The sequence below is a fragment of the Podarcis erhardii genome (assembly GCF_964252035.2).
Source record: "Podarcis erhardii genome assembly, chromosome: 16".
NCBI lineage: Eukaryota > Metazoa > Chordata > Lepidosauria > Squamata > Lacertidae > Podarcis > Podarcis erhardii.
The window spans coordinates 5,814,998-5,887,086 of NC_138514.1; the positions used below are offsets into that span (position 1 = coordinate 5,814,998).

The 72,089-nt window shown below is 45.3% G+C and overlaps 1 long non-coding RNA gene across 1 annotated transcript; it reads left to right on the forward strand.

Annotated features, from left to right (window-relative positions):
* Positions 1-28,147: 28,147 nt before the first annotated feature.
* Positions 28,148-46,179, forward strand: LOC309331329. The gene is made up of 2 exons (XR_014151825.1): positions 28,148-28,228; positions 45,865-46,179. It is a non-coding gene; the product is annotated as an uncharacterized lncRNA (long non-coding RNA).
* The last annotated feature ends 25,910 nt before the right edge of the window (positions 46,180-72,089 follow it).

Here is a 72,089-nt window from a genome sequence, read left to right on the forward strand (position 1 = left end):
ATGGTTAATGTAGATTGACCAATGAGAAAGCTGAGAGGCGGAGCCTACCTGGTTTTGAGGCTCAGCCCAGGGGTTTTACCATTGGGAGATAGGGGAGTCAAAGTCAGACAGAGCGACTAAAAGTCGACCAGCTAGAGTGACATTTGAGAAACTGTTCTAAACTTATTTAAAACTTGTTTGTTCTTCAATAAACTTTAATCTTCGTTGTTGACTTTACAACCTGACTGAGACTCAGTATTTCACCAGAAGAAACCTGGTTGGTGGCAGCGGAAGAATAAAGCAGTGGTGTACAGGTCAATAGCCCATGAAACGACCGGGTGCTCTGTACGAACGCCACACTTATCAATAGCCTGCTATTTTATTTTTACCTTTTGCCCACATTGCTATTATCAGAAGGGTTTGCCAGGTGGCTCAGACCTACATCAAATTTCCTAAGAAATTCGATTTTCATTGAATTTTCATTGAACCTCTCAGTTGGCAGCTGACAGTGTGCCTGAGCTACTTTAGGTGTGAAGGGTCTCAGAGGGGTTGTGTAGCCTCTCTTGCAGACCTATGTATGCCAAATGTAGCTGTTTAAATTACTTTTGAGCAAGCAAACATTTTAGTGATTATTTTGTACTTGTTTATATCTTGATCACCATGTAGATATTTTAGGAGTTGGTGGTGTATCTATCTATGTCTCACCAAAAATTGCAGAGCATCATGGGAAACACTGGGACCTCTTTCTCCCCACCCAGTAAGTATGCTACACAATTGATAAAACCACCAATTTCAGGAATTAAGAAACATTTACCACTTAGAGGCAGAGAGTAGTCATTGTGGCTAGTAGCTTTTTCCAGCCTTCTCCGCCATGAATTTATCTGATCTTCTTTTAAAGCCATTGGCCTGACCCAGTAGACGCTTCTGATCTTCTTATGGTGAGTTTGCCCAGAGGAAGGGCAACGGAGGTGACCAAGGGTCACTGTGACTCAGAATATGAAAAATACCTGAAGGACGGCCTCCTTCCCTACAGACCCTCTCTGGTGCTACGATTGGCTGCTCCACCCCCCTCAGAAGCTGGGGTGGGTGTGTTGCAGCCTGGGAATGGGTCTTCTCTGGGGCAGCCCCTACCCTGTGGAAACCTCTCTTCAGAGGAGTGCCTGGCACCTTAATTACCCAGCTTCTGATGAATGCTGAAGATGCACCTCTCAGGGGTAAGGAGGTGCATTTTTTAGACCTGCATTACTGCTGCAATTTTATTTTGCACTGCCTTTGGGCTGTAATTATTGAAAGCTGCCCTGGCAAAGGATGGGTAATAAATAAATACGTGGCTGGACAATGGATGTTGCTTTGCACATCCAGCCAGGAAAAGTCTGATTCATATTTTTCCTGGGAGCAAGTGCCACTGAACACAATGAGACATTATAACAATGTGAAAGGCCATAATTCAGTGGCAGAGCACCTGCTTTGCCTGCAGAAGCTCATGGGTTCAAGAGAGAGCATCACTAGGCAGCGCTGGGCACATCCCCTGCACCTGCTGCACTTGAGTCTTCCCCGCTTATTTTCATATTGTGGGGATAAGTGACAAAGGCAAGAACCGTACGGTTTGAGTACTTCCTACAACTTCCTCTTGGCTGGCCATCTCCGGAGTACAATTCTCTTTCTCCAACATCGTCTCCGAGGAAGGGAGGAACAACTACAAAGGAAAATTCAGATGACTATGTTTAAAAATAGGTAGGGAGCATTTGTGAAGATGAATGGTCAAGCAGGAAGGGTGAACTGACCACCCTTTTCTCATGCCTGGGCTGCTCTTCCACCTTCCATGATGACATCATCTGATTCTGATTCTAATATTCTCCTAGCCCCTTCCTCACATTCCGCAGGGTTACCATAGAGACAGCAAGAAACAACTTTGCATCATCGCTATTCCGTTGCCCACTTCTTAGTGGCCATCTTTGCCAGTGCGAGACAGTGGGAGACAGATTACAACATTGTGCTTTTTGGGTCAGCATTCTTACCAACATGTCAGGTAGGAAATTGTGCCATCTAGATGTTCACCTGTTCTGCTTCATTGTCCCATGAAGCAGACAGAGAAGCCAGCTGAGAAGTTCAGGATTTATAGCTGGGGAATGGATGAAATCTTTGGACAGCTTAGAGACGGTAACATACATGCAAGTGGATGCTGTGATAGATAGCAAGAGAAAAGGGAGAAAGGCAGATTCCCTTAAAAAGCCACTCCAGTTAGTCAAGGTCCCAGTACCCGCCATGAGGCTTAGTTAAGCCATGACTAAGGCCCATTCAATGGCCTTCAGTCTTTATTTCAGACACAAACTGTTACAGTATTCCAAACGCTGTTACTCTTTACTTTCTTAGTCTTATTTTCCTCTCTCTATCTCTTCTACCTCCCCTCCCATCAAGAATCCACTGCCCTAACAGTCTCTCTCCAACTGCCTGCCAACTGCTCCTCCAACTGCCTTTCCCAACCAGCCAACCCACTAAAATCAACCAATTACCCACCAACAACTTCCAACAACAACTGACTCAAACCTTGGGCTAAGCCCTTTTATACACAGGTAGGCTCCGCCTCCAGCTTTCCTATTGGTCTATATTTTTAACCCTATCTCTCCCCCCTGTTCAAACATTTTCTAAATGAATGGGTAAACACCACATCCCTCCCTCCTTAAAGAAGTTTGATCAGGAGGGATAACTGAACAGTTATTGGCAAATATCGAATGCCTGGCAATATAGCTTGATTTGTTTCCCCATGCCTGGCCAGTAGAAGTTCTGTGCAACCCTTCATTTAGTGCGTGTTATTCCCATGTGTGCACCAAAAATGCTATTATGGGCTTGTTGCAAAATCTTTTCTCTATAGGTATGAGGGATTACCAGTTGTTTATGGATTCCTCCTCCACCCCACCCCACCCATACGGTGTGGCAAGGAGTTCCCTATACAACAGCCCGTTGTCTTCACAGAATCTCTCTGGGCGTTCAGGGGTTAAAGGAGCAGCAGACTTAGCCGCCTCAAAACAACTGCTTAACCCAACACCCCCTTTTTGCTCCTGAGCGAAATTAGCCTTATGGGTGTTTTTAAAAGGAACTATAACGGCTTCAGTTTCTGCTCTGCCCAAACCTTCCAAGAGAGGTTTTCCCAGCCGTGCCTCCACTGGCAACTGTTTCAGTTTCCTCAGTAGCGGGTGATTCATGGCTCCCCTTTGAGCGAGTAACTACAAATGCACTCTTAACATGCTCTAGGAGATCCCAGCCGATAAGAACTGCTGCTGGAACCTCCTCAGAAATGGCTGCCTGCCACTTCCCAGGCCAATCACGGAAGTTAATATCCACTTCAGCTACTGAGGCATCTAATCATAAGCCTGCATTTTTATCAAAGCTTCTATATTTTGATCAGGGCCTGAATTTTAAAATGAGCTTAAAGATTTTCAAATGTTTCATGCCAGGCAGAAGACTAAAAAACCTTGGCAATGTTTTTTCTCCTAGACAAGGGGCCCCCCTGATTTATAGCAGAAAACAATTCTCAAAGTCGTAAAAAAGGGAATTACAGGCTGAGAGCGAGGACACTGACCTTGCATGTTACAGAAGATAAAAAAAGGCTGAGAAAACATAAAATTAAGAATGGGTAAATAGTACAATAATACCATGTGCCTCCCAGTAAAATGAGCCATATCTTCTTCCTAAGGTTAAAAAGGCCAAGAGCAAATGGAAAAGAAAAGCAACTGGTCTGGCTGGAAGAAAGAGAGCATTTTTGGGAAAGTCTTTTCTAAAGCTGTTTCTTTCTTAAACTGAGATCCTTTTAAGATTTCTTTTCCTTTTAAAAGACTACCTATGATAATGTATGAAATATATTAGCTTAAACGTAATTATGCAAAGGATTTAAGAAATGCTAGATTCTTATTTCATAGAGTCATATTGCAATAGGAGACCAGAAGGGCAAATGAGCCCAGCCTCCTGCCAGACAGGAGACACCATCGGGCGCTCCTGATATATGGTTGTCAGGCCTTTTTGTTTAGAAACCTTCAAATGAAGGAGATCTTTCAATGTTGATGTGAACTCAAGATCCTTGACATCTGTTTAAGATAAAAGTTCAAGATAAAAATTTAAGATTAACCATTTGTTTTGGAAGGCAATAGGGCAAGGAGGGCAAGAGGTGAGCTGGTAATTAAGATTCCTTGTTGAGACACATGTAAGATATATTACTACTTATTTGTCATTTATAGATAGCTCTTTGTGTCCCATAAAAGGGCGAAAGGAAATGGGTGTATCTTTTGTGATTGGTTCTAGCAAACAGCCAATAGGAATTTCAACTAGGCTGATTGGACAGAGGCAGCCAAAGGAGGAGCAAGGGGGCTGGATTAAGGAAATATAAGTGCTGGCCAGAATGGCAGGAGGCCAGGCCAGAGCTTGGTAACCATGTACCACTGTGCCTCTCATTTATTTGTCTGACAAATAAATTACTATTTTAATTTCTCTATTGCTGCGTTGAATATTTCATTCCAGCTAAGCGTTAACCACAAGCAGGGTGCTACACTACTTTTAGGATCACTGGTTCTTTGGCAATTCCTTTTGATTTTATTGTTTTCTCAGGTATTAATTTAGTGGTGGAAATTATGTCCGGATGGATGATTGTAATCTGTGAGCTGGTGTCTCTTAACCCAAGATACTTTTTATCATCAACCCAGATGTTTTCCCCAGCATTTCTCAAGAGGAAACTATCCTGTTTAATCAAGTAGCATTGTACCACACGAGCTTCAAAATTTTCCTCGGGCTCAGGCCTAGCTATAACCTCGGTTTCCTTAGCAACCTGCCTAGCCTCTTCCTGCGCCACTGAGTGGATACAATAAGTCTGTTTTTGAGAACCCAAATTCACAGTTTTACCCTTTCCATCCCCACAGTCCAAACTCCTGTGGCCTAATTTACCACACATTCAGCACTTTATTTCCCTGTACCCAGTATAATTATTTTTATTTCCTTCTCCTTCAGTGGGACCAATGTTAGTCAGGGCCTTGTCAGTTGGACTTTTAGTTTGTGGCATATTTCCCTTATTTGTCACTGAGGCAGGGCTTTCCTTGGCATATTGAAATTTGTTTTTGGGGTACTCCCACACTTTCCCGCCAAATTTCGGACCATCAAATCCATGGTCTCTAATTTCATTAATTTGGTCAGCTAATGTGGCTGCCTCCTGTATAGTTTTGGGATGTCATTCTTTTACCAGATATTTCAATTTCTCATTGATGGTTGCATAAAATTGTTCGAGCGCTATAATCTCCCTGATCTTCTGAACTGAATTGGCACCCTCCTGCTCTAGCCACTTTGTGAGGTAATTTGAAATTTTGGCTCCAAGATGAGCAAACGTTTCTTCCCTCACTTTTGTCACACCCCTGAACTTTCTTAACTGTTCTGAGGTGATTCCAAATCGGGTGTAAATTAATTGTTTAAACATGTCAAAATTTCTAGACTGGTCTTCTGGCATTTGCACATATATTTTGGCTAAAGTTCCACTAATTCTAACCCTTAATACTATCATTTTTTCCTCATCTTTTACTTGGAAATCTTTGCATGCTCTTTCAAATGAGACAATAAAAGCCTCCGGATTAGCCTTCTCTTTGTTTTTTTTAAAAATAATATTTATTCAAATTTTCAAGATACAAAAACATTTTAAGCATAAACAAACAAAAACAGAAAAAAGCAAAAGAAAAAAGGAGAGAAAAGTAAACAAGATTCAAAATAACTTCATTTTATTATCTTGTGTCTTAGACTTCCTCATACCTCCCTTTTTGTATTCAATTTAATCATTGTTTCAGCAAATTCTTCCCATATTTATATAAAAAAAGAATAATTTATCTTAACAATCTATTTCAAATTTATCAATATTACCTTTAACTTTATCTTTACTTTCAAAACCATATACCTTTAAATTTAGACTTTAAATTATATTTATACTTATTATCTTCAAATCTTTCTACTAAAGCCAATTATTTCCTTTCTGCCACAGTCTATTATTTCACAAATGTTACTCAGAAATAGCCAAATATATAAAAGAAATTTCTCTTCTAGTTTTGTCCATCGTCCCTTTCTTCCTGGTTTCGGGTTGCGTCCGTCCTTTCTTCCCTTTAATCTTAATTTTCAGTCCGGTGTTCTAATGTCTGAGGCTCTCAAGTCACTTCCATGCCACCTCTGCAGATTTTCTTGCTCCTGGTTGTGATACGACACTTTCTTGTCCCTTGTTGAAGTCTTTCGTACTTTCTTCCCCTTCTCCTTGGGGAGTGGATCCCTGGGAAGTTCCATACAGTCATAGTCTCCATTTTCATTTATCAGGTTGTTCCATCCCCATTGTTAAATTTATATATATATATATATATTAAATATCCTTTGCCAACAAAGGTCCGTATAGTAAAAGCTATGGTTTTCCCAGTAGTGATGTATGGAAGTGAGAGCTGGACCATAAAGAAGGCTGATCGCCAAAGAATTGATGCTTTTGAATTATGGTGCTGGAGGAGACTCTTGAGAGTCCCATGGACTGCAAGAAGAACAAACCGATCCATTCTTAAGGAAATCAGCCCTGAGTGCTCACTGGAAGCACAGATCCTGAAGCTGAGGCTCCAATACTTTGGCCACCTCATGAGAAGAGAAGACTCCCTGGAAAAGTTCAAAGTTCAAAGTTTGATTTATTACGGCCATTGGCCCATATCGAAAACAATACATCAAAATTTATCCATAAACAATACAATTTAAACAGTATAAAATCCAAGTTAAAACACCCATATAAAACCAATTTTACTTCAATTAAGTAAACACTATACACAATAAGCTCCCTCAATGTAAACCGCAATTCAAATCCCTCAGATTTTGGGAGATATGCGTCTTAGTTCTGGCACTTATTGATGGTTCTCAAGTTTAGCTAAGCTGTCAGAGTCATACAGTGATCCATTTCTCCTCTTTTGAAATAAGACATTAATCAGGTATCTAGCGACTGCAAGGGATCTACTTGTGTCTTCGTCGTTTAATAAGTATATTATTTGGGCTTCCTGAGGTCTGTCAGCAATTTTCGATAAATATGGGGCCAGAAACTTGGACCGTGAAGCCGAATGTAATGGACAACAGAAGATTATATGATATAACGATTCTATAGATCCACTTTTACAGTCACAGAGGAGTGAGATCTGTCCGTTGGAGAGTCTGTTACCCAACACATTTGATGGGAAAACATTGAATCTAGCCTTTATAAAGGCATACCTGTGCATCACCACAGATAAGGTAGTTAGATAAGATGGAAGTTTCGTTGGAGGTGTTAAGCCAAGGTTTATCGGCGAACAGGTGCCACCACCTGTCGCAATATTAAATTGTAAATCCATCTCCTCTAATTTGTGAGTTATAATTCTCTTGGCAGAAATTAAATCCAATTTTAGTAGTTCAGATGGAGATAGTCCTAAGGACACAAGTTTCCCATGTATTATTTTTGCCCAAGGGCTAGGGAAGTCATCACTCCCTGGAAAAGACCCTGATGTTGGGAAAGATGGAGGGCACAAGGAGAAGGGGACGACAGAGGACGAGATGGTTGGATAGTGTTTTCGAGGTTACCAGCATGAGTTTGACCAAACTGCGGGAGGCAGTGGAAGACAGAAGTGCCTGGCGTGCTCTGGTCCATGGGGTCACGAAGAGTCGGACACGACTAAACGACTAAACAACAACAACAACAAAAATATCTTTATTGAGTTTTCCGAAATTAATTTATAAAATAAAAAGAAAAAAGACAAAACATCACAGAAAATGCAAAAAAACCCAAAAACACAAAATTAAAACAAATACAATTCCAAACACTTACTTCCCTTAACTTATTTCTCAGACCTCCTCTCACCTCCCCTTCTTGTATTCCAATTTAAATTATTAATTCAACAAATCCTTATCTTCAGAGTTAAACATAAAATACTTAAACAACGTTGCTCATTACACTTTTCCTAAAGTCGACCAAAATTCCCCTTCCACGGCTTTCCCCAGTTGCAAACAAATACTAGAACCTAATAAAAGTAAATCAAATAATAGTTATATACCCTTTGGATTCCCTTACCCCACCCTCCCCTTTCCCGGTTTCAGTCCCCAAAAAGTGTTCATCAGCTCAATATCTTGTCTAGCCTGGAGATCTCACGTCCGAGGCTTTTAGATCCCCCATTGTTAAATTTATAATCCAGACAGTAGTTGCTCCAAAAGTACTTGTTCTCTTGTTTCACAGTCCCACTAGAGCTAAGAGTCCCCTTAACTCCAGAAGTTTGCAGACACCCTTTGGATTCAACGACGTTAGGTCTCTCATTTTGCGACTTTTGAGGTATAATAGCAATCTCTTCCATCTCCCACTGCCCTTGGGTTTGCTTTAAGTCAGTTTCCTGGGTCAGTTGTTGTAAGGTTTCACTCTCTTCTTCTCCTGTCAATCCATACTTTCTAGCTACATACGTTCTGTTTTTGTTGATTTATGCTCTAAATGTTTTTGTATTTTGAAAATCTGAATAAATATTATTCTAAAAAAAAAACTAAAAAAAACCCAAAAGGTGGCATGAGAAAGGAGAAGGCCTGACCTCAACTCCACAGAGTCTTTACCCTCTGAGGCAAATGCCTGCAGGTCTCCAGGCACAAGTAACCTGGGTTCACGTCCCATTCTCCAGCACTGACCTTCTCTCTCCCCCCCCCAACAGCTCTCTCTCCCCTCAAACCAGCTGGGCTGCAGAATTTTCCCTTTCCTCCCCCACCCCTTAACCAGCGTGCAATCTCTCTATCCCTCCCTCCCCCCCATCAAAGGCAGCCTTGCAAGTGATGTGGACCAAAGCATCGGTCACTGTGACTAGATGAGGAATGGCCATAGCTGGAAATAGAAATTCTTTGGTACCTTGGCCACCTGGGCCATAAATGTTGGGTCCATAAATGTTGTGTCCTCAAGATAAGCTGTTCCGTCACTGAAATTCCCTCTGAAATAGGCCATCTCCACACTTCCTAGACACATCTGTCCTGTCAAGAGGCCATTTCAGTTTGTTGGTCTGGTCCTCATTTGGGCTATTATCACCTCTAGACCCTGATCCAGCCCCTGCAGAGACCCACCTGGTTCAGATGATACGGAGGGATAGAGCTGACTGTCATCTGCATATCGGGGCCACCTCACTCCAAATCTCCAGCTTGTGACCTAACACAGCATAGATGTTAAAGATCATGGGGGACAGAAAACATGGAATCTTGTGGGACCCCCACAGTGCAATTGCCACAGGGCCGGGCATAAGTTCACCAACTTCTGGTAGCAGTTCTGCAGATAGGAGTGGGATCATCATTGTGCCTCTAATATACAACTTGCAAAGTCACTCTAGGAGGATACCATCCATAGTCAATGGCATCGAAAGCTACTGAGAAGTCAAGGAGCATTAGCAGAGACACACCTTGGTTGTCTCTCTCCCAATACATGTCATCAAACAAGGCAGCACAGGTCTAAATCCAGATTGAAATGGGTTCAGCTAATCTGTTCATTCTGAAATTGTTTGGTGACCATTCTCTCAACCACTTTACCTCAAAAGCAGTTGTTTGTCATTAAGTGGTAGTTGTCATACACCTCATTCTGTATTGGAATATTTAATCAGAATATTTAACCATTTTGCAATCAGAATCAATATAATCATTATGATATAAATTTGAGCAACAATTATCATTATTTCTCTTCTGTTAAGATTATCAATTCAGAGGGAACTGTGCAGACAAATGGTGTTAATGGTTCTATAATGTAAAATTGTATTATGACACTGAATATCAGGTGTAGTAGATATAGTTGAAAAGATTGCAATTTATATACCTTTGCTTTTCATTGTTTGCCTACATAACTTATTAAATGAAATCAAATAATAAATGTTGCACTTAAAAAGAAAAGAAGAAAAGAAAAGCAACGATGGTAATCCAATTATTGCATTCTCAAGAATTAATAGAGAAGATGCAGGAAGAAAGGGGAGGAGGGAAATTCATGGGAATTTGTGGATTTCTTTCTGTTTTGGTTGTTTGACAGCTGTAATCTGAGCTCTGACTAAAGGGACAGACAGATGTGCAAGAACTACGATAGTGGGCAAGAGGGGGTTGTGCCCATGCCTGAGTCCAGGGGAGTATCTGGGGAATGAGCAGAGTCTGTTCCCGGGCTTTTCACCTACCTCAGGTGTTCACCCTTGGCTGACCTATGCTGGAGCCCTGGGTCAGTGCTCCCTTTCTGATGCCCGGTGTGCTGTTATCTGGCCTGCCAGAAATAAGTTGTGACAGGAAATGTACGGTAATTTCCCCAAGGACTACAGGCATCTAGAAGGAGTGGGGCAAGGGGGGAAAGCTAAGGATCGGGCCCTGAATGGGTCTGAAGTGATTTGGATTGGCTTACAGTTGTTGAGCTATTTATTGATTTGTAGAGGAGGTGAATTACTTGGCTTATCTGAGCCTAGGGTAGCACCCATTATTAAAGCTATGGGTCACAGAGGAGAGAGGTACGGCTGACCTGAAAGAAGGGAAAGCCTTGCTGAGCATAAAGATTTGCTTATCCATTTCTCTGGATTCAGCCAAACAGTCCTGTTAACTTGATCTTTGAGTGCTGGAGGCCAGATATACGTTGAAGGGAGTAAATGTTGGAAGGTAATCAGAAATTTGCCATAGAAATTAACGATGCACCTAATGCAGAATGTCTGAACTCATTTGTTATTTGGTGGGGAGAATTTAATGTATGCACAGTGCAGGTTGAATAAACACCAAATTAACACCCAGCCTGTCAGAGCTAAAATAATAATAAATTACTGTTTTCAGAATTCAATCTTGCCTCTGAAAGCAAACATTGTCCTTTGTTCAACTTTAATTGAAAAAATATATATTGTTTTAAACCTAATGAGACAGAACACAGACATTTATACAGTCTACATATTACCACGACAAGAAATTTAGTTCATTATAAGTTGTTTTTCAAAAGAAACAACATTTTATGACTCAGAGGTGTCTTTCCCTGGCAATTAGGCCAGGGAGCCTAATTAAATATTAAATCAGTGTTCAGGTAAGCATAATGGAATAATTCTGAAAAACCCTCTAAGCTATTAAGACACAGTAACAGCTGGAATACAGTTTTGGTTTTCTACATTTAAATGCACTGATGAATGTTCATTAAAGCATACTCTTAAGGGTGTTTTTTTAGCCAAAAAAGAAATCACCTTTGAGTAACTTTGGCCACATTCACACAATACATGTTAAAGCACTATGATGCTTATGTCTTCCCCCTCAAAGAAGTCTGGGAGCCATAATTTGTTAAGCATGCTAGGAGTTTAAGATACCCCTAACAACTTTGGCATAAGAAGTGAATTGTTACAAATGTGTCCCATACCACGTAACCCTCCCGATTTAAGTGAGACATCCCAGAATTACAGAAACCGTTCGAGCTTCTGATTGGTACCAGTTGGTATAAAAAGTACCCGTATTTTTCGCTCCATAAGACGCACCAGACCATGACGCACCTAGTTTTTGGAGGAGGAAAACAAGAAAAAAAATATTCTGAATCTCAGAAGCCAGAACAGCAAGAGGGGTCGCTGTGCAGTGAAAGCAGCAATCCCTCTTGCTGTTCTGCCTTCTGGGATAGCTGTGCAGCCTGCATTCGCTCCATAAGACGCACACACATTTCCCCTTACTTTTTAGGAGCGAAAAAGTGAGTCTTATAGAGCAAAAAATACGGTAGTTATGTAATATGATATCTAACCACATCTGAGAGGAAGAAAATAACCACTGAGCCTCTATAAAGGCTCCAATGCAGACCAACAGCCAGAGGATCTGCTTCTAGGTTCCACATTTGCATAACAAATGAATTTCTATTGACATGACAGTCAATGTATTAAAACTGTTCAAAAAGGGTTATCTTCCTGAAATTGAATTTTACTTAAATAAAACAAGACAGGTACGGCAATTAACCTACGTTCAGCTAATCGATTTCCTGTTAACCTGCCACAGGTGCCTTGGTGTTTGCTTTTAGAGCCTAAATATACATTGACGCTTTAATCAATGGTGAAGATTGTAATTACACCTTTATTGCACCTTTAATTTTGAGTTAATTATGATCCCACTTGACTAATGCCTCATAAATATGAAAACTGAAAATATGGTCTTTTAATCATGTGAACATTACGGTGTGATAACCTCAATAAACTCCAGTCTAAATGTTTATTTTAACTTGTAAAAAAAAAATCTTTAAAAGGCTACAGCAGTCAGGTAAATTGTCCTAAGGCAGAGCTTTTCAGTGATGCAGTGTAGGACCTAGTGGTTAAATTGAGGGTCGTTCAGGTTCATTAAATAGATATTAAATTGGGTCGGGGGGAGATTCATTGAAATTTGTTTTAAACTTTCCATAGAAATGTACTGGATGCTTTGGCTTGGATGTAGGCAAGCATGCTTCTCAATGAATCAGTTGCTCAGTGTGGTATTACAGGGGCATAGGAAGGGGGGGTGGGGGTGCCCCAGGTGCCATCATGGAGGGGGGTGACAAATGACCAAGGAACAATTACTGCCCTACTATTTTTTTTTTAAATGATATTTATTAAAGTTTTGAATAAACACATATAAACACAAAAAACAATAAAGACATAAACGAATAAACAAACAAATCAAAAACAAGTATAAGTTCAAACCATATTTTCTAAACCTAATTTCGCCGACCTCCTCACACCTCCCCCTTCTGTATTCTAATCTCATTTATCTTGTCAGCAAATCCATTCCCACATTTCCCATAGTTTTTATTAATTCTATTCTTTTTCCTTAATCAATGCCCCTGCAAACCACTAATTTTTAAACCCATATCTTTTTAGCCTTCATTAATTTTGTAATGTTTATTAAGATAGTCTTTAAACTTCTTCCAAACTTCTTCCACTGTCTCTTTGTCCTGATCTCGGATTCTGCCAGTCATCTCTGCCAGTCCCATGTATTCTGTCATCTTCATCTGCCATTCTTCCAGAGTGGGTAGATCTGGTGTCTTCCAATACTTTGCGATGAGAATCCTTGCTGCTGTAGTAGCATACATTAAAAAAGTTCTGTCCTTCTTTAACACCACGTGGCTTACCATACCCAGTAAAAAGGCCTCTGGTTTCTTCAGGAAGGTATATTTAAATACCTTTTTCATTTCATTATATATCATTTCCCAGAAAGCCTTAATCCTTGGGCATGTCCACCAGAGGTGAAAGAATGTACCTTCATTTTCTTTACATTTCCAACATTTGTTATCTGGTAAGTGGTAAATTTTTGCAAGCTTGACTGGGGTCATGTACCACCTATAGATCATTTTCATAATATTCTCTCTCAAGGCATTACATGCCGTAAATTTCATACCGGTGGTCCACAACCTTTCCCAGTCAGCGAACATAATGTTATGACCAATATCTTGAGCCCACTTAATCATAGCTGATTTAACCATTTCGTCCTGTGTATTCCATTTCAACAGCAAGTTATACATTTTTGACAAATTCTTAGTATTGGATTCTAGCAACTCTGTTTCCAGTTTTGATTTTTCCACCTGAAAGCCAATTTTCCTGTCCAACTTATAGACCTCCAATATTTGATAATAATGAAGCCAATCTCGCACTTTCTCTTTTAGATTCTCAAAACTCTGCAATTTCCACTTATCACCCTCCTGTTCTAAAATTTCACAATATTTTGGCCATTTAGCCTCCATATTAAGTTTTTTCAAAGCTTTTGCCTCCATTGGTGATAAGAACAGATACTACACTTGATCTTAGCCAAAAGGCCGAGAAGCGATTCCAATTACTGCCCTACTAGGGCGGTTCATAAAAAACTTTTTTTTTGAAATTGCCTGCTCCAAAGATCTTATCTTACTACACTAGGAATTATATAGCTATATATGAAATTTCATGCATATCAGTTAATATCTTGACCCTCCTCCACAAAACTAGCTGTTTACTTGGCCGTTTTCCTATGTCATGAAGGCTGAAATTTCAATTCAGTGGAGCAGGGTCAAGATATTAACTGATACTTTTTTTTGTTTTGGTAAACCACTTTGCAGGGTTTTTTAAAATAAAATTTATTAAATAAATAAGCAATAAATATAAATAAAATCACACAAGCCAAAACACAATCCATCCTGTAGATTTAAGTATCTGTCCACAGTCGCCTACTTGTTATCAGAGGCCCAGAATGTGAGAAAATATGAAGTAATATAAAACCATTTTTGCAGGCAAAATAGATAAATAAATAAATAAATGAGGGGGGGTGACAAGAAATTTTCCCCACCTGGTACCACCTGACCTTCCTATGCCTCTGGGTGGTACCACCTATTTGGAACTCTGATTAAACTAAATTCAGCACTTCCAAACCAATCCACAGGGGCAATCCGAAAGGCAAGTTCTGGTCCTGGTCCAAAGTCAGGGAGTAGAGATGCGGTACCTGTGACCCTTCAGATATTGTTGGATTCCAACTCCCAGGCAGCATGGCCAATACTTAGAGATGATGGGAGTTCTAGGCCATCAAATCAGGAGGGCCACAAGTTCCCCAAGCCAGTGCCAGGATGGTGAAATTAGAACAATCCAGCAGGGTCTGGCCAAAGACCTATCTAGTGTAGGCTTCACATTCCAACAGTAGCCAATCTGATGGTTGTAGTAAGCCCACTAGCAGGACCACAATAGCTGTCTCCAAAGCCACTTCCGACGTAGAAAGGAGGTGGGGTTGCGGGCTTCACCCTCCCACCATATGTGCGGGGGCTGGCTCTCAGCCTCCGCGCGATGTGGGAAATGATGTGTGGTTGGCGGATATGATGGCTGGGATTAGGGGTTGGTTGCAGGTTTGAGGGTATTGGCGGCGAGTTTTTGCTCGAGTGGCGGTTAGGCATTGGTATTGTTATTATGTAGATGGAAGGGGGGAGGAAGCGCCATCACCTCCCCCACATATTGAAGGGTAGTCCGATAAAGGATTCCGGGGAGCGTAGCCCTGTCCGAAGCCTAGGGAGGTGAGGGCCTAAGGCATGCCCCTGAGTGGTGACCCCGGGGGAGTTCCTAGTTTATGTGCATCAGCGGGACTCCCCCTACTGGTGGTTAACCCTTCCCGGACTTCAAGCGAACAGGCTGAAGCCGGATAGTCGGTTAGGACCAATGCCTAAACCAATAGCACTCATCACCTGTAACCAATAAAGTTGTGGCCATATTTAGCCCATTAACCTTAAATATCTGTGTCATGTGTCTTTATTTCCCCTGGGGGGAGGCGGGAACTCGCCACACAGCTGTTGGTCCTCAGCATGGTGCCTCAGATCTTGGAGGCAGCACATAGTCACCATGCCTAGTAAAGGTAAAGGGACCCCTGACCATTAGGTCTAGTCGCGGACAACTATGGGGTTGCGGCGCTCATCTCTCTTTACTGGCCGAGGGAGCCGGTGTACAGCTTCCGGGTCCTGTGGCCAGCATGACTAAGCCGCTTCTGGCGAACCAGAGCAGCGCACGGAAACGCGATTTACCTTCCCGCCAGAGCGGTACCTATTTATCTACAGTGGTACCTCGGGTTAAGTACTTAATTCGTTCCGGAGGTCCATTCTTAACCTGAAACTGTTCTTAACCTGAAGCACCACTTTAGCTAATGGGGCCTCCTGCTGCCACCGCGCCGCTGAAGCACAATTTCTGTTCTCATCCTGAAGCAAAGTTCTTAACCTGAAGCACTATTTCTGGGTTAGCGGAGTCTGTAACCTGAAGCATATGTAACCTGAAGTGTATGTAACCCAAGGTACCACTGTACTTGCACTTTGATGTGCTTTCGAACTGCTAGGTTGGCAGGAGCTGGGACCGAGCAACAGGAGCTCACCCCGTCACAGGGATTCGAACCGCCGACCTTCTGATTGGCAAGTCCAAGGTCTGTGGTTTAACCCACAGCGCCACCCACATCCCTACCATGCCTAGTAGCCACTGACAAAATAGAGACAGTGATTTACCAGAGACCAGAAACTGAGGACTGTCTCTGCTTAACAGGGACCTTTGTTGGAAGCCATTTCTAATAGTAATACCCGGTCGGTCAGCCCTAGCATGTCATTGAGCATGCAGTCATGCCATGGGACAAGCGCAAAAAATCAGCTCTCACTGCTGATGTGAGAGGATATGGGAGCCATGAAAAATGGGGGAGGGTTATAATTTTGACTCTTACTAAATCAAATGGCCCCAAAGACTCATCCATAAAAGCTTGACCAGGAGAAGCTGTCAGTGGAACGAGAAATGTAAAATCACTTCAGAAAGTGGAAGTATTGATTGGCCGAGTGTAAATCCACAAAGCATTAATTTCTCCAAAGCTGGATGGCTTTTGGTGGGTCTCCAGGTAGCTACACATCAGATTGGTTGGCCACAATTGCACAGAAAGTTCCATTTGTCAAGCTTCCCTCCTCCTTGATTGAAATCGCCCAAGCAGCTGAGACAGGAAGGGTGCAGCAATAAGAAACTCAAGGGCATGAATGATTGACAGAGAACACAATGCATTGGTATGCAATCTTTGCATTGGACTAGTAATCGGATTGCTAACTAACTGTCCAAGTGTTTCACACCCCCTATTTCCTAAATTCCAAATACAACCTTTTATAGCAAAACATGGGGAGGCAGAACCTTCTTAGTTTGGGGGGGGGGTGAGAGAAAGATGAGAAAAGAGGGGTTTATTAGGAATGGTGGAGAAAATATATGAAAATAATAATTTCTCCCTCTCTTGTAATACTAGAATTTGGGGAATGGGGTGGCACTTAGTGAAAATGACTGATTGGCAGTTGATTCAGGAACAGACAAATGGAAATATTTCTTCACACAAAACAAGTTTACCTTGTGGAACTCAATGACACAAGATGTGGTGATTGGTGCTGGCTTGAATGGCTTTAGAAGAAGACTAGACCAGTTCTTGAACGGAATATCAATCAGTGGATATTCACGCAACAGAACATGGTTAGCAGAAGATTGTGCCCACATGAAGAGGTGTGTGGAAATAGATTACAGGGCCACGCCACTAGCCCTGCCCCTGACAGCACAAGACTCTCTTTTTAAAAAAAAAAAAAAAAAAATTTATTAAAGTTTTCAGAAAATTATCTGAAATAGAAAAAACAAAAAAGAAGAGAAAGAAGATAAAAAAAGAAATACATACAAAACATACAAACCACATTCAATAACAAGTATTATTTCAATCCCTTATATTCATAAACCTTACTTTCCCAACCTCCTCATACCTCCCTTTCCTGTACTCCAGTCTCTAATTAATTCAATTCAGCAAATCCTTCCCCTAATCTCTATTTAGTTTTTAATCTTTGTTTTCTTGATACCTAATCATTACAGCTGAGAACCCCTTAATTTCTAAATCAACATCGTTCTATCATTCAATGATTTTACAATTTTTCTTAAGATAGTCCTTAAATTTCTTCCATTCTTCTTCCGCCATCTCTTTTCCCTGGTCTCGGATTCTGCCAGTCATTTCTGCCAGTCCCATATAGTCTATAACTTTCATCTGCCATTCTTCAACGGTGGGTAGATCTTCTGTCTTCCAATACTTTGCGATGAGTATTCTTGCTGCTGACAGCACAAGACTTTCTGCACTCCACTCTTTCAGCTTTGACACTCTGGTGGTGCAGGGTCCCTTTTTAAATAAATAAATTGGGTTTAAATTTTGTTCTATACAGTATTTCAGTTTCACAGGCAGCTTGACTACTATTCAAAAGCAGAAATGGTCTACGGTCACTAACCAGCAGATTTTTATGGCAAATAGGTATGAGTCTTCTCCAGTCCTCTCTGGAGATTCCAGGGATTGAACATGGAACCATCTGCACGCAAAATGGATGCTCTGCCACTGAGATGCACCCCTTTCCGCATGTGTGTGTGCGGCTGCACATGCACATGTTCTGAATTTTTATTTGATTATTTCACACTCCTTCCGGATTTACTTTCCTATGTGCAGATGAGAACAACAGGGAGCTGCATCTCACAGCAAGCTTGTGACTGGTAAGAAACAGCAAATGGAGGGGCGATCAATTATCCATATGAAGTAACCACTGCAAGTTTTATCAGACTGGGAAATGTCTGATAAAAATTCATTTTCACTGCTCAGCATGCACCTTCTGAAAGGTCTCTCGTTATTCTTTCTTCTTTTAAAAGCTGCATCAGTGGTTTTTTCAGAGCTCAAGATACAGATGCTCCAGTATGGGGGATTTTGAAGGTGAGGCACATTGTGGCAAATAAACTTATTCCACATATGTTCTTCATGCCTTCCCCTCCATGCATATCCTTGGCACACAGAAGGAAGAGTGTGCCAAAGCAAGCAGATGGCCATCTTTCATGGATGCTTTAGCTGAGATTCCTGCCTTGCAGGGGGTTGGACTAGATGACCCTCAGGGTCCCTTCCAACTCCCTTCCAGTTTTATAATTCAATGATTTTTGTACATTATTTTTTATTTCTGTGTTAGGCATTATTCTCTCTCCTGTTTAAAGCTGTCAACTTAGTTTGGTTTATTTGTCTTGTTTTATACAAACTTGTGTGGGTTGGTTGTTTCTGTATTTATTGATTGTGTTGTTTCAGATGGTTTCTAATATACGTTTTTTGAATTGCTATTCCTAATTGTTCATTTGATAGGTTGTGAGCAAGCCACTTTGGGCACAATTTTGTGGAAAAGTGGCATGCAAATAAATAGATGATAATGGTGATGATTTACCATCTCTCCACCTGTGCCAAACATGGGTCAGATTATTTATATGCTGTCCACATGTTACACTGAACACAGGTACAAACTGCCTCTACAAATGTGCAAGTGTTTGTGTAAAAGGGTATGCTTGTTCCTTTGCAAGGCTCAGCTCTTGTGTGTACAGACTATACTGAATGAACATTACATATGAATTGCTGTACAAGAGTATGGCTCAATTATTTGTGTACACAAATGGTGCACTCATTGAATGTAATGTATAAAGAGCATTTGTTGTTGTTGTTGTTTAGTTATTTAGTCGTGTCCGACTCTTCGTGACTGTTAAGTTGTGGGTTGACATAGCAGACGACACAGCGATTTCTCCAAGTAGCTCTTTATTTCGTAAGCTGGAATAGAACTGACTGCAAACAGCTCAGCCGGCCTGCTTTTATAGGCAGCCGGCTGTCAACATTGTAGCAACAACAGCCCAGAGTTCCCGCCTAAAATAACTGACGCGGACCTGAGGGAAAACTATCTACAGACCTGAGTGAAAACTATATACAGTATCCCCCTGCTGGCCCAGGGTGAAACTTCACTACATAACACCCCTCCCCACCGAGATAAGGCGTTAGTTACAATCGTAATGGTTTCCTTATATACAGCACTACGCGTAATGGTTCAATTAGGCACAAAAGCATATTGGTTACATTTCCCATACTTAGACCAACAGTGATACATGTCCAACAACATAGTCCTTTAAATAAGTTGGGCGCTTGGAAACTCTGCCAGACCGCCGGGGACTGGTAGCCAAGTCCGGGGGACCACACAGTTCTTGCTGAGGCTGTGGTGCGACCCTAGGTGGCGTTGGAACCAAATCCCCTGGATCCGCTGCTGTGGGTGGAGCCTCCGCAAGTGGAGTGGTCTGAGTCTGTGGTAAGTCTGGCAGACCCTCTGAAGCGGCTTGGTTCGGCTCCACGCTGGCAGTTTGCGAGGGAGGTGTAGGTGGGGCCTCGCCATCTGTACGTGTCTCTTCTGGAGCCGCAAGCGCAGTTGGGGGCACCTCGGTAGTGTCCAAGTCCCCAACCCTGTGCCTAAGCTGGTCTATGTGCCGTCGCCACAAGCGTCCGTCTTCGAGTGCCACCTGGTACGAGCGAGGTCCAGTGACTCCCACTACTGTGGCTGGCACCCAAGGAATGTCCCCCACCAGTTCCGGGCAAAGACCTGGTTTCCTGGGACAAATGACCGTGGCGCGTTGGCACAGCCTGGGGGTTCAGCCACGGCAAAGTCCGGGTGTAGCCGGTCGAGCGGTGACCTGAGGCGGCGGCCCATAAGCAGTTCAGCAGGACTCCTCCCTGTGGCCGCATGAGGGGTGATGTGTTGCACGAACAAGTATTCGGCGACCCGCTCATGCCAGTCTCCCCGGTCCAGGCGCGCCAGTGCCTCTTTTGCCGAGCGCACCATTCTTTCCGCTTGCCCGTTGCTGGATGGATGAAAGGGTGCTGTTAGGGCATGGCGGATGCCCAGTCCCAAAAGATACCGCTCAAACGTGCCTGACGTGAACTGTGGTCCGTTGTCAGAGACAAGGACATCAGGACACCCATGCGTTGCAAACAGGCCTCGCAGCACCCGGATGACAGCTTCGGTAGTGGTGGAGGGCATCAGGGCGACCTCCAGCCATTTGGAATAGGCGTCCACCACTACCATAAAGGTCCGGCCGTGAAAGGGGCCAGCCAGATCGATGTGCACCCTCGACCAGGGTGTCTTTGGCGTCTCCCAGGTGTGTCCCTTAGCTGCCGGTGGTGCAGGCCTCGACTCTTGGCACGCTTGACAGGCGGACACCCAGGCAGTGATGGCATCGTCCATATTAGGCCACCAGACGTAACACCGAGCCAACGCCTTCATTTTGACAATTCCCGGGTGGCCAACGTGCAGAGCCTCCAGGACGCGCTGACGGAGTCCCTGGGGAATCACGACGCGGTCTCCCCACAGCAGACAGCCGCGATGAGCTGAGAGTTCATGTTGTCTGGTTGCGAAGGGCTGGAACTCCGATGCAAAAGGCCCTTGTGGCCACCCCCTCCACACCCAGTTGAGCACCCGGCTGATGGTGCGATCCTGGGCAGACGCGGAGGCCACAGTGGCAGCTGATACAGGCGCTGCCGGAAGATCCTCAATCAGAAGGAGCGATGAAGCTGGAGCCGGGTCTTCCACAAATGCTGGAAGAGGGCAACGGCTGAGGGCGTCGGCATGGCCCATCGATTTCCCCGGGCGATGGATGAGCCGGTAGTGGTAGGCAGCCAGGAAAACAGTCCATCGCAGCATGCGTGGCGAGAGGACCGGTGGAGTTGGACGATCACCGGCGAGGAGGCCCAGGAGTGGCTTGTGGTCAGTGATGAGGTCAAAAGTCCTGCCATAGAGGTATTCATGGAACCTCTTCACTCCAGCCACAAGTGCCAATGCCTCCTTGTCGAGCTGGCTGTAATTCCGTTCCGTCAGAGATAGTGTCCTGGAAAAGTAGGCGAGCGGTGCTTCTCTTCCATCTGGAAAACGGTGACTAAGGACAGCACCGATGCCAAAAGGTGAGGCGTCGCAGGCAAGGACCAGCGGCCTGGATTCACTGTACTGTACCAGCACACTGTCTGATGAAAGGAGAGCCTTAACCGCGTTGAAGGCCGCCGTCTCCCGATGACCCCAGGCCCAAGGCGTCTTTGTGCTAAGGAGTCGGTGAAGAGGCTCAGCCACTGTGGCTTTGTGGGGCAGGAACATGTTATAAAAGTTCAGCAGCCCCAGGAACGCCTGCAACTCCGTCTTGTTCTTTGGGGTGGGGGCCTGCTGGATAGCGCGGATCTTGGATGTGGTTGGGTGAAGGCCGGAGGCATCGATAAGATAGCCCAGGAACTCTACCTGTGGAACGGCGATCTGGCACTTCTCCCTCTTTACCTTGAGCCCGGCCTCTTGGAACCTGGTCAGCACGGCACGGAGGCGCTCGAACAGCTGCTGGTGTGAGTCTGCAGACACCAAGACGTCATCAAAATATGGTACCACGCCCGGAAGCCCTTGCAGGAGACGCTCCATAAGGCTTTGGAAGATGCCAGGAGCCACACTCACCCCGAACTGCAACCGGCGGCAACGGAATGCCCCCCGGTGGGTGACGATCGTCTGGGCTTCAGCAGTGGCATCATCGACTGGCAGTTGTTGATAGGCTTGGGCAAGGTCCAGCTTAGCGAAGACCTTACCCTCACCCAGGGAATGCAGCAGGTGTTGGACAACAGGAACCGGATAAGCGTGCTGCTGAAGTGCCTTGTTGATCGTGCACTTGTAGTCAGCGCAGATTCTCACCGACCCATCTGGCTTGACAGGCGTGACGATGGGGGTTTCCCACTTGGCATGGTCAACCGGCTCCAAAACTCCTTGGGCGATCAGTTTGTCCAGTTGTTCGTCCACCTTAGCCTTGAGAGCAAAGGGAACCCGGCGTGGCTTTAGCTTGATGGGGGCGACTTGTGGATCAAGGCTAAAGGAGATGGGCATACCTGTATATTGCCCCAAGGTGCCGTCAAAAACCTCGGCAAAGTCTTTGACCAGACCCTCAGTCTCTGCGTTAGAGATGCAGTTGATGCCGGTGACTTCCAGGCCGAGGGCATCAAACCAGTCTAGCCCTAGGAGGCTTGGCCGCTGACCTTCGACCACCACCAACCGGAGCAGGCCCGAAAAATCCTTGAAGGCAATCCGGAACCGGCCAACGCCTACCACGGGAATGTCGTTTCCCTGGTAGTCTCTCAGGTGTATGCGGTGAGAGTCGAGTTGCCTTTTGGACACTCTGGGTACCAGTCTTTTGATGGTGCTCCACGACACGATGGACAGGGCAGACCCGGTGTCGATCTCCATGTCACATGGAGCTCCTTCAATGAGCACCGTGACGTTCAGCTTGCGTCGCGTAGGCGAGTCGGTTTGGCCAATCGTGGTTCCAGACGGGCAGCGGCAGTTGGTGAGAGCGAAACAACTTTCCTTGGCAGACTGGAGTGAAGGCTTGGACTTGCGAGTTGATGAAGGGGGGGTGTCAGACGGAGCCGATCGGCAGACCTTAGCGATGTGGCCCCTTCTGGAACACTTCCTACAGATGGCGTCTCTGAATCGACACTTGGCACGGGAATGGTTGCCTCCGCAGCCGGCACATTCCGGTTGGCCCTTGGACTTCTGTTGGAACTTCCTGTGCTCCCGCTTTGTCTGGTGCACGTCATCGCCTTCACTGGAGGATGCCTCATCACTGCTGGCCTCTTCATGATGCACCGGAACTGGCTCCCTAGCAAGACGTGGGCTGCTGCACTTGTGGATCTCCTGGGCGGAGCGTTCAGCAGCTTCTGAGGCCACAGCCTCCTCAATGGCTTTCTGCAGCGTGAGGTCTGGCTTGGCGAGGAGACGCCGTTGCAGATGGATGTCCCGGACCCCGCAGACGATTCGATCCATCAGGGCATCGTCTAAGTCTCGGAACTCACAGTGCATTGCAGCCTGTCGCAGGGCGGTGGTGTAGTTGTTGATTGACTCCCCCTCTGCCTGGTTCCGGTGGTAGAACGCGTGGCGGGCAGCAATCTTGGACGGCTTTGGTGCGTAGTGGTTGTGGAGCTTCTCTTGGATCGTGTCCCATGGTGTTGCCTGGACTGCTTCGGGAGCAACCAATGCTCGGGCCGTCTCAAACACCTCAGGCCCACAGAGGCTGAGGAATAGGCCCCGCTTACGATCCTTTGATACTGCTGTCAGCTCGTTGGCTTGGAGGTAGCAGTCGAACCGTGCGAGGTAGGAATCCCATGATTCAGAGGCTGGCGCAAACGGCGGTAGAGGCACAAGTGAAGCCATGATTCCGATGCCGGCGTGAAGGGCGATGGATGGAACACCGTGCTCTAGCCAGAACAGTCAGCTCTGAATTGGTTCTGTCCAGTGATTTCGCTCAGTGATTTCGCTCTGTGATTCAGCTCAGTGATTCAGCTCAGTTCAGAGGCTGGCCGCATCTGGCTGTGCTCTGATGTCCATCCATCCCATCCTCGTCGCCAGAGTTAAGTTGTGGGTTGACATAGCAGACGACACAGCGATTTCTCCAAGTAGCTCTTTATTTCGTAAGCTGGAATAGAACTGACTGCAAACAGCTCAGCCGGCCTGCTTTTATAGGCAGCCGGCTGTCAACATTGTAGCAACAACAGCCCAGAGTTCCCGCCTAAAATAACTGACGCGGACCTGAGGGAAAACTATCTACAGACCTGAGTGAAAACTATATACAGTATCCCCCTGCTGGCCCAGGGTGAAACTTCACTACATAACAGTGACCGCATGGACCAGAGCACGCCAGGCACTCCTGTCTTCCACTGCCTCCCGCAGTTTGGTCAAACTCATGCTGGTAACCTCGAAAACACTATCCAACCATCTTGTCCTCTGTCGTCCCCTTCTCCTTGTGCCCTCCATCTTTCCCAACATCAGGGTCTTTTCCAGAGAGTCTTCTCTTCTCATGAGATGGCCAAAATATTAGAGTGTCAGCTTCAGGATCTGTCCTTCCAGTGAGCACTCAGGGCTGATTTCCTTCAGAATGGAGAGGTTTGATCTTCTTGCAGTCCATGGGACTCTCAAGAGTCTCCTCCAGCACCATAATTCAAAAGCATCAATTCTTCAGCGATCAGCCTTCATAAGCATTATATGTGTATAAATAGCACTTTATGTTTCCAAGACATTCGTCCTCAGCCATGTCCCAACTGCTTTGCTATGGGAGTTAAGAACTCTAGTGGAGCAAGGATAATGGTAAGAAAAGCACCCCCTCGTTTCACAGGTAAAATAAAATTTACTTAGGATCCAGATTAATTCTGCTCCACAGTGCCTCTCATCATCCTGAGATTACTCAGAATTCAGGTACACAGACTCCACAGAAGCATCTTTTCTGCTCTTTAATTCTGCCAGCAATTTAATCAAAGGAGTGGCTGGAGATGCCCTTATCCCTTGCCCAAGTCTGACGGATGTGAAATCAAAACAAATATTTGCACTTTAAAAATTGCTTGGCTGCTGCTCTCTCTGGAAGGCTGCCAGAGAGTTCAGCCCTCAGAACCTCTGCCAGAACAGCCTTTGCTAAGCCGCCATCCTGCCGAGCTCTGAATGTCAGACACAAAACATGAGGACCTTTGCCTTTGAGAACCACAGCGGTGGCTGAGCTTCATGAAATGCTCTCTCTCTCTCCCTGCCCTATGCAGTTCCTTCAGATACATGAACATTTGCGGAATCTGCCAGATTCACAGCTTCTCCTACTATGACAAAGGTAGGGTTTCAGCTGCAAGATTTCCCCAGCCATCTAGGCCGAACTCCATTGACATTGTTACACACCACTCCAATAATCTCTTCCAAGCAGTGCATGAAATTCCAGGGGTCCCAGGTGCTTACTCAGGGTCCATGTTTCCTTTTGGAAATGAGGCACAATAGAGACTGTGGTGTTTTTATGATATATGGTTCATTTACATGTATATACAACCTGAATCTGGGTGGAGAGAGTTTCCAGCATTACACTCCAAAAGGCTCTCTTGCTTCTCCTGTTGGCACAGCTGCATTTGGACCCAAAGCACCAAAATCAGCCATGCTCTTTATCTCTTTGTTACAAAGAGCCTGTCACAGTCAGCCCCCCCCCCCCCACCGACTCCTTGCTAGTCACTGCTGACAGGCTCCAAGGGATTTTTCCTCCCACCCACATGAGGCAAACAGAAATCCTAAACCCTTTTGTGTTTGCCTGCTAATGCACAGATTGCAATTTCAGTTATAAATGGCCTTTTTAAAGTTACGACTGATCAATGATCTGCTGTCGTGCCTTTTGAATTGTGTGGATGATCAACCAAGGAGCATTCTTACTCGGGTCCTGTATCTCTCTACGCTATAGTCCAGGGGTCAGCAAACTTTTTCACCGGTGGGCTGGTCCACTCTCCCTCAGACCTTGTGGGGGGCCAGACTATATTTTGGAGGGGGGAAATGAACGAATTCCTATGCCCCACAAATAACCCAGAGATGCATTTTAAATAAAAGGACACATTCTACTCATGTAAAAACATGCTGGTTCCCGGACTGTCCACGGGCCGGATTTAGAAAGCGATTGGGCTGGATCTGGCCCCTGGGCTTTAGTTTGCCTACCCAGGCTATAGTCCATCACCACACTGTTTTAATTGGCTGTTTCTCAAGGTTGCACCAGCAGTGGTGGAGAAAGAAGGAGGGGGCAGGAAGGAGGGGAGTGAAGTCTACAGTACATGATGGGAGGGGCATAAGATGAGACATTGAGGGGAGAAAGGTCTCTCTGTGTGACGGTTTTAGTCCTTTGGTAATGGGAAGAGAAAAGAGGAATTGAGGAAGGGGCGGGTTAGAAAGGGCGGGAGTAAAAGTGGCATTTGGAGGAATTAGGGGAAATATGGGAGGGAGGGATATATATGGGAGAGGCAAAGTTTTAGGGCTCTGGTAAGGGGGGAAGAAAGCTGGAGAGGCGGACGACTTGGGGAAGAGGCAGGTGGAAATGGGTAGTGTCAGAGCCACCCTGGGTCCCAGCTCACAAGAGACCAAAGTCCAGTCCAAGCTATATACAAAAGGTTTTATTGAAGATCATTGTCGCCATTACATCCAAACTCCGTGGCTCCGCATCTGTTACCCTTAGATGTTAGAAGTCCCCTCTGAGTCCGTCCCTCCCCTGCACCAATTTAAGAGGCTTGTACTGCTCCACCTTTTCCTCTCTTTCCTTTTCCGCAGGGTCTTCCTGCCCCCCTGTCTTCCCTCTTTCCGGGACTCCCCAGAGGCTGAGTCTTCTCCCGCCTGCTCCCCCCTCCTTCGTGCTTTGGCACCAGGCTCCTCCTCAGAGCTCTCCTCATTTCCGCGCGCCTCTATATTTGAACTTGGCGCGCGTACGTTGCCTCTGACCTTCCTTTCTACAGTTACGCTGCTCTCGGTACTACACTCCTCCCTTTCAGGCAGGACGTCTTGCTCCGAACTCCTCCCCCTTCCTCCTTCCTGTCCTGCTCTTTCTGACACACTGGCAACTCCCCCCCCTCCACTCCTTTCCGACGGGGGAGCTGGTCCCGCTTTGCCACTCCCACTGGGGATTCCCTCTTCGTTCCCCTCTTTCTGACTGCTTCCCTCTCTATTGCCCCTTGGCCTGACCAGGGGGGCTCCCTTCTGGGAATCCTCTGATTCGCTAGACGGACTTTGGGACAACCTCGGCTCGTTGTCGTCCTCTTCCTCCTCGCCCTCGCTCTCTGTCTCCTCTCTCCCTAAAACCCTGACAGGTAGGTTTAAAAGGGGCATTTGCAATGATGTGGAAGAGCAAGAGGAGTCATTGGGGGAAAATGAGTATGTCAGTGTTCGTCCCTTCTCGCTCTATTCAAACATCTCCCTCCTCCGTTCTTCAGCTGCCTTGCATGAGAGATAAAGAACAGAGAGCCCTCAAATATTCTATAGTTAGTACCTTCACGTGATGTATTTCACTCCAAGTACCGTGTACTGGCTTCAACATGAAGTTCCAGATTTAATGTACTAATTTAGAACAGTTGTTTCATTAACAACAAACACCCATATATGTAAAGCATCCATTAGCTAAATTTAGCCTTCTTTAAGTGAACAAACTAAACGACAGGCCTGCTCTTAAGCTTCTATGCCTCTTAAAGATACAGTAATGTATATCATCATGGGTTGGGGGGGGTCATGTATGCAAGAGTTTGTTGAGGTTTATGAGAAACTGCAGCTTTGAAGTGGACAATTAGTGAGGTGGCAAGAAGCCAAGTTAAGTAAGAGTACTTGAGAAAGTCCGCTTGGAGATAGGGAAGCCTAGCAACAGGTGGTGATTGGCTAAAAGTTTTCCCTTATAAGCAGCATGACAAGGTAGTTTGGTGTTGGAGTTCAGAGGTTGGTGTGTAGAGTTGAACCGAGTCTGTGTATATACAGTGGTACCTCTGGATATGAACGGGATCCGTTCCGGAGACCCGTTTGCATCCTGAAGTAAAAGCAACCCGCGTCTGCACGCCTGCGCATGCCGCGATTCGCTGCTTCCGTGCATGCGCGTGACGTCATTTTAACCGTCTGCACATGCGCGAGCGGCAAAACCCGGACGTAATGCGTTCTGTTACTTCCGGGTCGCTGCGGAGCGCAACCCAAAAGCGCTCAACCTGAAGCAACTTCATCCGAGGCATGACTGTAGTAACTTGTACAAAGCTGTGCTATACTTTGTGTATAATAAAAGCAAAAACAAATCAAGTTACTGCTCAGCAAGTTATGTTCCTGAGTCGTCATCCAGGACTACACGGACTAAGCAGCCGGAAGCAGAGAGTTTTGGTTGAGATCCATCAATAGAGAGGCTGCAAAATAGGAGAGAAAAAGAGGCATGGAAATGGGAGTGTTCTGTGCGCAAGGAAGAGTGGGGGAAGGAGGAAGGGAGAAGAGGAACCGGGGAAGGTGAAAATGGGATGGGGCAGAAAAGGAAGGAGAAGGAGGCATGGAAATTGGGTTAGGACTTGGGGCATAAAAGGGTCTGACAAACAGGAAGAGAGGGTGGCTTCCTAGCTGGCCATGGGGCCAGCCCATCCATGAGAAAAGGTGAGGCAAAACGGTCTTCCTCAGGAGCTTGCGGACTCTTTTTCTTTGGAGGTTTTTAAGGAGAGGTTCAAGGGCCGTCTGCCATGGATGCTTTAGTTGAGATTCCTGTATTGCATGGGGTCAGGGCCTTGCAGAGCCAGGCAGAGGCCCGGGCCAGGTAGATAATGTGCCCCTTCCCTTTTTTTTTACCCTGGGGATAACTGAAGTCCTATAAATAAGTAAGTATATAAAAAATTTCCACAAAAGTTATGCTGACAAATAATTTTATTTCAAGGCTTGAACCGTATCAGCATATAAAGACAAAATGGAAAATATAGATATACAATTGTGAACATGCTGACCAAGGCCCCCTTTGGAATCGGAGGCCCAGGCCAAGTAGCCCATATGCCCCCCTCTGTCTGCACCTGCATGGGGTTGGACTAGATGACCCCTGGGACCCTTCAAACTCTATGATTCCATGATTTCACGACCACCTCAGGGGGGCAGCCCCCACAGGGGCAGCATGGAGGTGCAGGTGAAAGAAGGCACACAGAGCAGGGATTCAGAAGAGAAGAGAGAAGTGGCTTCAAAAATAGAGTTGGGAAGGTGAAAAGGAGGGCTTTCCCAGGGGTGGAAACTCCAGAAGGCTTAATGTGGGCGAGTGAGAGGTTGGTGAACAGAGTGAACTTCGGGGGGGGGGAGCAGAGCCCTGTAGTATATTAATTGTTGTGACGTGGGCTTTGTGATTTCAGCTCTCTTGACATAATATGCTGGAGACAGTTCTCTAGTAACACTTCTTTATTTAAAGCAACAAGACTGAGACTTGAGGAGGGGAGAGCTACATTTATAGGGACAGGGAACTAGCTAGAAAGGATACATTTTGGAGGGAACAATATCAGGCAATCACAGTCCTGCCTTTTGGAGGCAACCAATAAGACAGAGGATCCAAATACAGCAGCTTAAATGAACCAATAGTAGCTGTACCCTCTGGAACCAAAAGGCAGTTACTTTACCCTAATGCAAATACAGACAATAATAATACAGATATAAAATCCTTTGACTCAATACACAACACCCCTCCCCCCCTAGTGAGCACAGCAGACGTAATCTCTCAGGTACTGTGGGGTCCTACAACTTCTACTTGATCTCCTGACAACAGGTGTTGCCGGTTCTGGATTGGGTGTCACCTGTGGTAGGGGGGCTGCTATAGGGGTTTCGTCAGGAACAGATGGAGTCCCAGACATCTCAGGGTCCCCTACCTGTACCTCGTCATCCTGAGGACTAGCAGACCCTGGTTCATTTGCTGAAGCCCCTGGTGATTGCACCTCTGGGCCATTTTCACTCTGGTCTTGCAGCTCTGCGTCGTTAGCCAGGGATGAATTATCAGACTCCTCCCTGCTGAGCGCCCGGCGCCTCAGCTGATCTATATGTCTCTTCCAAACTTGCCCATTTTCCAAGGTCACATAATAGGACACAGGTCCACTAGCCCGGGTGACCACACCAGCCACCCACCGCGAACCTCGTGAATAGTTCCTCACCCAGACCAGATCTTCAGGGGCGAAATACCTTGTTGTGTCAGTCTCAGCCTGGGGGTTTGCTCTTGAATTACGGTTTGGCATTTTATCCGGGTGGACATAATCCAACACCGTTACCAATCTTCTACCCAAGAGCAGCTCAGCTGGCGACTTGCCCGTCGCAGTACACGGCGTCGCATGCTGCAAAAATAACATTCGCGCGATACGAGCTGACCAGTTACCCTCCATTAAGCGTGCAATGGATTCTTTGGCTGTTCTTACCATGCGCTCCGCTTGCCCATTGGAGGATGGGTGAAAGGGCGCGGATGTGACCCCTCTTATGAAGTTATCAGCCAAGAATGCCCTGAATTCTTGGGATACAAAAGCTGCCCCATTATCTGATACAATGGTCTCAGGTAACCCGTGGGTTGCAAACAGCTGCCTCAACACCTTGATTACGGCAGCTGATGCCATGCTAGGGACCATGCCACTTCTAACCATTTGGAATATGCATCGACGATAACCAAAAAGACCTTCCCCTGGAATGGCCCAGCAAAATCTAAGTGCAGCCGGCTCCAGGGAGCTCTGGACTGCTCCCACCAGTGAACTGGTGCTCTGGCCACTTCTGGCCGCACCTCTTGGCATGCCTTGCATGTTCGTACCCATTGTTCTATGTTCTGGTCCATTCCAGGCCACCACACATAACATCGGGCTAGCGACTTCATCCTGACCATTTCCGGGTGTCCCATGTGAAGCGTCTCAAGAACCCTGTTTCTCAGTGGTGCTGGGATGATCACCCTATCTCCCCACAGGAGACAACCCTTATGCATGGATAACTCGTGCTGCCTTGTCGCATAAGGCCTGAATTTGTCTTCATGCGGACCACCTGGCCACCCCCTCCCCACCCAAGTGAGCACACGGGAGAGAACAGCATCTTTCCTCGTTTTCTCAGCAATATCAGTAGCCGTTACAGGAGCCCCCGGAAGTGTTTCCAGCATCATTATGTGCTCCGCTGGAGCAGGATCCTTATTGCTCCCGCCAGGAAGGGGCAATCGACTCAGCGCATCAGTGTGGCACAACCGTTTCCCCGGCACATGGGTCAAGGTGTACTGGAACCCGTTCAGGAATATAGACCAACGCAACATTCTGGGGGAGAGAATTTGTGGCATTTGTTTGTTCGGGTTGAACAACCCCAACAGTGGTTTGTGGTCCGTTTCAATGGAGAAATGACGACCGTACACATAATCATGGAACTTTTTGATTCCTGCCACAATTGCAAGCGCCTCTTTGTCAATTTGAGCATAGTTGCGCTCCGTGGGCGACAACGTACGGGAATAGAAAGAGATGGGCTTTTCCGACCCATCCGGTTCCCTATGACTCAGCACCGCCCCCAGGCCGTATTGAGAGGCATCACATGCCAGGACCAGCGGCTTCGATTCATCATAATGAGCAATGACGCTCTTGCTACTCAGCATTCCTCGCAAGGAGTCAAAAGCCTTCTGCTGCTCCTGCCCCCATCGCCACACATTCTTTTTCTGCAACAGTCTATGTAATGGTTCAGCTACCGAAGCTTTCTGGGGTAAGAACGAATGATAAAAGTTAATAAGTCCCAGGAATGACTGCAACTCCGTCTTGTTCTGTGGTCGTGGTGCCTCGACGATGGCCTTAACCTTAGCATCTGTGGGGTGGATGCCTGATGCATCAATTTTAAACCCCAAGAATTCCACAGTTGGCACCCCAAAACTGCATTTTTCCTTTTTTAGTTGCAACCCCACCTCCTTGAACTTGAGCAACACTGCACAGACACGCGCAACCAGTTCCTGTGGGTCTTTTCCAGCAATCAAAACGTCATCAAAAAATGGCAAGACCCCCGGCAGAACAGGCGTTCCATGAGCCCTTGAAAAATCCCTGGGGCCACACAAACTCCAAATTGTAATCTGTTAACTCTGAACGCCCCTTTATGTGTGACAATAGTCTGTGCTTCTGCTGATTGTGGGGTTACTGGCAGCTGTTGGTAAGCTTGTGCCAGGTCAAGTTTGGCGAACACCTTGCCCCCAGCCAGTTTAGCCAACAGATGTGATACGACTGGAATGGGGTATGAGTTTCCCCTGAGTGCCTTATTGATAGTACATTTGTAATCAGCACAGATCCTGACTTCCCCATTTGCTTTAAGGGGCGTGACGATTGGAGTCTCCCACTTAGCGGAGTCCACGGGTGAGAGAACTCCCTGCTTGACCAATTTATCCAGCTCTGCTTCAATCTTGGGTTGCAGTGCAAATGGCACTCGCCTTGGTTTGAGTCGGATTGGGGCCACCCCAGGGTCCAATTCGAAGTCAACTGGGGGCCCTTTATAACAACCCAGTTTTCCATTAAAGAGACCAGCAAATTCTTTGCATAATGCCTCGCTCATCTCAGGGCAGGTTTGGATTGAATTAAGCCCTGATATACTCAGTCCCAGGGCGGGGAACCAGTCAGTGCCCAGGAGACTGGGGCGACTGCCCTTCGCAATCACCAGTTTCAGTACTGCCTGTTTGTCCCGGAACTGTACTCGCACGGCACACATTCCCATGACATGGATGGGAATGACTGCAAAGTTGCCGGGAAGGGCTCCAGAGGGGGCAACTTACCCCTGGGGAAGAATGTCCTCGCGGTCTGGTCCAACACGATAGTGAATCCAGATCCGGAGTCCACCTCCATGTCGCACAGCTGACCCTCAATCTTCACCTTGATGTGTGCCTTGCCTTGCGCTGGAAACTGCACGACCCTCCCGTTGATCTCCGTTACGTAGTGGCAGTCCTTTAGAACATGGTTTGCTGTGGGCAACTGCGATGCTCCAGTCTAGGTGCTCCTGTCGCTCCCAACGCCGCCGATCTACAGACCCTGGCGATGTGACCTGTCTTTCCGCACGTCAGGCACATAGCATCCCGGAAACGACAACTCTTCCGCTCATGGTTTCCGCCACAACCAGGGCACCTGCCTCGGTGATCTTTGTGCACTGTGCAGGCCTGACGTACTGACTCGACCCCACGGGCTGGGCTCTGGCTCGGAGTAGCCTCTAGCTCGTCCATGGCATGCGCAACTTCTATCTGTGGCTTAGGGGCCCTGCGACTGGCATCAAGCTCCTCTCTTTCATAATTCTCCGTGGCAGTGGCCTCCTTCAAGGCTGAAGCAAGGGTAACCTCTTCTTTAGCCACGATGCGTCTTCTGGCTTTCTTGCTGCTCAGACCACCGACAAACCAATCCAGGAGAGTCTCTTCCAGATCTTGGAAGTCGCAGTGCTGAGCGAGCTTCCGCAGTTCAGCTAGAAATGCAGATACAGACTCCCCAGCACGCTGCTGCCTCTTATGAAACTCCATCCGCAGGGCCATCTTGGTCTCAGTAGGCGCTAAATGGCTTGTTAGGCAGGCAAGAATATCTTTGAGAGATGTCTCACTTAGCTTCGCTGGGGCAAGCAATGCCTTGGCCAGCTTGAAGGTCTCAGGCCCACAGTAGCTCAGGAATGTGGCCCTTCTTTTGCTGGCATCGGTGATCCCTTGAGCCACTGCGAAGAACTCGAAGCGTTCGATGTAGTCTTCCCACGTGTGGGGCTCTGATGGCTGGAAGGGCTCCAATACCCTTGGACTCTCCATTGTCCTGTGGGCAGGGTCGTCTTCTCAGCCGGCCAGTGAGTCTTGTTCTTAGCTACAATCCGGACTCTGAGGCAGGGCTGCGTTTAACCGCTCCTCAGCATTCCGGATCCCACCTTCGTCGCCAGTTGTTGTGACGTGGGTTTTGTGATTTCAGCTCTCTTGACATAATATGCTGGAGACAGTTCTCTAGTAACACTTCTTTATTTAAAGCAACAAGACTGAGACTTGAGGAGGGGAGAGCTACATTTATAGGGACAGGGAACTAGCTAGAAAGGGTACATTTTGGAGGGAACAATATCAGGCAATCACAGTCCTGCCTTTTGGAGGCAACCAATAAGACAGAGGATCCAAATACAGCAGCTTAAATGAACCAATAGTAGCTGTACCCTCTGGAACCAAAAGGCAGTTACTTTACCCTAATGCAAATACAGACAATAATAATACAGATATAAAATCCTTTGACTCAATACACAACATTAATATTAGCAAGAAAGTCCAAGAGCAGGTTACAACAATTTAAAAGGATAGAATCCTTACAATATTAAGGATAGGATTACAGCCTAACTGAGTTTACGGGAGCAGATGGCAGTTAAAGAAACATGGGGATTATAAAGAGACTGAGTGGCTGGAGACCAGGAGCCCAAAATATAAGAAAAAAATAGCTGGGATTGGAGCAGATCATATATTAATGTAATATAAGCAAATTCAATCATAGAAGAGGTAAAATAAGGGACAGACTTATCTGTTTATTATTCATGTATTTGCCATTTACAAAATGATTTGGTTGTGATATGTGATTCTTAAATATTCAGTATTTATTTACAAGATGTTTTGCATAAAGAAATAATGAATTGTTTTGAAATTAATATTTAATACAATGGAATCACTTTTAATCTATTAGGCTACCTGTGAACTGTGTACTAGAATCATTGTGCCATTATGTATTTCCTCAAGCTCCCTTATCTTAACATTCTGGCTACGGACTGTGCCAAATGTCTAATTTGGCCCCGTGGATCAAAAATGAAACTTGACTTTTATTTCCTCAGATATTATGTGTTTCCCCTGGGAAATAACAGCATTATAGACAAAGTTTGCCTGATTAGAAAGGCTCTTTAGGTAAATAGCAACCAGGTGCTCCATCCTTACTAGCAAACAAAGCTTCCAATTAATTTTAATTTATGTTGCAAACTTGAACAATACTTGAACAATATTTGGATTATTATCCTCTTCTGCCCAGTTCAATTAAAACACAAATTGCACAGTGGACGTTCAAGGAAGCTGCTTTTAGCGGTTGCTATCCCAACCTTCTGAATTATCATCAGCATTCAGCTTGTTGCAGGGATGATGCAGATGGGCCTTAAGATTCAGTCCTAGACTTGAGATACCTGGGGGAGTATCTCCTGGTGGAGTACACATTCAGATGCTCCACTGCCACATGTTGCACTGGGCTGAACTCCCCACACCTCATGACTCCCTCTGGACCTAAGGATCAGGGGTCCCTTTACCTTTGATGGTGAAACTGGGAGATAAATGGTGCCCCACCCCCACCACTTCACTATAGGATATGGCAGAAGCCCTGTTTATGCTGATGGAATGTGCAATACATCACCACCACCCAGCAGTAAAATTGCAAATGCAACTCCATGTCAACAAGTCTAAAGCAATGTACACTGAGGCAAAAAGTCTTCATATGAGGTCTGAACTGGCAGTGACTGACCAGGAATGAAACCTTGGAGTCATTGTGTATTGCTCCATGAAGATGCATTCCATGCTAGAGATTATTGGGGGGGGGGATTGAAAATAAAACTCCTGATATCATAATGCCGTTGTTCAATTTTACGATGCAATTACACATGGAATACTCTGTTCAATTCTAGAAGCCTCACTTCCAAAATGATATTGGAATGGTTCAGGAAAGGATGACCAGAATGATCATAGGAGCAAGCCTCCTATGAAAAAAGGTTGGGGCTTTTAAGTTTAGGGAGGGTGAAGAGACGTGATAGAAATTTGTAAAAAAGTTTTACTCTGTATCATAGAATTGTAGAGTTGGGAGGGACGCGAAAGGTCCCTTCTAATAACAGAAGAACTTGGAAACACCCAACAGCTGAAGGTTGGAAGATTTGAGACAGACAAAAGAAAGCATTTCTTCACACAAAGCATAGTTAACCTGTGGAACCCTCTTCTGCAGGAGGCAGTGATGACTTTGAAAGAGGATTAGATAAGTTTAGTGAGGAGAGGGTTATTGATGGCTCCTAGCCTTAATGGCTATGCTCTGCTTCATGGTTAGAGGCAGCAATGCTATCTCAGTTCCAGTTGCTTGAAACAGCAGGAGGGGAGAAGGCTCTTGTGCTTGAATTCTGCTTGTGGTTTTCCCACAGGTCTCTGGTTGGCCACTGTGAGAACAGGATGTGGAAGGGATTGTTCAGGACAAAAAGAGGCATGATTTCTCCCATCGCATTTAGGTAGAGTGTGTTTTTAACATTTTGTTGGGAGCCGCCCAGAGTGGCTGGGGCAAACCAGCTGGATGGGTGGCAAATAAATGAAAATAAAATAGTAGCTGCTAGACATGTCATAATTTGTTCACTTGTAATATACTGTATATTAATATATATTAATTAAATTACATTTGTCTCCCCCCAACTAAATCTTTGTCATTTTTGCTTGGTAATATCACAAATTATTTGGTATTTTTTTTAGTAGACATAAAATCCATGGCTTATTAGGAACTACCCCAAATTTTCTTCAGAAAATTGCTTTGCTCAGGTAACTATCATAGAGTTACCAAAATTTTCAAAATTAGGGGATCTGTGACTTGGCTTTTGAAAAATAGGGGGTCCTCAGTAATTAGTTACTTGGGAACCACTGCCCTATAATACAGTTTTGCAATGCACAGCTGAAATAACCAAATGGGCTATTCCATCCGTCACCATCATCCTCTGCATAGTCCATCATGGGGCACATAGTCCATCTTTCAATGGAAAGTGAATTAAACCCCCAACATTTCAACTCTAAGCAAAGCATTTGGAACAGTTTAGTCATGAGCCAAAGATCCCGCCAGCCAAGCAAAGGCAAATTTTGTTTACGAGACACCTGCCCAGAGTCTACATCCCTTTGTTCATCCAGCTTTGTGCTCATTTTTGCAGATCCTGTAGCGGTGCAAAGAATGATTTCCCTCCGGTTTAAACAGCAGGGATGCTCACTTTGAACAATTTGCTTGCATAGGAAATGAACCCCTTGATTTCTGTTGACATTTGCACGCAAGGTGTAGGTGGCTCTCGTAACATTTTTCAAAGCTTCTTGGCTGTGTTTGTTCAGATACTTTCATGCAACTGTGAAACGCGATAATGCCAGGCTATGGGTTCAGGGAATGGCATTGATGTCCCTCTAGGAAGCAGCGGATTTTCAGAGTTCTCTGCCTGTAACAGTGGTTTTTGTCATTACAAATCCCCACTCCCTTGCCAGAGCAGCTCTTGTACACATGGTGCCTTAATTGCCAAAGCACCGAGCAGCGTGCCTCTGCATTCCCCCCATACTTTAAAACAACCACTAAAATGACTGCCATGGCTTGTTATCGCAGGGAACTTCATAATATAAATGTGAAGAACGCTCCCCCAGCTATCACAACAGCAGGAGGCTTAGAAAAGTTTCAAAGCTTGCGCTTGCAACACTTCTGCCAGGCCCTGTCACTGGTAAAAATGATTGTGTTCTCAGAGATTAGGCAAACCCATGAAAAGCACCAGCCAGAGAAGAATGTGGCAGTCATTGCTCGAGGTGATGCTCTCCTCTGACACAGACGGGGGGGGGGGCGGGTAAAGGACCCCTGGACGGTTAAATCCAGTCAAAGGCAACTATGGGGTTGTGGCACTCATCTCGCTTTCAGGCTGAGGGAGCTGGCATTTCTCCACAGATAGCTTTCTTTTCTTTCTTTCTTTCTTTTAAATATATTTTTATTAAACAATTTTAACAAAGCAACTTATCAGTCAATATATCCAATTACATTTCGCCCCTTTTTATCCCCCCCCCCATCCCTCCCTCTCCCACCCACTAAGGACTTCCCTCAGCTCCCCTCTCTGATTTATTTGCACATATTATTCTCTGCATGTTATAAAATTGTACATACCATTCATTACCTTATCTATCATAAAGGTAAAGGTACCCCTGACCATTAGGTCCAGTCATGGCTGACTCTGGGGTTGCGGTGCTCATCTCGCTTTATTGGCCGAGGGAGCTGGCGTTTGTCCACAGACAACTTGTGGGTCATGTGGCCAGCATGACAAACCACAGCAGCGCACGGAAACGCCGTTTACCTTCCCGCTGGAGCAGTACCTATTTATCTACTTGCACTTTCACATGCTTTCGAGCTGCTAGGTTGGCAGAAGCAGGGACTGAGCAACAGGAGCTCACCCCATCGCGGGGATTCGAACCGCCGACCTTCTGATCGGCAAGTCCTAGGCTCTGTGGTTTAACCCACAGCGCCACCCGCATCTCACCTTATCTATCATATATTCTACTAATAAATTTGTGGGTGTTTATTCAAAACCCACCAAGGAGTCCAGATCGTTTTGTTGTCTTTTTAGGTAATTTGCAAAAAGTTCCCATTCTTCCTTGAAGTCACAGTTGTCCTTTTCACATAGTTTGTATGTCAACTTTACCAACTCCGCATAGCTCATCAGACAGCTTTCCGGCTATGTGACCAGCATGACTAAACCGCTTCTGGTGCAACGGAACACCGTGACAGAAACCAGAGTGCACGGAAATGCTGCTTATCTTCCCGCTGCAGTGGGTACCTATTTATCTACTTGCACTAGCATGCTTTTGAACTGCTAGGTTGGCAGGAGCTGGGACAGAGCAATGGGAGCTCACTCCATTGCGGGGATTTGAACCGCCCACCTTCCTATTGGCAAGCCCAAGAGGCTCAGTGGTTTAGACCATAGCGCCACCCGCCCTTCACAGACTTATATGCTCCAGCAGTTCTTATTCTTGGTTAATCAATACCATCTCTACTTTTGCCTTTCAGTTAGATTTTGGGGGTGGGTTTTACAAATTCCTCCTGCGTGCACATTGGGAAGAAGTCATAGCTTAGTGGCAAAGTTCCATGTTCAATCCCCCAGAATCTCCATACAGAGATGGAGAAAAGTACCCTCCAGCCCCGAAACCTTGGAGAGCTGCTTCCAATCAATGTAATCAATAAGGAACTCAGTTGAATCATAGAATTGTAAAGTTGGAAAGGACCCCAAGGGTCATCTAGTCCAACCCCTTGCAGTGCAGCCATGAGTGGACCAATGACCTGAGGCCATGGGAACTGTGCTGCAAGAAACTGGAGTAGCTTTTCAGAACACACACAATGAATTACATTTCTTGTTCGCACATGAATCGTATATATTGCTACAAACCATCCTAATCTCTGAGCGGTGTGAGATTCTAGGGTTTCCTGGCAATTACCCAGGATTGTGCTTTATTTTGGAAATGAGGCACAATGGAGACTGCGGTATCTTTAGGATATATGGTTTATTTAAACATATACAGTGGTACCTCAGGTTACATAGGCTTCAGGTTACATACACTTCAGGTTACAGACTCTGCTAACCCAGAAATAGTACCTCAGGTTAAGAACTTTGCTTCAGGATGAGAACAGAAATCGTGCTCCAGCGGCGTGGCAGCAGCAGGAGGCCCCATTAGCTAAAGTGGTGCTTCAGGTTAAGAACAGTTTCAGGTTAAGAACTGACCTCCAGAACGAATTAAGTACTTAACCCAAGGTACCACTGTATATACTGTACAACCTGAACCTACAAAGGAGGGGTTCATAGCATCAGCACCCAAAGAGGGTCTTGTTTCTCCCATAACCACAGCCTGGGATTCAAGCAGAGATCTGGCATGGTGTTTGCCATCTCTCTCTCTGCTTGCTTCTTTGCTTCTAGATCACATTCATATAAACAATCATAGAACTATAGAATTTGAAAGGACCATGACCATCATCGACTCCTGCAATGCAAGAATCTTCCACACAACGTGGGGCTCAAATTCATGACCATGAGATTAGGAGTCTCATGCTCTACCAACTGAGCTATTCTGCAAACTCTCTAAACTCAGCCTTTGTCCTTCTACTTCTGAGTTTAGGAGGGACGGTGGACCCACCCATTTTCCATCTCACATCAAGCCCCTTTCCTTTGTTCTCTTAATGGAAACAGTGCTGCTTGTGATGAATATAGGTCATAATGGAAATTGCTGCCTTCTTGCCTTAGTTGTGGAATGAAGTGGAGGGCAGGGAATAAAAGCTCCTAGCTGTTACCTCCACTGCAGCTCAGCATCCCTTGCTTACATACAACATCAAATCTACACATTTTTCTCGTCTCATTGTGTAGCTTCACTCAAAAGAGCCCCCCTGCTCTGAAAACCTCACAGGTGATCCAGAGAGAGAGCGAAGATGCAGCTATGTCTTTATTAAGCAGGACTGAGAGGAAAGCATGTGTTTCTTATCACACTTTAAAATTTTATTTTTAAACCTCTCTCAGCATGTTATGACTCCACTGATAGCGCATCCTAATTTGCCCCCTGCAGCCGCACCATGGTTGTGAGGGAGCCAGTGTTATTACATTTCTACCCTTTGGAACACTGAAGTAGCAGCATTTACCTTCACTCTTTGACAGGCTTCCCTGTTATTGAAATACAAGGGGATGCTGACATCTATGGGCCACCAGCTTCGTTACAGAGTGCAAGGCAATTCTGATGTTTCTGTTACTTGCCTCCCATGTCATTATAGGCACAACCAGCAAAGGCAGGTGAGGGACTTAAAATACCCATTTTAAGATCAGCAGCATTGGGGGTAGCCAGGATTTTTGTAAGGGGGGGCCAGGACTTTTGATAGGGGAGGCAGAACCGACCTAATTGGTCTGTTAAGTATGGTGCTGGAGGAGACTCTTGAGAGTCCCATGGACTGCAAGAAGATCAAACCTCTCCATTCTGAAGGAAATCAGCCCTGAGTGCTCCCTGGAAGGACAGATCCTGAAGCTGAGGCTCCAATACTTTGGCCACCTCATGAGAAGAGAAGATTCCCTGGAAAAGACCCTGATGTTGGGAAAGATGGAGGGCACAAGGAGAAGGGGACGACAGAGGATGAGATGGTTGGAAAGTGTTCTCGAAGCTACCAGCATGAGTTTGACCAAATTGCAGTGGAAGACAGAAGTGCTTGGTGTGCTCTGGTCCAGGGGGTCACCACGAAGAGTCGGACACGACTAAACGATTAAACAACAATTGTTTCACTTGATCTAGGGGGGCAGCTGCCCCCCCTTAGCTATGTCCATGGGGGGATGAGACCCCTCCACACATACATTCCATTCCCAAAATTGACAGATGAGTGCAAAAAAACAAACCAACCCATATAGTTTTCTGTGTGACTTCAATTTGATTGCCAAATAAAGGTTGTCTTTTTTCTTAAAACAGTATTGCACATTTACACCATCTTGTGATGCTAAAAGGAATATAACAAGTAGAAACTTCCTTATAATAAATCAGATGGTATGTTCCTCTTACCCAGTATCATTGGCCACTACAACTGGCAAGTGAGGAGGCAGTCCTTGGTGTTGATCCAGGACAGGGCCTTTTCAGTGGTGGCTTCCCATTTCTGGAATGCCCTCCCTGGAAAGTTGCATCTGTCTCTGCCACTTTTGACTTCCAGGAGGAGCTAGAAAGCATTCCTGATTACCCAGGCATTTGATGGCTGAAAGACACTGGTCTAGCAACCCTGAAAGCACTGGACGTGAAGATGTTTTTCATCATAGGTGCATTCGGACATGGCGATTGTTGTTTTTTTTAAAAAAATAATATTTATTAAAGTTTTAAAGGTTACAGAAAGAAAAAAGGAAAACACAAAAATTACACAAAAACAAGGCAACACATCACAATAATAAAAAATGAAAGAAAAAACAGAAAAATAGAAACATTTTTTTTAAAAAAAACACAACAAACCTTCCCATAACTTATCTTTCATTTGCTTGTTTCCTTGACCTCCTCACACCTCCCTTTTTAGTATTCTAGTTCGGTTAGCTATTTCAGCAAATCCTTTCCATCTTTCCCAGTTTTTGTCCTATAATTTACCTTAATATAATGTGACTTTACTTTCCCTCCTTTCACCAATTAACAGTCTATTTTTTCATAATCCTTTATAACATTTCTGCTAAAACCACATGACTTCATTCCAACATCCTTCTAACATTCCTTAATTTTACAATGTTTCTGTAAATAAACTTTAAATTTCTTCCAGTCTTCTTCCACCGACTCTTCTCCCTGGTCTCGGATTCCGCCAGTCATTTCCGCCAGTTCCATATAGTCCACGGACATGGCGATTGTTGCACTAGTTTTCCTGGTTATAATGCTGGCACTTCTAACCTGGATTCTAACACTCCATGTATGCTGCATTGCCTGTTGCATATTGGAACTGCGGCTTTCCCATCAATATACTGCCATGTCACGCTAAACTTTAAACGGCAGGAAATAACTGTATGCCGGGATACTGCCCCAACTTTCATCGTATGAAATTGCCATGAGAAACTTAGGCCAGCATTGAAGACTGTCTGGAAACTACAGCTGGCAAAAATGGATGGAACAACAAATGAAAATTTTTCCTTTACACAGTAGGCTAATTTCTACATGCATTCCAACTAGGTAAAAACAACTGGAATGTGCAAAGCCAGTGAGGGGTGGGTCCTGGGAAGAACATTGGAGGGCTGTATTCAGGCTCCAGTCCTGAGGTTTTTGCTCACCTTTTAAGCATGAGCCTTCCTAATCCATATAGAAACTAATACATGAAGCAGAACACAGTTAATTAAAAAAAAATGCAATGCACATCTCCAACTAAGAGGCGGGAAAGTGTACAAATGCATACATTAGAGGAAATAAACATCAAAATGCATATAACCTCTAAGTTAGATCACTGCAACATGTTATACATTGGGCTGCCTCTGAAGATGGTTCAGAAGCTGGAATTCAGGAGCCAGGTTGCTCACTGGCGCAAGGCGGTATGAGCACATAATGCCAATTCTGGCCCCAAGTACACTGGCTGCCAATTAGCTTCCGGACCCAATTCAAAGTGCTGGACCGCAATACCTCCTCATATGAACCGACCGGGACCCTGAGATCATCATCTGAGGCCATTCTTCATGTGCCTCCACAAGAGGTCCAGAGGGTGGCAACATGCGAACAGTACTTTTCTGAAGTTGCTCCCTGCTTGTGCTATGCTCTCTTTAGGCGCCAGGCAAAAGCATTCCTCTTCTCCCAGGCATTTGGCTGATTAATCAATCTATGGTGAGTGTTGTTTTTGTTTGTTACTCTATTATGTATTTTTGTGTTTTTATATTGAAAACCGCCCTGTGATCCTCAGATGAAGGGCAGTATAGAATTATATCTGTGTTTGTGTGTTATAGAATTATATCTGTGTGTGTGTGTTATTTGTATATATATTAGTAAAAATAACATACAAAACTGAATTATATCAGGGGAAATTGCTTGCCCTAATTACATCAGGGGAAACATGCAGCTTAGGGAAAATTGCACACAAACCTAGGAGAAATGTGTAACAAAATTCTGACAAATTTCCATGAGAACATAAGAATCGCTGGCTGGATCAGGCCAGTGTCCCAGTTAATCCAGCATCCTGTTTTCCTGGTGCTTGACCTGAACACCACAGCCTTCTCCCCCACCCCTGGAATGTCCAGCAACTGATGTTCTGAAGCAAGCTGCCTCCGACTGTTGGCTTCTTATTTCAAAAACTTGCAAACTGGTGTGGTAATGTGGCAAACCTAATTTACAATTGGGGGAGGGGAGAATGTGAAACGCAGAAACAGACATTGTCAGATTCATCCATCCTTTGCAGCCACTGTGCAGTCTGTCCCCTCAGCCTCCTCTGGCAGCTGCTCTCTCCGCACTCTTGCACCAAAACATGCAGCCTGCCTACACTCGGTTAAAAGAAAACCTGGTACCCCAGAGCAAGCACTATTCCCTGTGCAGCCAATGCAATCCACATAAAAGTAAGCTCCATGTTTAATGGGGATTATTGCTTGGCAAGGATGTTTAGAGTTGCCACTGAATGGAACATTCCCCTTGGACAACATGTAGATGTATTGGAATATTAGCAACATACATTTACTATTGCACAGGAAGGAAAACACTGCTGGGAGCCTGCAAAGATTGATCATCTGGGAAACGGTTTAAGCACCAGTGCAGAAGCCCCCATGTGCAGAATTAACTTCCCAATTACTGCCTACTACTCTGAACTTTACGAAGAGATACAAGAATTAATGTTATTGATTCAGCAATTACCGTATTTTTCGCCCCATAGGATGCACTTTTTCCCCTCCAAAAATGAAGGGGAAATGTGTGTGCATCCTATGGGGTGAATGCAGGCTTTCGCTGAAGCCTGGAGAGCGAGAGGCATCGGTGCGCACCGACCCCTCTCGCTCTCCAGGCTTCAGGAAGCTATCCGCAAGCCTTGCAAGCCCAGTGGGAGTTCCTGCGGGCTCACAAGGTTTGCGGGCAGCAGCCTGCAGCCCCGGCGAGTGTCCGTAAGCCTCGTGCGCCCGGCGGGAGGTCCCGCCAGGTGCACGTGGCTTGGGGCGGCAGCCTGCCACCCGAAGCACACGGAGCCCTCCAGAGGGCTCCCCGTGCTTCAGGCAAGTGTCTGCAAGCATCGCGCGCCCGGCTGGAGGTCCTGCCGGGCGCGCGAGGCTTGGGGCGGCAGCCTGCAGCCTGAAGCAGGCGGAGCCCTCCGGAGGGTGCCCTGTGCTTCGGGCAGGTGTGCGCAAGGCTTGGGGCGGCAGCCACGGCTGAGGGGGGAAAATAATTTTTTTTTATTCATTTCCCCCCCCCCCCAAAAAAAACAAGGTGCGTCCTATGGGCCGGTGTGCCCTATAGGACGAAAGATACGGTAATCATCAAGGTGAATCTCCTGAATTATTTCCAGGTTCCCTAATGGCTGGAACATTTGTGTGTGAACATTCATGCATGTATAAAGCCAACTTGTTGTGGGAAAAGAAGACCTCCGTTTTCTCAAGCTTGCTCACCTTGTTCCAGTAAGATCGTGTCCTGCTCTTTGCATGCGCTATTAACATAGACTAGACTAGAGAAGACTAGACTAGAATAGAAATTTTATTTAAGGTGAAGGGTCCTAGTGCAGAGCACGTATGGTCCTCCAGATATTGTTGGACTACAACTCTCTTGAGGTTGATAGAAGATGGAATCCAATAACATATGGAGGGTCGCAGGTTTCCCCTTCCCTGCTCTGCTACTTTGACCACAAAGGGATGCAGGTGGCACTGTGGTCTAAACCACTGAGCCTCTTGGGTTTGTTGATCGGAAGGTCAGCAGTTTGTGTTAAGTTGTGGGTGAACATATCAGACAACACAGCGATTCTTCAAACAGCTCTTATTTATTCACAGAACAGAACAGAACAGAACAGAAGGGTTCAGCCAGCCTGCTTATATAGAGCTCCACTAGAACACAACAGTAACCATTTTCTGTAACTATCCAATCACTGAACGTCACTTTCAATCCCTTATTTGCATATGTGGACCTGAGTGAAAACTATCTACAGTATCCTCCTACTGGCCCAGGGTGAGAACTTCAGTACATAACACCTTGAATACACATGACCAGAGTGAGCTCCAATTGCTCTGTCCCAGTTTCTGCCAACCTAGCAGTTCAAAAGCATACCAGTGCAAGTACATAAATAGGTATTGCTGCAGTGGGAAGGTAAACGGTATTTCCATGCACTCCGGCACTCATCACAGTGTCCCGTTACACCAGAAGTGGTTTAGTCATGCTGGCCACATGACCTGGAAAAACTGTCTGTGGACAAATGCTGGCTCCCTCAGCCTGAAAAGCGAGATGAACACTGCACCCCATAGTCGCCTTTGACCAGACTTAACCGTCCAGGGGTCCTTTACCTTTTACATTTTACCTAACTCCTGCCACAATGGATCTGCTGTGTTGTTATTGCTGTTTTTAAAAAGTTATCTTTAAAATTCATCTGCATTTTGGGAGGATTAAAAACCAGCTCCCACCCTCTCAACAACCAGCATCTAATTACGTTTTCTTCATAGCATTAAATAGCAAACAGAGAGGTCTGTGTGAATTAAATGCAGTAAGAGGACTGACCTCATTGTTTTATAAAGGTTTTGTCTGTCTTCATCCTGAGACACACGGACAGAGCAGCTGTGGTTGTCAGTCCCAGATCTGTGCCAGCTGAATGCAGCCGCCAACTTTACTTTATTCTAATTTTTGCAATGCCTGTGCTTGTCTATAGATGTCAGCATTGCCACAGAAATGCACTGGAAGGGAGGAACAGAAGGGAGACAGCAGAAGTTCTCAAGGCACCATGGAATAGAGTAGGCCTTTCCAGGCCTTTGGGTGCAGCATTTGCAAAGCAATCCATACGTCTTCTCAAAAGGAAGCCCCCTTTGGGGCATTGTCCTCATTTAACTGAGCTTCTAACTGCGGCCTCACTTTTCCTGTTCCTCTCCAGAATCTACAGATTAAGAAACTGAAGAGGGTACAAGAAAAAAGTCTTTCAGCAGGATCCACCAAACAGCAATGTCCAATGCAAACGCCAGGGATTCGGCTGATCTGTATAATGGGCATGGAGTTACTGAGACCACAATTTGGAGGCAAAGCAGGGACAAACCTGTGGCTTCATTGCCAAGCGGCTGAAGCACAGAGAGCAAAATGACATTTCTGGGGATGTTCGTTTCTAAGATTTCTTTCAGGCCTCTCCTGTTCCAGCAAAAACCGTGCAGGCAATTCATGCCCATAACGAGCAATAAAGCAATCCCAACAACAACCGTGAAGTAATTATAAGAAAATATAATGAAAACGGTGCATAAAGCAGAGGCTGGGAAACATTTTCGGCCCAAATGCCCCAGAGGAGAGGGCTGGAAGGCTGCCATTGTCCGCCCAGGCCTGAGGTTTCCCACTCCTGACAGAAAGTATCAAAGCAATAAAGAGTTGCATTAAAGCAACAGTTAAACCAAAGGCTCACTGATCCAACAAGCTACCAGCTGACTTTAAAAAATAAATAGCAAGGCAGCTGACCCAAACCCCCAAGAACAACAAGTTATCTTGTGTACCACTGGGGGCGGGGGAAAGAAGAAATAGTAGTTCTCTCATATATTTCTGCTTCAGAAAGGTGATAGGGCACACAAAAACACACTCTCAGCCAGTATCAGTGGATAGGCAGCTTCATATGGGGATGATATTTTAATTACCCTAGTCATTAAATCACTCAGGGATTTAACGATGATAATCAACACTTTGAATTGTGCTTGGGAAAAGATTAAAAAAAACCCGAGTGAACTTGGTATAAGAATGGAACAATATGTGGCATTAAACCAGCATTGGTTAAAACATTCACATGTGCATCGCATGTCTGGTGTAACATTTGAATGGTTGTCCAGGGCAGCCCCATAAAAATGCATTGCAGTACCCAATCTAGATGTAGCACAGACATGGCTGAATCCTGCAAAGTATGCCCTCCTCAGAATTAGATGCAGCAGATACCCCAGCCTAAAATTCAGCAACAGCACGTCTGGGCACAGACGCCATCTGGGATTGCAAGAACAATACCACGTCCAGAACATCCCAGAACTGTAAACCAAATATTTCAAGTGCAATTCCTAATACCCCGTCACTCAGTGCTTAGAAGTTTCATTTTTAAAAGCAACTAGTTCTAGTTCCTTCTCACCGAAATCCAGTCCAAAGAGGAACTAGTTTACGTTTAAGTTCACGCTTTTACAAACTAAACTATTTCAGTTCCCGTTCATTCTCTACACACACACAAACACAGTAAGCATTCAGAATGTTACAAGCTGCTGTACAGTAGTATAGTGTCCAAAGGTGAATCAGGGAACATACACAACTAATAAGGTGTCTGACAGATTGAATGTCAACTAGTGAAGCTTTCTTGAGAATTCTATTTCTACAACATAAAAGGCTTAACCTGTTTAATTTGCGCCTGCCACACACAGCTGTTAAAGGCAAAAGAATCATTTGCTTTGTTCCTGTACCTGTACTTCTTGCTGCAAGTTGCTCCTCCTGAATCTCCTCAGCAGAAAAGATGCAGGAAAAGCCTCACATTCCTTCATTCTGGTTGCTTAGCAAAAGTGAACCAGTGACTTAATCATCCTTAGCAACAACAGCACCTCTGTATCTGCCTAATAAGGATTACAATTTTGCCTCCACATTTTGCTTTGTAATGTCCTTTGTGGGTGTCCTATTGGCTCACCTTTCTTATATAGAAAAAATGAAAACAGGGGATAGGAGAAAGGAATGAACTTTAGGGTGAACTAGGACTCTACCCCAAAATGAACTTAATTTGCCTTTAGTTCACCGGGCAATTAGGCAATTTCAAGTGTAGTTCAGAGATTTATTCAACTAAACTAGTTCATTCCAAGCACTGCTATCACTGGATAGAGGCAAGAACTGGATAGTGGGCAGGGAAATGGGGACTTTAGAGAACAGGAGAGCAGGAAGGCAAAAGAAACTAGTGGCCTGTAGACTAAAGGCTCAGATTCCACCTGTAGCGCAAACAGAGAAATTGCCCCTCTGTTGGAATCAATTGTGGAAAGCTTAACTGGTGTGATTTTGAAAGCCAGTTGCCCAGGGATAGAGAATCTGTTGTCTCCATTGTCCTTGATGGCTGGAGCTAGAGTGGGGAAGAAATTTGATTCAGTTTTCATTTAAAAAGCTAACTTATCTAATTCAGATGTGCAATACAGTTCTCCATCCAAGTAATGTTTACATAAATGCATATAGCAGGGGAAATGTGCACCAAAGTGCATATATTAGTGAAAGTAGCACACAATAATGCTTTATAGTAAAGGGAGATGGGAAGGATTTCTTTCAATACTCTCTGTGCTTTGTACTTTGTACCTAAGAAAGGTTGCTCTCAAATACTATCTGCAGTAAAATCCTGTGCTAATCCTGTGCTAATCTTACTTCTGCAAATTTTGGCCAGACAGTTAGCACATCGCCAGTGACTGTTTGCTAAATCTGTCTGGCAGGTCAAAAGTACATTTCTTAGCTTGCAAAAACATTTTAGCTGCTGTTTGCAGATTTAACCAGGCCTGCTAAGGAGGCCAGGAGGCCCCCTTCTTCCTGCCTTATGCTTACTAATGCAAAGATAAGAAAAGACACAACAAGCAAGAGGGGAGGGGGGAGTGCTTAGCTAGCAGAAAGGCACGTATGAGGAATGTTTAGCAAGCATTAAAAATGTGTTTAGCAAGCAATATAGATGTGCCATATAAGGGAATAAGTTGAACATTTGCCAGCTGATTGGGCAAATCTGGAAAGGGTATGGGAGGGGGGAAGAGTGCTCAGAAAAGTATAAGAAAGTCTGCTGAAGTGTCTTGGGACACAGCCAGTTTGCAGGAGCTATCCTGCTGGTTGTCACTGCGCGCAGATTGCAATAAACTCTTTTCTCCAAAGAAGAAACTTTCCTGGTGCTTTTTGCTCTCTCTTCGGCACTGGGGACGCGGGCAAACGATTCCCTGGCAAGGATAAGGTTCAGCCTTCATCTTGGTGCATTGGCCGGGAATCTCTGCCCCACCCCAGAGGGCCGGGGAGAGCCAGGCTCGACCTCGGTGAACAGCTCGGATCGGCGTTTTGCAGGCTTCAGCGCGCACCCCATCAGATTCGTGGGGGAAACCGGCCACACCGCTCCGGAGTGGAGACACAGGTCGAGGGAGAAAAGAGAACTGGCCAGGAGGGGTCCACAGCGGAAAAAGGTAAGCCCAAGGGAAAGGGCGAGGCCTGATCAGCCTCACCTGGCCGTGGCAAATAAAAGTGCCGCCAGGGAAAAGGGAACTGGCTGTGGTAGAAGTGTGCCAGTAAGGTGAAATAAAAGGGAAACAGGGGGAAAATTATATTGATGTGATTTGTATGTAGTATGTTGCATGTCAGATACTCCGGTGATTGAATTGTCAAGTGTGGGTCGGGGTATTAGTGCCCCTTGGCCGAGCGAGTGCAGGGTTGTGCATTTCTTGGCAGCGAGAGCTCGATCAAGTCACAACCTGAAGTGTGTGTAGTGTGAAAGAATTTATAACCCGGTTAGGAGCGGAGTATCTGAAAGGAAAAAAAAAATGGGGTCTGGGGCAAGCCAATGTAATCCCCTGGAATGCTTTTTAAACAACTGGAAAGCAGCCACAAAAAATGACGATTGGGGAATTAAATTAAGACGACAGAGAATGAGGACATTGTGTGAAGTTGATTGGCCCTTACAAGAAGTTACTTGGCCTTCGGAAGGGAGCTTTGATTTGCAGCTAATCAGCCCATTATATCAGAACATCTTGAATGTCCACCCAGATCAGATCCCTTATATTTCTACTTGGAAAACCAATGTAGAGAAGAACCCACCATGGTTGAAAGCCTGCCGAGGCAACGCCCCACAAAGTACAGTTTGTGCAGTTCGACCAGTGGGGAGGTCAGAAAGGCCCCCAGTGATACCAGATCCAGAAGATGAGGAGGGAGGAATTATTAAACCACCTCCCCCCTATGCTCCACCAACTACCCCTCAGGCAAATCTACCAGACCCAGGTCCCCAGACACTGGGAGGAGCTGGCCCACCCGAACCCAAGAATGATGAGTCAGAAGGAGGAGAGGATGATGAGGATGAAGAGTTTGTAGAAAGATTAGTTACGCTGACAAAAAATAATAAGACATGGACAGAGGAACAGGCAGAACGTTTAAGGAAGTATGTGGAACCTTATGCAAAGGAAGTGGATGTTAGCCACCATTTGTTAAAGGCGGCAGAATGTACAGGGCAACATAGAAGGAAGTGGCAGAGAGAGTGGGGGAGGGCAGCGAAAAGAGTGACCCTCCATAGGGCACATGAAGCACAAGAAAAGGGCGCGGCCAGAGTGATGCCTCTCCGCAGAGTGTATGATCCTTCGGCCCCCACGGGACCTGACGGGGTGGTGCCCAATAGAACTTATACAGTTCAACATGTCCCCTTCTCTAGTGCAGATGTTTGTAACTGGAGGAACCAAAACCCTTCATTTGAGGAAAACCCAGCAAAAATAATTAAGCTGTTTGAAGGAATTTTCAAAACCTACAATCCCACTTATGATGATGTACAGTATTTGATGGATGCCCTGCTAACTACAGAGGAGGTTAGGCGAATTCATACTGAAGCCCGAGCACACATGAGAACGCAGGGGGTAGGAGAGCAGGTTGTTGCAACAGGATATCCTGAAAATACACCGAATTGGGATTATCAGACCATTGATGGGCAAAATACCCTCACCACTTATCGCCAGAATGTCTTAAATGGCATGAGAAGGGCAGCCAGGAAGCCTACTAATTTTGCCAAGATCAGGGAGATAATGCAAGGGAGTGAGGAGCCCCCAGGCGCCTATCTGGAAAGACTAAAGGAAGCTTACCGCCAGTATACCCCTGTGGACCCAGATGAGGCTGCCAATGCCCCGATCATAAAAACTGCCTTTGTAGCTCAGGCAGCACCTGATGTCCGCCGAAAAATCCAGAAGCACGAGGCTTTCATGGGCCACACCCTTGAGTGGATGTTAGAATTGGCTCAAACCACTTATAATCAGAGGGAGGAAGAGGCACAAAAGAAAAAGGAGAAATATCAAGCAAAAAAGTTGATGGCATTACAGGTTACCACACCCACCCCTCATGAAAGAGGAAGCGCCCGGGGAGGAGGGCAAGGCCGTCTGGGGAGGAACCAGTGCGCCATCTGCCGGCAGGAAGGGCACTGGAAAAGAGAATGCCCACAGGCTCACTCAGGTGGAAGAGGACGAGGAGAACGAGTCCCAGGGCCAATCCCCATGGGACCTGGACAGGAACTGAGACCCTGGACATCGGCGAATGTCGGCAGGGGTAGAGGACGTGGACAGGGACCCCCCTGGCACCCCCCAGCCCAAAGACAGCCCGGCGCAATGAGCCTGAGAGAGGAAGAAGAAGAATATTAGGACAGACCGGGCCCAGCTGATTTAGGTTCCCGTGAGCCCATGGTCAAAATACAAACAGGGAACCGAACCATCCCCTTCATGGTGGACACCGGAGCCACACACTCTGTTTTGCCAGTACCAGTATCCAAGCCCACCAAGCAAACAATTAATGTAGTAGGAGCTACAGGCAAATCACAAAGAGCCCCATTCCTGCAATCTGTTGCCTGTCGCTTGGGCGGCCAAGTGGTCCAACACAAGTTTTTGTACATACCGGAGGGTCCCATCCCATTATTGGGCCGAGACCTGCTATCAAAATTGCAAGCCCAGATTTCTTTCCAACCAACAGAAGAAGTAACAATGACCACAGGGCCAGCAGGGGAATTCTCCTTAGAGGTACCCTTAAGGGAACACTGGCGCTTAATGATGATAAAAGAAGAGGAGGGGATTATTTCAGAGGACCTCCTGCAAGAAGTTAACCCTGATGTGTGGGCAGAAGGCAACCCGCCCGGAATGGCAAAGAACATCCCACCTATAATAGTCAAGCCCAAACCATTCGCCAACCCTGTGGCTGTAAACCAATATCCTATCCCCCGAAGAGCTGCGGAGGGAGTATGGGTACATTTGGAACGGTTACTTCACCATGGCATCCTGAGACAGTGTCAATCTCAGTGGAACACCCCACTCTTGCCGGTGAAGAAGGAAGATGGCGCGTACCGCCCGGTCCAAGACCTTCGATTGGTCAACCAGGCCGTGGAAACCCTCCACCCCAATGTGCCCAATCCTTACACGCTGCTTAGTCTAATACCTCCCACTGCATGTTATTTCACAGTATTGGACTTGAAGGATGCATTCTTCTGCTGCCGCCTGGCAGAGGAAAGTCAGCCCCTGTTTGCATTTCAATGGACAGACCCAGGAACAGGCACCAGGGTGCAATATACGTGGACGAGGCTTCCACAAGGGTTCAAGAATTCTCCAACCCTTTTTGGGGTAGCATTGGCATCGGACCTGTCTAGCTTCCCCACCAGCCCACGCAGAGTTTTGTTGCAGTACGTGGATGACCTTCTTTTGGCTTGTTCAGACAAAGACATGTGTATGGAAGCCACCAAGGACTTGCTGAACCATCTGGGTGAAGCAGGATACCGAGTATCTAAGAAAAAAGCCCAAATATGCCAACCCACTGTGAAATATCTTGGATTCGATATATCCTATCAGCAACGGACCCTAAGGGAAGAAAGGAAGCAAGCCATTATCCAGATTCCAGAACCAAAGAATCGCAGAGAACTTCGTGGCTTTCTGGGATCGGCAGGATTCTGTAGAATATGGATACCAGATTACAGCACAATTGCCAAGCCTCTGCATGAATCAACCAGAGGGACGGAAAAGGACCCCTTTGTGTGGGGAGAAGAACAGCAACAGGCCTTCCAGGATTTGAAAAAGGCATTGCAACAAGCACCAGCGCTGGGTATCCCAAACCCAGAAAAGCCTTTCTCCCTGTTTGTGGATGAAGACCAGGGAACAGCAAAGGGAGTCCTATGCCAGAAATTGGGAAGCTGGCAACAGCCTGTGGCATACCTATCCGAGCGCCTGACACCTACAGAACAAGGTTTACCGCCATGCATGAGAGCAGTTGTGGCAGTAGCTACCCTACTGAACAAGGCAGACAAATTTACTTTTGGCCAAGACACTGTTTGTGTGACCCCGCATGCAGTCCCAGCTCTGCTCGATATGAAGGGTACCTATTTCCTCTCCCAAGCAAGGATGAGAAAGTGCCAGATGCTGTTGTTGCACCCGCGCTTGAAGTTCCAGGTTACCACCGCCCTCAACCCAGCTACCCTGTTGCCGGTAGGAGAAGGTGAGGAGCAGACACACGATTGCATTGAAATAATGGACGAAGTATATTCCAGCAGACCTGATCTCAAAGATGAGGCAAACCCCCATTGGCCTTCATGGTTTGTAGATGGAAGTAGTTTTGTTGAGGCTGGGCAGCGGAAGGCGGGCTATGCAGTGGTGGCCCTGGAAGACCAGGTGATTGAAGCAAAGTCACTCCTGCCTGGAACATCGGCCCAGCTGGCAGAACTAACTGCGCTTACCAGAGCTCTGAGCCTGGCAAAGGGACAGAAAATAAACATTTATACAGACTCTAAGTATGCATTCCTGACCTTACATGCCCATGGAGCCTTATGGAAAGAAAGAGGTTTGCTTACCTCCAGAGGAAACCAGGTGGCCCACCCACAAGCTCTATTGAACCTTCTGGATGCTGTATGGGAGCCCGAGGCAGTGGCAGTTATCCATTGCTATGGCCACAAGACTGGACCAGGGGAAGTGGCCAGAGGAAATTGATTGGCAGACAGAGTGGCCAAGGAAGCAGCCCGGGAATTGGCCCCCACCTCGGTTATCGGAGCACTGGTCCCAGAAGAGATTTTAAGCATCGCTGACAAGCCAGCTTACACAAAGCAGGAAAGGGACACCGCAGACGCCCAGGAACTGACCTTGTCCAAGGAAGGATGGTACCTTACCCCTGATGACAGGATATGGATTCCAGAGTCTCTTTCTCGACAGATAATTCAGAGATACCATGATTCAACCCACATAGGACCAGATGCTACAACCAAGCAGCTGGGGAAGTGCTTCTATATATCCCACCTCTACCAACTGGCAGCCCAGATCTCCAGGAAATGCCTGTTATGCCAAAAGAATAATCCCAGAGCCGGACCACTGGCTCCCCCAGGGATTCAGCACAGTGGAACTGCACCTATGGAAGATTTTGTCGTGGACTTTACTGAATTGCCCCATTGCGGACTATACCGCTACCTGCTGGTGGCAGTGTGCACCTACACCGGGTGGGTAGAAGTATGGCCCACCAAGACTGAAAAGGCACTAGAAGTAACCAGGTGCCTGCTTAGGGAAATCATCCCTCGCTATGGATTGCCAAGGTCCATAGGATCTGATAATGGACCAGCATTTGTTCATGCAGTCCTACAGGGACTGGCAAAAGCGCTCCAGATCAACTGGAAGCTGCATACTGCTTATAGACCCCAGAGTTCTGGAAAGGTAGAGAGAATGAACAGAACTCTAAAAAATCAGCTGTCCAAGCTGACGCAGGAGACCGGGTCTAATTGGGTGGCCATGTTGCCCTTAGCATTGCTCAGGGTCCGCAGTCTCCCTTCAAAGCGGACCCACTTGTCACCCTTTGAGGTTTTGTTTGGGAGACCAGTCCCATATGTTAAGATGTTAACTCCATATGCTAGCCAAGATATGCAATTGAATAACTATGTGCAGTCACTCTCCCAAGTTCTCTCCTGTTTCCACAGGTGGACCCAGGCTCGCACCCCATGTGTGTTAACTGAACCATTCCATCAGTTCGAGCCAGGTGATGAAGTGTGGGTGAAAGACTGGCAGCGAGCCCCCCTACAGCCTTGCTGGAAGGGACCATATACTGTGCTACTTTCTACACCTACTGCTGTGAAGGTTGCTGGCATCACCCCGTGGGTCCACCATACTCGAGTAAAGAGAGCCATTTCAGACTGGACAGTTACACCAGATCCGGAGAACTCCCTTCGGCTGACTATCTCCAGACGCCTGACAGACGACCGCTCTGCTGATATCACACCGGAAGCTGATATCTCTACGCACAGCTGAAGAATTGGATGGGAGGGGCGCCCATCGGGAGTGCCTCCAACGTTCCAGCCTTGCAGCCTTTGTCCCCTGATAACGTCCAGAACCCTGAACGAACTTTAGTGTGCATTATATGGTGTGAGGAGGAAGCAGTGGGGATTTTGACACCGAGCATTTGCCGTTTACAGGCGGCTACCTATTCGTGTGGGTGTGTAGTGGCCCATCCACCGTGGGTACCCTCTCCGTGGGGGGCAAAGTTGTCCTCTACCCATCAGGGGTACCACCATCCCCCGGGGATTGAAGGGTTTTATCTCCACACCATAGGGTTTGACGCTTGGAGGTATCCCCGACCTTGTTTCCCTAACCAACTCGAGCGTCCGGGTAGCCCCAACCCCCTTCCAGACCCATACCATGACTGATCTGTGGTGGGAGGAACCATGGAATTATTGGGATTGGTGGCTGGCGATGGTTTGTACAGCTCTGATTTTTTGGATGCTCGCTTATTTCTGTTGGCATGAGCGTGACCGAATTTGTGGGAGAAAGCGTAATCCAGCCATACCCCTAATGATACTCATCCTCTTCTTATCAGAAGGATCTGATGGCACCATCACCCCAGGACAGGGAGTCAAGATCTCCTATGCTAATGTCACCAAACAAATATATGATTGGGGAGCCAAAAGCCCCCACAATAGGTGGTTACAGATGGCCGAAATGATGGCCCATTCATTTAATAAGACCAAATGTCTGGTATGCACCCTTGCCCCAACGGATGCTCTGGGAGGCTTACCTTTCCTCCCACTGCCATTCAATTATTCCACCATCCGGAATTTCTCCAAGCTCCCAGATTCTGAGCTCTGGCCACAATGGGACCACCCATCCCCTTTGAGGGTCCATAGGGTTCGTGGACAGTTGTGTGTGACGCAACAAAGGAGTCGGTCTTCACCTATTTTTGTTGGAATGTCCCACTGTACCTGTTCTTGTGATCCAGGCAATGTGACATCACGAAATAGTAGGGTCACCTATCTAGGGTGTGATGGAAGGTGCCAGGCTTTGATAGAAATCCTTAATCGAATCCTGATCACGCAGAAGGGTCTAAGCCAGAGAAAATTGGGTCTTTATTGGGTTTGTGGAACCACTGCTTACCATGATCTGCCCTACCCCTGGCATGGGACTTGCTTCCCTGCCTTTCTTTTGCCCCCATGTGGATTTTGCCCCCTTCTCAAAAGCCCTGGCGGCATCGCCGTTCTGTGGACATATCAGGGATCGCCTCAGGCAGTAAGCAGACCTGGGGAAAAGACGAGTGGCCACCGGAACGAATAATTGCCCATTATGATCCGGCCTCCTGGAACCCTAGTGAGTTGGTAGCTGGTGCCAGGGAGCCCATTTATAATCTTAACCGAATCATCCGGCTCCAGGCAGTAGTGGAGATTGTGGCCAATGCCACGGCCACCGCGCTCAGGTTGGTGGCCAAGCAATTAGATGAAACCCGAACGGCCATCCTCCAATTGCGTCTGGGAATGGATTTTCTTCTGGCAAAGCAAGGTGGTTTTTGTGCAGCCCTCAATCTAACCGGAGGAGCCTGCTGTTTTAACATTTCAGATCATGGAGAAGCCATCCGCAATTTAGCAGCCAGCATCGAAAAGGTAGCACATGTCCCCGTGCAAACCTGGAGTGGGTGGGACATGTCCTGGCTGGATGACATCTTTCCTGGGGGATGGATGGGGCGTATTGTTATGATGCTGATAGGGCCTCTAATGCTTTTATTATTGCTCTGCTTTTGTATTCCCTGCTTGATGCAATGCTTGCAGAATATGATGGAAAAGATGATGTCCCGCATGATGGGACCTCGCGTGATTGCTGTAATGAGAGAATATAGACCCCTACCCCAGAACGAATCTAAGTAATAGATTGTTCGAAAGAAGAGGAGGGAGTAAAGGGAGATGGGAAGGATTTCTTTCAATACTCTCTGTGCTTTGTACTTTGTACCTAAGAAAGGTTGCTCTCAAATACTATCTGCAGTAAAATCCTGTGCTAATCCTGTGCTAATCTTACTTCTGCAAATTTTGGCCAGACAGTTAGCACATCGCCAGTGACTGTTTGCTAAATCTGTCTGGCAGGTCAAAAGTACATTTCTTAGCTTGCAAAAACATTTTAGCTGCTGTTTGCAGATTTAACCAGGCCTGCTAAGGAGGCCAGGAGGCCCCCTTCTTCCTGCCTTATGCTTACTAATGCAAAGATAAGAAAAGACACAACAAGCAAGAGGGGAGGGGGGGTGCTTAGCTAGCAGAAAGGCACGTATGAGGAATGTTTAGCAAGCATTAAAAATGTGTTTAGCAAGCAATATAGATGTGCCATATAAGGGAATAAGTTGAACATTTGTCAGCTGATTGGGCAAATCTGGAAAGGGTATGGGAGGGGGGAAGAGTGCTCAGAAAAGTATAAGAAAGTCTGCTGAAGTGTCTTGGGACACAGCCAGTTTGCAGGAGCTATCCTGCTGGTTGTCACTGCGCGCAGATTGCAATAAACTTTTTTCTCCAAAGAAGAAACTTTCCTGGTGCTTTTTGCTCTCTCTTCGGCACTGGGGACGCGGGCAAACGAATTCCCTGGCAAGGATAAGGTTCAGCCTTCAATAGTAGGAAAATCGCTTTACAGAAATGTGTATATTAGGGGAAATTGCATACAAAAATGTGTATATTGGAGGAAACAAGCACTAAAGTGCTGCTCCACACGAGGACTGATGTGGTGAGCTGAACTTAAGACTGAGAAAATGAGAAGCAGAGAGAAACTGAAATAATCAGATTCCCCCATCTCTAGCTGGTGCTGCTGTATACGTCAAGGATTTATTGTCCACCTTGTGATCACCTTATCTCTTTTAGCTACTTCTGTTCATGAGAACAGAAGCAAATAATGACTCTCGCAGCCCCCAGCGCATGAAGAAGCAGAGCATCTGAACTACAGCAGGATTTGTTGCATTTCTTAACCCATTCAACAGAAGAAGAAAAAGTTAGTCTACATTATATGCATGAATCCAGTCAAATTATCCTGAAACCTGTCATTCCAAAAGGTAGCTAACAGAAGCCATCTTTGTATACATTTATTCAGCATCATCCTGTCTTCTTAGAATCAGGTAGCATGATTGCAATGTCCCTGGTGATATAAATAAAACCAATCCAATGCATTCAGAGAAATACATGTTTCCCAAATGGCAAGCAGTAGACTTATGTGCTATTGGGAAATTAGAAACCGCATCAATGTCCTCCATCTCAAGCACTCCATATAAATAATTCAGCCACTGGATCTTCTGGAATCCTATATGCTCAGGCAGAGGCGCCAAGTTGCACCCAACATTGCGGGGGAGGTTGACACGTGATGTCACAAACATGCGGCACATGGCACATTGCGCTCCTCAGAGGATCATGCCAGAGTGCTTTGGTACTCTGGTGCGGCCCTGCTAATGAGCCCAGCGCACTTTCCCATTTGGCTCTGGCACTCCAGGCTGAGCAGAAGTCACACCAGAGTACCAGACCTTTGGCAGATGAGTGTCACACGCACGACTGGAGGAGGTTGACAGTTGGGAAGGCTGACCACTGGGAGCCTCCTCCACCCCCTCAACATTGAGGGGACCTGACCCCTTGCCCAGAAATTCTGAGGGGACAAGACACCTTGGCTCCCTGAATAATTTTTTTAATATAAATTTGTTTATTTGGTTTTTCAAATTAAATTTTTACAGATATATATCAAACATAAATCATAAAAACAAGATTCCAAGGAATCTCCTGGACTTCCATCCTCCCCTTTGGGAGTCATATTTTAATCATTTCCTCCCACATCTTTTATAATGATTCAAATCTTTTACTTCTCCATTGTGTCCAGAATTCACCCTTAAACTACAAGTGTTATTCCAATCCTACTAACGATTTTAACTGTTTACAATGGTCTTTAAGATAAGTTACAATTTCCCCCCATTCCTTATTAAAACTTTGGTCTTCCTGATTTCTGATTCTTCCGGTCATTTGAGCCCTTTCGGCATAGTCCATCAATTTCATCTGCCGTATCTCTCTGATAGGAACATTATCTTCTTTCCATCTCTGGGCCAATAACATCTGTGCAGCCATGGTCACATACATAAATAGTCATTTCTGCACCCTTGGGATTTCGGCACATAGAATTCCTAAAAGGAAGGCTTCAGGGTTTTTTTAGCAAAGGTTACTTTAAACATTTTTTTTCCAATTCATTATATATCATTTCCCAACATCCTTTTACTACCGTACAATTCCACCACATATAATAAAAGGTGCTTGGCCCCCTAAAGTTGGCATGCCTACCCTGAGGAACAATAATGGCACTTTCCTGACACTGACATCACTGCAGATCACAAGGGTGAGGGTGTCATGTACCGATCTGATGCCAGAACCCACAGGTGAAAGAGGCAGGGATGGAGGCAAGGCTGGTCAAAGTGCTGGACCCAAAGAGGCCCTGGTGGTCTGGGAGGTTCCTCTGAGAGTTCTTGCCACAATGTTCTCTCCTATCTTCTGCAGTCAGATACAGTGGTATCTCGCAAGACGAATGCCTCGTAAGACGAAAAACGCGCAAGACAAAAGGGTTTTTCGATTTTTGAGTTGCTTCGCAAGACGAAAACGTCTTGCGAGTTTGTTTCCTTTTTCTTACGTCCCAGGCACCGGGCTGCCGCCACCTCGTCGCCTCTCCATTCCAAATCCTGCGCGCAGCGCCTGTACATGATAGCCAGCACCAGCAGCGCCAAGAGCAGCGCGGCCAAGAGCAGCACCAGCAGCGCGACAGGCTTTTTGCCCACTTAGAAGCCCGAGCGCAACTTGACGGTCATGGTGGCCGGTTGAAAGCGAGGGGGGAGCCTGAGCAACTGAGGAAGAAATTCAGCACAGGATTCGTGCTTCGCAAGACGAAAAAAATCGCAAGACGAAACAACTCGCGGAACGAATTAATTTCGTCTTGCGAGGCACCACTGTATAAGCCCTCACCCAGCCCCTGGTTGTGTCCAGATCAGGGCAGCAATAAGTTTGGGGTGCAAAGATGCCCTGGCAGAGCCAATCCAGTTCTCCTGCTTGTGTATCTGTGCACCCTCGATCTCACTGCCGCTCTGCCCCAGAGCCATCCTGCTACACTGCACTGACTCCAGAGTCAGAAAGACGGGGCTGCTCCACCAAACCAAAGCATATTACTCCTCATAATACATGCAAAATAAAACAACACAGTCTCCCAGCATTTTTTCTATGGAAAAACACATGTAGGATAGCAGCAGAGATGGAGAAGAAATTCCTTCCCATTTGCATTTAAGGGCCAACTTTCAAAATTTGTGCTTTCCAAAACAATGCAAGAACCGAAACAGAGCCAATTCTTCAAAACTCACATTTCTCTGAATTTTGAAATGCAGTCCTCCAGACAAGTAAAGTGTACAAAAAATGCATACAGCAAGGCAAAGTGTAGCAGAAAAAGAGGAAGCGTATACTAGGGGAAATAACATACAAAATGCATTGTGTAAGGAAATTTTGTTTTGCAAAAATGTGCATACTGGGCAAAATTGAATGCAAACGTGTATATTTAGGATAGATTCACACTAAAATGCTGGTGAACTTTCATAAGGACTTTTTTTAAAAAAAGTCTCAAACTGACATAGAAATGTGGAAAACTGAAAGCTGGAGCAAATGGAAGTGTTGATGAACCCTAAGGTATAAAAGTGCTGCTTAAAAGTTGGGGAGGGGGAGGCCTTCATTGTCTACCAAAAAGAGAACAGTGTAGAGGCCAGGCAAGCATCTCTGGAGAGAACATTCATGGTTCCTCCACTAAGAAGGCTCTCTCCCTGGTCGCCATTCACTCCTTTGTCAGTGAGGGCATTCACCAGAAGAGCCTCTGAAGATGACCTCAGTGCATGGACAGGCTGATAGGGAAGCAGATGAGCTTTCAAGTATCCTGGTACTGAGCTGTGAAGGGCTTTAAAGGACAATGCCAGAACTTTCCGTTGTGCCTGGAAATGGACTGGAGACCAGTGCAAGTGTTTAAGGACAGGTGAGCTATTTTCTCCAACGCCTTGTCTCACCTAGCAACCTCATGACTGCATTTTTTTCTGAACTAGCTGAAATGGGGATGAGGACATCTCTCTAGGTTTCATTAAGGACAAAGACATGCAATAAGGAAAGTACAATTAAGTACAGCTTTACGGTAATGAATCCCAAAGCGATTTACAAGCTGATTACATAAATATACACAAAGGACTAATAAGCTTCTCCAGAGGATGAAATCAGGAGACTGTTTGACACACAACAAGAGCTTGGAAGGAGAGATGAGAAGAGAAAAGAAGTGGGCATAAAACTGATGGTGATTATTATTGATTTCTTGCATGCCCTTTACCATAAGGTCTTAGAAGGGCGGGTTACAGTCACTTTAAAATACAATATTAAAATCAGTTAAAATAGTTAACTGTCCCACCCCGCAAGCTATGATCCTAATTGCAGTCCTCCGCAATTATCATTAACAGTCCTCTGGTTGTTATTCAAATGACTGCAGATATCTGAGCAGAGATGTTCTATGCTGGAAAGGTCTCACCACCGTCAACAACCGTGCTGCAACGTTCTGCTCCAACTCAGTGGTGGAGGAATCCTCTCGGGCACTCAGCGTGGTGCGCACCCATAGGGGCTAGGGCTGTTCTGTGCCCATAGGGACTGGCAGAGAAGAAGAAGAAGAAGAAGAAGAAGAAGAGGAAGAAGAGTTTGGATTTGATATCCTGCTTTATCACTACCCGAAGGAGTCTCAAAGTGGCTAACATTCTCCTTTCCCTTCCTCCCCCACAACAAACACTCTGTGAGGTGAGTGAGGCTGAGAGACTTCAGAGAAGTGTGACTGGCCCAAGGTCACCCAGCAGCTGCAGGTGGAGGAGCGGAGACGCGAACCCGGTTCCCCAGATTACGAGTCCACCACTCTGAACCCCTACACCTGTGGCGATGTCACCTCCCCTCAGGGATGACACCTGGGGCAAGCCACCCCCACCTTGCTCCACCTCTGCTCCAACTGCAGCTTCCAGATCAAGGGCAAGGAGTGCATTGCAGTAATCTAGTCTCAAAGTTCCCAATGCCAGAATTACAGTGGTCAAGCTCTCCCAGCCCAGGAATGCTCAGAGCTGTTAAAAGGTGCTTCTAACCACTGAAGCGACCGGGGCCTCCAGCGACAGAGCTGGATCCAGAAGCGAGCCCAAACTATGGACCTTCTCCTTTGGGAAGAATACGACCCTGTCCACAAAAAGGTTTCTCATATTCATATATATATATATATATATATATATATATATATATATATGTTGTTCAGTCACTTGGAGGTATTTAATAAATGGGGTGAACTATTCAATGTGGAAAAAGTCAGGAAGGGAATGGTTAAAAGTCTTTTTCAGTCAGGCTTTCATGTGAGGCTGAGAGAGCAGTAGAATATTCAAGTTTATTGCTGAAATAGTGGGGTTGTTTGAGCCTTCAGGAAGTGTTGCTAAGCAACTCGAAGAAGAGGAAGAGATGCTTGACTGTGGGGCTCTGTTGGCATGAGTTTTATACAGGGTGGGGCTTGGGAAAGATTCTTAGGGCTTAGGCAGAAGTTTGCGGTGCACTGAGGCATCTACACAAACACTGTGCTTCTTGAGGAAGTGTGCTCACGATGAGTCAGATTCTTAGGCCACATCTGAATCAGACATTTAAGGCATTCTTATATTGCCGTATGACTGTACATAGATGTTGAGGGGGGACCCCAGTTTCCCTCACAGCGCTACTTTTTATCCCACATTGTCTCCAAGTACCTCAAGCAACACTTCTCCTTTCCATTTTAACCTAACAACCCTGTGAGGTGGGCTAGACTGGGAGATAATGACCAGATAGTGAGTTCCACTGTTTATAATGCTAGCGCTTCTGTCCCAATTTCCAACACCCCTTTTACATTGGAGTAACTGTTGCATTATGGAAATGTGCTTTTTCTATCACTACAATATAATAAAACATAATAGGGGAAAAAACCAATTTAAAATACAGGTTAAAATGCCATTTAAAATGCAGCCTCATTTTAAAAGTAGCTCATAGATCAAAAACCATAAGGGGAGGGAAACATAAGGGGCAGACTGAGTCCAAACCAAAGGCCAGGCGGAACAGCTCCGTCTTGCAGGCCCTGCAGAAAGATGTCAAGTCCCGCAGGGCCCTAGTCTCTTGTGACAGAGTGTTCCACCATGACGGGGCCAGTACTGAAAAGGCCCTGGCCCTAGTTGAGACCAATCTAACCACCTTGCGACTTGGGACCTCCAAAATGTTGTCATTTGTGAACCTTAAGGTCCTCCGCGGGGCATACCAGGAGAGGCGGTCCCATAGGTATGTGGGTCCTAGGCCACATACCACTGTGGCATGCTACATTTCATGCACACGGGCATTTGCGGCTTGACACAACCAATGCCTTGTGACATGTTGCCACCCCCCCTTCTGTTCCCTAATTATCCAGAATACTACCCAAAATGCTGTTACATAAGCAATGGGGATATCTTCTATAAAAACCACAGGAAATTTGTGCTAAACGTGTGCTAGATTCTGTTAGATTCTGTGACTTTTATTTTTTTAAAAAAATATATTTTTATTACATTTTCAATTTTGGTAATCACAATATCCATACATACATCAATAAACTCAAACCTCGCTCTTACCAGAGCATCGACCTCCTCCCGCCCCTCTTCCTGACTTCCATATATGTTTACTTTAATCTTAGCATTTCTATAACCACTTTTTTACCTTCTATCTTATTTTTATATTTCCCCGTTAAATGTAAATCAGTTCCTTATATTGTCATTACAAAACATTTCAACTCAAAGCTACAAACATTTTCAGATGTTTACAATATTCTTTCATATATAATATAAATTTGCTCCAGACCTTTTGAAACAGTTCGTCATGCTGATTCTGGATCTTCCCCATCAGGTTTGCTAACTCAGCGTATTCCACCATCTTATTCTGCCATTCTTCCAATGTTGGAATCTCCTGTGATTTCCATTTCTGAGCCAGAAGTAACCTTGCGGCCATTGTGGCATACATAAAAAGATTCACATCTTTTTTTTCAATTTCATCTCCAATTAGACCTAGCAAAAATAACTCTGGATTTTTACAGAAATTATATTTAAAGATCTTTTTTAATTCTTTGTAAATTATGTCCCAATAAGTTTTCACCCTAGTGCACATCCACCACATATGGAGGAAATTCCCCTCCTTCTCCTTACATTTCCAACAATTTTTATCTTGATTTCTATACATTTTTGCAAGTTTGGCCAGTGTCATGTACCATCGATACATCATCTTCAATAAGTTTTTTTTTAGTGACACATACGCTGTAAATTTAATTGTTTTGGTCCATAATTTTTCCAATTTTTCAAAATCAATATTATGTTCCAAATCCTCGGCCCATTTAATCATAACACTTTTTACCTCCTCATCCTTTGTGTGCCACTCCAGTAATAGCTTATACATTTTCAACAGTATTTTCCTTTTAAGGTAAAGGTAAAGGTACCCCTGCCCGTACGGGCCAGTCTTGCCAGACTCTAGGGTTGTGCGCTTATCTCACTCTATAGGCCGGGAGCCAGCACTGTCCGCAGACACTTCCAGGTCACGTGGCCAGCGTGACAAGCTGCATCTGGCGATCCAGCGCAGCACACGGAACGCCGTTTACCTTCCCGCTGGTAAGCGGTCCCTATTTATCTACTTGCACCCGGGGGTGCTTTTGAACTGCTAGGTTGGCAGGCGCTGGGACCGAAAGACGGGAGCGCACCCCGCCGTGGGGATTCGAACCGCCGACCATGTGATCGGCAAGCCCTAGGCGCTGAGGTTTTACCCACAGCGCCACCCTCATCCCGCTTTTACTACGCGTTCCTTTTACTACTTAGCAATTCAGTCTCTATTTTTGATTTTGTGCTACCAAACCCGGTTCTTTTGCTATCTCTTCTTAATACATCCTGCAATTGGTGATGCTACAACCAATCAGTTAGTTTTTCTCTCAGTTCTTCAAATGGCTTTACCTTTAGTTTATTATCCACTTCAATTAACAGGTCTTTGTATGTTGCCCATTCACTTCCCTTGTTTTTCTTTTTTACTGCAAAGGCTTCCAATGGAGAAAGCCACCACAGAGTTTTGCATTCTAACAATATTTTGTATCTACTCCAAACCTCGTATAATGATTTCCTAATAGTGAGATTTAAAAAACCTCTATGTATTTTAACCTTATCGTACCACAAATATGAGTGCCATCCGAATCTATTGTTGAATCTCTCTAAATCCAATACATCTGTATTATCCAATGTTATCCAATCTCTCAACCAGCAAAAACAAGATGCCTCATAATAAATTTTTAGGTCCAGCAGGGAAAATCCACCTCTCTCTTTCACATCCGTCAAAAGTTTATACTTAATTCTTGGCTTTTTTCCCTGCCAGACAAATTTAGAAATTCGTTTTTGCCAAATATTAAATTGTTGTGTTCCAATCGGGATTGTTTGAAATAAAAACAATAATCTTGGCAGCACGTTCATTTTTATGGCTGACATTCTACCCATTAATGATAATTTCATTCTTGTCCAAATCTTCAAATCTCTCTTGATTTCATTCCACACTTTTTCATAGTTATCTTTAAAGAGGTTTATATTTTTAGATGTTAGCCAAACTCCAAGATTCTTTACTTTTTTTGTTAGCAACATTCCAGTTTTCTGTCTCAATTCATCTATCTCTTTAGTATCCATATTTTTAGTTAATACTTTCGTCTTGGTTTTATTCAGTTTAAAGCTGGCTAATTGACTAAACTCTTCTATCCTGTCCAGCGCTTCAGTTGCACTGGACATTGGTTGTTCTAGTGTCAAAACCACATAATCAGCAAATGCTTTTAATTTATACTCTTTAGAGCCAATTCCAATCCCTCTAATATTCTTTGTTATTTCTATTTTATTTATCAGGACCTCTAATATTGTAATGAATAATAATGGCAATAGCGGACATCCCTGTCTAGTCCCCTTTGTTATTTCAATTAACCAAAGGTTTAGCATGTTGTTCAGAATATATAGTAAGAATACCATTTAGAAACTTCGTACCCATATCCATTAATTCCAGATTTTTTTTTCATAAAATACCACGACACGTTATCAAATGCCTTTTTGGAGTCTAAAAACATAAGTACAGCTTGTTTATCCCTCCTTGAATCCAGATATTTGATAATATCTATTATATTTCTGACATTGTCTTTCATTTGTCTACCAGATAAAAATCCGGTTTGATTTTTCCCAGTCACCCCTCCCAAAACTCCTTTGAGTCTATTAGTTAAAATACTAGCGAATAATTTGTAGTCATTATTTAGGAGTGAGATTGGTCTATAATTTTTAACTTGGGTTTAAGTCTGTACCTTGTTTAGGAATTAGGGTAATATAGGCCTCCCTCCACGACTCCGGAATTTTATTTCCCATTAAAATGTTATTCATTACTTCCAGTAAGGGAACTGACAGCTGTTCTGCACATTTCTTATAAAATTTGGCTGTCAAACCATCAGGTCCTGGGGCTTCCCAATCATTGCTTGTTTTATCGCTATTTTCACTTCGTCCATCGTTATAGAAGAATAGAGCTGTCTCTTTTTCTCTGTGGGAATTTTCTGCAGCCTATTCATTTCCAGAATTTTTTCTATTTTTCCTTCATCTTCTTTCTCTTTTTTATATAAGATTCTGTGACTTTTCTGTTGTTTGCAAGATGACATGAAACATTGAAATTAATGGGCAAGGAAATATCAGGAAGATGGAATAAAGTACCATCTAAATGCAGCTTTTGTTTATGGTGATACCCCATGTGTGGAACTCACTTGACCCAAAAGGTTAAGTTTCTGTGCTCTCTATGCCCAATGGATCTTAATTCCAGATAAGTGTGTATAGGATTGTGTCCTTATAATGCAACCCTATGCATTACGTATAGGATTAATTAGATATAAACCACCTTGACTTCATCATTTTTATGTTAAAAAGAAAGAAAGAAGTCATCTGGCAACAGTCTGCTTAGCTGCTGTTTCCTGGAAACGGCCATAATGTACAATAAGCCATTCAATGTCTGAAATAGCAGCTCGATCTCACGCTTCAATTCCCATAACACAAATCAAAATAAGGGACCCCAAAGCATTATAAAACAGTGTGTAACATTGTGATCTCCTTGCAGGGCTGGTTCCAGACGCTTGTAATGTTGAACATTTGCCAAGACTCCAAGACCAGAAGGACAGCCTGTTCCAAAAGTAGAGGGATCACCAATGTCTTCTTGGTGTCCCTTGAATGAATCATATCCCCCAGATAAATAAAATGAAATAAAATCTGGTTATTTTTTTAAAAACCTGAGATAGGAGACAAAACACAGATACCCTCAATTTTTTGAGAAATCAGTCAGTTCAGCCCTTTCACTGCCTTATCTCCTCAAACACCTCCAGAAGAATTTTTGTGGATGTCCATCAGAACATAGGAAGCTGCCATATAATGAGACAAAGCATTACTCCATCTAGCTCAGTATTGTCTACACTGACTGGCAGGAGTTCTCCAGGATTTCAGACAAATTGGAGATCCCAGGGATTGAACCTGAGAAGTTGTGCATGCAAAGCAGTGGCTTTATCCCTGAGCTAACGGCCTTCCAGAAAGATGCACTTGGTGAACTGAGGAAGAAGTGTGTGTGTGTGTGTGTGTGTGTGTGTGTGTGTGTGTGTGTGTGGAGAGAGAGAGAGAGAGAGAGAGAGAGAGAGAGAGAGGTGTGTGCATGTGTGTCTGTGACCTGTATCTCTCACCTACCAGTCCAGTGCCAGATCTGACAGAAAAGATGGCAAGGCTGGAGGTGAGGTAAGCCAGGACAAGGTTGAAGGCTGCCAGGAGTCCTGTACAGGTGTTCTCTCTCATTCGACAGGGAGAGCCAGGACTGAGCCAAGGTGAGGCGAGAAAGGCGAGAAAGATAACAGACAGCTCCAAATGAATTGGGAGCAGACTGGAGCCCCTCAAGCCTCTGTCCTCACACTACCTCCTCCAGGCTCCACCCTCTCGTGGAGAATGCCTTAAAGGGCCAACCCCTGCCTTGAAGCTAGGAACCCCCCACCCCCCCACCCCACCCACACACCACCTTCATTCCATAGCCTCTCTCTTGGTGCTCTCTCTGTGCTGCTGGACTGGCAAAGTGTGGTGGGACACATCTAGTTCCTCAGGCTCAGGAGAAGGCATCCACAAAGGTCTGGGACATCCCTTGGGTGGGGTAGTTTCCATCTGTCATTCTCGGACACAGTGATCACCTGATCTCCTGCAACCAGCTCAGAGCCCTGAGCTTAATCAGGCTGCTTAGCTGGTACTGCTACAGCCTCCAACTCTGTTGTTTTATTATAATTATGCTTATAATTATTTTATTAATTATTTTATTTATGCTTTCCTGCATATTCCAAATGAACTTAATTTACTCATTTATTCATCTACTTTAAATATATACTCTTATAAAACTGTAGCCCCCAATTCTGGGTCTGGATTGCAGCTGGATTCAAGGGCCATGACAATTTGTGCGCATGACAAGGTGCATGTAAGTTCTTGAATTTGTTGGGCTGCTCATTTGTGCTTTGTAACAATGCAACAGCCAATCGTTTCCCTAGAATCATAGAATCATAGAATCATAGAGTTGGAAGAGACCACAAGGGCCATCGAGTCCAACCCCCTGCCAAGCAGGAAACACCATCAGAGCACTCTTGACATATGGTTGTCAAGCCTCTGCTTAAAGACCTCCAAAGAAGGAGACTCCACCACACTCCTTGGCTCCGTCTTCCCTCATGATCCTTTGGCTCCCTCTTCCCTCCTGATCCTTTATTTCCTTTTGTGTCATCTCCCTTTTAGGTTGAAGGTCTGAGGGCAGGCATGGTGTCATTTTAATTAAACTGCAAGCCACTGTGAGAGCTTTTCTGGGTGAAGAACACAGTAGAAATGCTTTGATCGGATGAAGAATGAATGAATAGTTCACTATCTCATACAGAAGCCGGCCTACTTAGTTATTGATAAATCATGAACAACGTGTGCATATCATCCTGGTTTCCAGGAGTTCCTACAGGAAAGACAATTCTCAGCAGAGCGCTGTCTATGGAAAAATAATCCAATAGCCAGCTAATAAACACACCACGTCTTCATCAGCAGGACTCTGTTTCTAAGGCAGTTCCCATAGAGACATCAGCTGCTCAGGTTTGGGCAGCCAGCCACGGAATTCTTATTGCATCATTGTTCCGTGACCTAAATGAAGACGATTTAAGCTGTATCCTTAAGCAGTTTATCTTCATTCCTGAAACAGCATTTGACTCATGGCAGGAGAGACACACCTGTGCACATAAACAGATGACTGAGTGGGACAAATGACTAAAAATCTTGTAGGTTAACTAGAAAGGGGAGTTAAAGCATGGATGAGACACTGACTCCTCCATAGATCAAATGCTGCTCAGGACATTTATTTATTATTTATTTAAACAAATTACTTGATTGTAAGATAACCTCTAATGAGTTTACAAAAATATAAAATTAAACCAAAAGTATCAATAAAAAACACACACAGGTATTTTAAAATATTCAAGAGATCGTGAAAATCAACAGCGGTTTAAAAAGAATTTTAAACGCATGAAACCTCCACATGTTTGGATAGGTTTACCTAAGCAAAAATGTTTTTAAGTAAGCACCAAAAATAGAACAGTGAATGTGCCTGCCTCATGACAATAGGAAGGGACTTCCAAAGTTTAGGTGCTGCCCCACTAAAAGATTGATTTCTTACAAGTGCAGGATGAGTACCAAGTGGCAACTGTAACAGTGCCAGTACTTTGCCCTTCTTCATATTCAGAAATCTGGTTGGATTACTGTGGATGCTTCAGCTAGTTCAGGTTGTGGCAGGCAAGCAATTCACCTGGGGCCTGCTGGGTAGAACATATCTTGACAGTGTTAACTTTGTGTCTTGCTCTCTGGGACTTTATGGTCCAAATCAGTCATATACTGTACATGTAGACAGCAGCTCTGGACTCACTGAGTCAGTGGCTATGAATTTACTGCTATTTCATAGGGCTTAGAAAAACATTCTGAAAGCCGGTGACAATTAATCATGGTTTCCATAATTAATACCTGTTGTTTCTGTGAGCAAAGTTTCTGAGTAATGATCATTTTCTTTGGAAATTCCCTCCATCAAGAGCCAAGTGCTTTGCGGTGGTGAAAAAAATCAATTCCTCAACAAACATTTCCTCCTCTCTGGGTTTCCATCATCTTTCTTATCATGAATATGATACATTATTGTCCTCCATCAGCACCATAGAGAGGTTTCTGTGGTTGACCTCCTTTCCTATCTTCTATAATCAATGCTGGAGTCCTGCATGCAACAAAAGAGAGCCAAATGCTTTGCAGGCCACTTAGCATGGAGGCTAATGTACTATCTGAGCACTCGGGGCTCTTTTTAGAGTGTTGCCATTTGTCCACAAGTTCAGAGATAAAGGAACACTCCACTTCTATTGAAATAAAGGAAGTTTTGCTGCTGCATTCCTGGAAATCAAATGTTTTGTTTCTGGGCAGTTCCACAGCGCTACCAACAGACACATCCAGGTCCAAATATTACTGGTCTTAAATAAGAAAAGTGTGAACTAGTTTCAGTCTATTTTGAATGCATTTTATTCCATTATGCTGGGAAATAATTGTGGGGGTTTTTTGCTAGCCTGTCTTGAACTTTCAGAATCACAGGCTCTTTGTTGAGAACCAGAGAGGACTCTAACCCTTCTGTAGTCTATGCACTAGTTTAGGTTCTTGTGAGGCTTGTGCGGCTGCCTTTGAAGATTGTTTGGAAACTGCAGCTGGTTTAGAATTCAACAGCCAAATCGCTGACCACAGAAAATTGTTCTGAGCGTGTAATCTTGATTCAACAGCAAAGGCTACCAATTAGTTTCTGAGCTCAATTTAAGTGCTGGTTTTGACCTATAAAGCTTTTATGCAGTTCAGGACCTCAACATTTTAAGGGTCACCTCTCCCCCACATGAACCAACCTAGACAAATCAATCACTTTTTACATGTGCCGTCTCCAAGGAAGGTGCAGAGGACAGCAACACAAAAACAGATGCTATTGGATTCCAGCTCCCACCAGCCTCAGCCACCAGGGCTAATAGTCAGGAATTGGTCAGGAACTTCCTTTGTTCCAAAAGGAAAGACAGACTCTGATAAGTGTGCCTGGTATCCCAGGAATCTCACACAACTCGGAGACTGGGGTGGTGTGTAATAATACATTGGTGGCTTGCATTTTTTGCAGGGAGCTCTAGGTAGCAGCGTAAACAGTGATTGCTTCATTTCATCCAAACAGCAACCTAGTGAGGTAGGTTGAGAGAGTCTGAGAGATTTACATAGCTGACCCAAAGGCATCCTGACATCCTCCATAGAGGCTGAGAGGGTTTGAACCCAAGTCCCCTGACATTTAGGGCTCATTCACACTGACCTTTTGCCCCAGTCTTTCCAGGGACAGGTCTGTGCTTAAAAGCTCTGTGTCCAAGCATTGTTGATTTTTGCCCTGAGCTTTTCCCGCAAAAAGCTGCTCTTTAGCGCTCAGTCAGAGCAAACATCAATTCAGGTTTTCTGAAGATTGCTATTTGCTCCAATAGAGCTTTGAAGAGCAGGTTTTCACGAGGAATACTCCTGTGTTTAAAAAATGGCACTCAGACACAGAGGTTTAATGTGCAGAACACACCTTGAAGGAGTGGATGAAAGGTACAGTGGTGCCTCGCAAGACGAAAATAATCCAAGTCTTTTCGTCTTGCGGTTTTTTTGTCTTGCGAAGTATCCCTATTAGCGGCTTAGCAGATTAGCGCTATTAGCGGCTTAGCGGCTAAGCGGCTATTAGCGGCTTAGAAAAAGGGGGAAAGCGAAAAAACTCACAAGATTCGCAAGACGTTTTCGTCTTGCTAAGCAAGCCCATAGGGAAATTGGTCTTGCGAAGTGCCTCAAAAAACGGAAAACCCTTTTGTCTAGCGGGTTTTTCGTCTTACGAGGCATTCGTCTTGCGAGGCACCACTGTAATTGCAAATAAGCTCTTAAACCACACCACTATCCTTGCTCTGTGTGAACTTCCCTGCTTATTTGATATCGCCTTGCATTTTTGATCCT